This window comes from Triticum urartu, chromosome 3 (assembly GCF_003073215.2).
Source record: "Triticum urartu cultivar G1812 chromosome 3, Tu2.1, whole genome shotgun sequence".
NCBI classification, from domain to species: Eukaryota; Viridiplantae; Streptophyta; class Magnoliopsida; order Poales; family Poaceae; genus Triticum; species Triticum urartu.
In genome coordinates this window covers 234328775-234400863 of record NC_053024.1, presented here as the reverse complement: position 1 = coordinate 234400863, position 72089 = coordinate 234328775, and positions in this window count along the sequence as shown.

Sequence of the window (72089 nt, the reverse complement as noted above, 5' to 3'; positions counted from 1 at the left end):
AAAGCATCTTTGCACTTATTCCAAGAGTCAATACTATTTTTAGGCAAAGACGAAAACCACGCTTTGGCACGATCTCTAAGCGAAAAAGGAAATAGCTTCAATTTAACAATATCATTGTCCACATCTTTCTTCTTTTGCATATCACACAAATCAACGAAGCTATTTAGATGGGTAGCGGCATCTTCACTAGAAAGGCCGAAAAACGGATCTTTCATGACAAGATTCAGCAAGGCAGCATTAATTTCACAAGATTCAGCATCGGTAAGAGGAGCAATCGGAGTGCTAATAAAATCATTGTTGTTGGTATTGGTAAAGTCACACAATTTAGTGTTATCTTGAGCCATCGTGACAAGCAAGCAATCCAGCACTCAAGCAAACGAGGAACGGGCAAAAAGAGGCAAATAGAGAAAGAGAGGGAGGATAGAGAGAGAGGGCGAATAAAACGGCAAGGGTGAAGTGGGAGAGGCAAATGGCAAATAATGTAATGCGGGAGATAAGTGTTTGTGATGGGTACTTGGTATGTTGACTTTTGTGTAGACCTCCCCGGCAACGGTGCCATAAATCCGTCTTGCTACCTCTTGAGCACTTGCGTTGGTTTTCACTTGAAGAGGAAAGGGTGGTGCAACAAAGTAGCGTAAGTATTTCCCTCAGTTTTTGAGAACCAAGGTATCAATCCAGTAGGAGGCTACGCGCGAGTCCCTCGCACCTACATAAAACAAATAAATCCTCGCAACCAACGCGATAAGGGGTTGTCAATCCCTACACGGTCACTTACGAGAGTGAGATCTGATAGATATGATAAGATAATATTTTTGGTATTTTTATGATAAAGATGCAAAGTAAAATAAAAGCAAGTAAAAAGCAAAGGAAATAACTAAGTATTGGAAGATTAATATGATGAAGATAGACCCGGGGGCCATAGGTTTCACTAGTGGCTTCTCTCGAGAGCATAAGTATTTTACCGTGGGTGAACAAATTACTGTTGAGCAACTTACAGAATTGAGCATAGTTATGAGAATATCTAGGTATGATCATGTATATAGGCATCACGTCCGAGACAAGCAGACCGACTCCTGCCTGCATCTACTACTATTACTCCACACATCGACCGCTATCCAGCATGCATCTAGAGTATTAAGTTCACAAGAACATAGTAACGCCTTAAGAAAGATGACATGATGTAGAGGGATAAACTCATGCAATATGATGAACACCCCATCTTGTTATCGTCGATGGCAACAATACAATACGTGCCTTGCTGCCCCTACTATCACTGGAAAAGGTCACCGCAAGATTGAACCAAAAGCTAAGCACTTCTCCCTTTGCAAGAAAGATCAATCTAGTAGGCCAAACCAAACTGATAATTCGAAGAGACTTGCAAAGATAAGCAATCATACATAAAAGAATTCAGAGAAGATTCAAATATTGTTCATAGATAAACTTGATCATAAACCCACAATTCATCAGTCTCAACAAACACACCGCAAAAGAAGATTACATCGAATAGATCTCCACAAGAGAGGGGGGGAACTTTGTATTGAGATCCAAAAAGAGAGAAGAAGCCATCTAGCTAATAACTATGGACCCGAAGGTCTGAGGTAAACTACTCACACTTCATCATAGAGGCTATGGTGTTGATGTAGAAGCCCTCCATGATCAATGCCCGCTCCGGTGGAGCTCCGGAACAGGCCCCAAGATGGGATCTCGTGGATATAGAAAGTTATGGCGGTGGAATTAGGGTTTTGGCTCTGTTTCTGATCGTTTGGGGGAACGTAGGTATATATAGGAGGATGAAGTACGTCGGTGAAGCAATAGGGGGCCCACGAGGGTGGAGGGCGCGCTTGGGGGGTAGGCACACCCCCCTACCTCGTGGCCTCTCTGTTGGTTGCTTGACGTAGGGTCCAAGTCTCCTCGATCTTGTTCGTTCCAAAAATCACGTTCCCGAAGGTTTCATTCCATTTGGACTCTGTTTGATATTCCTTTTCTTTGAAACCCTAAAATAGGCAAAAAAAAACAACAATTCTGGGCTGGGCCTCCGGTTAATAGGTTAGTCCCAAAAATAATATAAAAGTGGATAATAAAGCCCAATAATGTCCAAAACAGAAGATAATATAGCATGGAGCAATCAAAAATTATAGATACATTGAAGACGTATCAAGATCCCTCCAGGACATCCGCAAAATATCGCTCGGGTGTGCGGTGCTCCATGCCCTCCGGCGGCCCCCTGGCCACCTCGACGGCATCCATCTTCGCCCACCACATCTTGCAACGAGTGAAGGCCATGCGGGCAGCCTCGATGCAAACGGATCGCTTGACAATGTCTAACCGCGGACAAGCCTCCACCACCCATTCACAAGGCCGAAATAACTACTAGGTATAGCTTGGGCCGGCCATAATCGGATTATGAAATCCTTCATGGCCAGTTCGACCACCCTATGCAGCTCGACCAACTGCTTCAGTTGATCGGAAAAGGCCACCGGATGTTCTGGCACAGCATACTACGACCAGAACAACTTCTCCGAAGAATCCCCTTCCCTGGCTCGGAAGAACTTCGCAGCATCGGATACACTGCGCGGCAGATCCACAACATCCCCTGGGTAACTCCGAATCCGGGTTAGTAAAAGGTACTTCCTCTCCACACACTTGCTTTGCATGTTAAATGCCTTACCCGTTGCGATCTTCTTCGCCTCCTGGATCTCCTGGAGAGTGTCCTGGGCCTCATTCCGTGCGGCCTCTGAGCTCTGACGATCCTTGATAAGTTCGGCCTCTCGGGCCGACGCCTCATGCTCCAAAGCTTCACACTTCTTCACCACGTCTTGGAGCTCCTGCTAGACCTCCTCGACCCGAGCCTTGAGCTTCTTACGGGCGGCTTGCTGTTGGACAGCCTTCCCCTCGGCTTCGGCCAGGGCGTTTCTCAGGGCCTCGACCTCAGCCGTCGCTTCTATACAAATCATGGCATTTTGGTCATCGCATAAAATTTTCTTATTTTTGAATATATATAACAGGTTATTGCTTACCTTGTTTCTCCTGGACCTTCCTCTTCGCTTGGCCTAGCTCCTCCTCGGCCTCCGCCAGTTTCTGCTTCAGTCCAGAAACTTCGGCAGTATGCGAGGCCGCGGCTAGCAACGACGTCTGCATTTTAGAAAAATTAAGTTAGTTTCCTGTTAAAACGAGATTGATCCTCTGTCTGGCTTTTTCTTTCCGAACACCGGATAGTGTCTCAGGGGCTACTGGTCTACACTGGGATTTTCTCCTTGTTCAGCGTCTCTTACCTCAAAACCTGTCAGCAAGCTGCTGCAGGCTTCGGTTAATCCGCTTTTGGCTGACTGAACCTTTTCAATCACCATGACCATAAGGGCACGGTGCTCATCCATAATGGAAGCGCCTCGTAGCGCCTCCAGCAAGTTATCCGGTGCCCCTGGTTGGACAGGGGCCACCGGTGCAACAGGCATCCCCATTCTTTTGAAGGAGGGTGTGTGCTAATTTCTGGAGCCGCCTTGGTCTCCGAAATTGAGTCCGGTTGAAGGCCGAACTGTGTATGGCCCTCCCCGCCAGTCTCATTGGGGATTGAGTCCCCTTGGTGTCCGGCGACGAAGGTTTCGCCTTCGGGCGCCTCCTGAGCCTCTCCCTCGCTGGAGACAGTCCTTTGGGACAGCACCTCTGCATCCTCCTTGGTCTTGGGGGAGTGTGCGTCTGGCAGGGAGTCGCTGGCCATCGCCTTGGAATCCAGTGAACATCCTGACGAAGATCGCTGGGAGCTGTTGTGGGCCCGACTACAATAACATTTGCCAATCATTTCCATACAATGAGGAGGAGAAACTTTATGGGCGGATAAGGTATTAGTACTTATGATGCAGCCCGAGGCTTAGCGTGGGGGCGTCTCTCTAGACTGTCATCAACGTTCCATGCGGAGTTACCCGCTAGGGAACACTTCCCCTTTTTGGGCACCTCCACCTCTAGAGTTGTGGAGGCCGCCCTCTTCTTCCTCCCCCCGTCGGGGGGAGAGTCGCTCTCCTCCTCCTCCTCCTCATCTGCGTTATCTTCGGCGGCGAGGGAATGGGCCTTGTCTTCGGACGCCACATCCGAAGTGCCCTTGTGGCGGGGGCCACTCCGGACCCCCTTGGCCTTTCCTATGGCCTTCTTCTCTGGTGCCTTCTAAGGCGCCGGCTCCAGCATCTTCCCTAAATGCGGAGTGACTGGCTCCTCGGGCAGGGGAGCCGAACACCGAATCTTCTTTGCCTGCTTCAACCAGTACTGAAAAAGCAATGGTAATGAAAGCATTAGATATCGCCCTTGAAACAAGCAAGTAAGGGATGTGTTAAAATGATATACCTCGTTGGGGAGGTTATTTATGTTGTGGCCACAATTCGAATCGGTGGCCGGCAGTATCTCGTTGCCCTTGAAAAGCAACTTCCAGGCATCTTCATGAGTCGTTCCGAAGAGCCTCACCAAGGTATGGTGTTTCTTCGGGTTGACGTCCCATAGAGGACGGCTTCGGCTCTGGCAGGGGAGGATCCGGCGCACCAGCATCACTTGGAATATGTCGACGAGCTTGATATCCCTATCTATCATGCTTTGGATGCGTGTTTGTAGCGCAATCAGCTCGTCCGACGAACACCAGTTTGGGCCCTTCTCGACCCAAGAGGTGAGCCGCACGGGAGCGCCGGAGTTGAATTCGGCAGCTGCGGCCCAGGTGGCGTCACAGGGTTCGGTGATGTAGAACCATAGCTTCTGCCATTCCTTGACAGATTCCATGAATGTGCCTTTTGGCCAAGAAACATTGGTGAGCTTGCTCACCATTGCGCCCCCGCACTCTGCGTGCTATCCGTCCACCACCTTGGGCTTCACGTTGAAGGTTTTGAGCCATAACCCGAAGTGGGGGTGGATGCGGAGGAAATCCTCACACATGACGATGAATGCCGAGATATTGAAGGAGTTCAAGGATAGATCGTGGAAATCTACCCTGTAGTAGAACATAATCCCGCGGACGAAGGGGTGGAGTGGAAACCCTAGCCCGCGAAGGAAGTGAGGCATGAACACTACCCTCTCGTTGGGCTTCGGTGTGGGGATGATCTGTCCCCGGGCTGGAAGACGGTGGGCGATTTCCTTCGCTAGGTACCCGGCCACCCGTAGCTCGGCGACGTTCTCCTCCTTAACGGAGGAGGCCATCCACTTGCCTTGACCTCCAGATCCGGACATGGTTGAGTACTTTCTCGAGACTAGGGGAATGAGAACCTGGGTGTTGGAGCTCAAGGACGGAGGTGCAGGAGGAAAGCGTGGGGGAATAAGGAGGAATCTTATCTCCTTATAAGGGCGGTGAATATCGAACGCCCCCCCGCCCATTCGCCTTACAATTCGCCTGCTCCCAAGGCTGTGTAAACAGCACGGTTGGGTTACCCATGCTCGTATTGATGAGAATCCCGTGATAAGGGGACACGATCTCTACTTTGACAAGATGTGCCAATGACAACCGTGTCTCGAAACGTGGGGCAAAAAACGGTTCGAAATTATGACCGTACAGGCGTGACGTCACATTACTAAAGTTGCCAGCAGATGAGACTCGTGTGTTATTATATTCTCTCTGCGGTTGTGTGCGGTAAGTTTTACAGGTCCGAACACGTTTGTTTCATCCGAAGACTATTTTTTCGAGTTCGGAAGGAGGAACCTGCCTTGCAATGCCGAAGACAGCACTACGCGCCGGATACCTTGTCATTGAAGCCAGGTTCAGGGGCTGCTGAGGGAGTCCTGGACTAAGGGCTCCTCGGGCGTCCGGCCTGTTATCTATGGGCCGGACTGATGGGCTGTCAAGATATGAAGACCGAAGACTGTACCCATGTCCGGATGGGACTCTCCTTGGCGTGGAAGGCAAGCTTGGCGAACAACTATGAAGATTCCATATTATGTAACCGACTCTATGTAACCCTTGATCCCCCCCTGGTGTCTATATAAACCGGAGGACTTAGTACGGATAGGGGATATTCAGCCATTACGATCTCGTGATAGATCAACTCTTGTAATACTCATACCCATCAATATCAATCAAGCAGGACGTAGGGTGTTACCTCCATCAAGAGGGCCCGAACCTGGGTAAAACTCCGTGTCCCCTGTCTCGTGTTACCATCAAACTTAGACGCATAGTTCGGGACCCCCTACCCGAGATCCGCCGGTTTTGACACCAACAACGGCTCTTACCCACTGTCAACGCGTCCTGGTCAGCGTGCCTTGCCGTTCTCTCCCAAGCATCGCTGGCGAGGGAGGGCCTCCCACACCTTCTTCCTCGCTGCCGTAGTGTGGGTAGATCCGGCCTCCCGCCGCCCACCTAGCGACATCCCGGCGACCCTCATGTATAACTTCCTTCAAAAATGGCCTTGCTCTACTTCCCGAGCTCCTGACATCGCTGCATTTGTATCTTTTACTATTTCTCAGGCCCCCTCGTGTAGATAGGATCGATCGGCTATTCGTAAACCACCAAGTTTTTTACTGTTAAGAGGTAAAACTAGTTCATGCACTCGAATCTAGTAGTACTTGGTTCAAACAAGGAAGAAAGGGGGTGGGGTGGGGGAAGATTTGTTACCTAAATCTAGGACTTGGTCGAAAGAGGAAATAATGGGGGCGAAAAGTAGCAGAGACTGGCTATACAACTGGTCTCTAGGTCTAATAGGGAAATAAAGGGAACGTAGTACAAACTCAATATAAACCCGATCTATTGGTTGAAAAAGGAAAGAAAGTGGGGACTGGGGGACAAGTCAACAAAGTAAGTCCAGCACTATATTTGCTAGCCTCGCACAGTATAAGGTGGCCAACCCAGATATCCTCTTCTGATGTTTGTTGCCCCGTACCGCTCTTATGTAATGCCACTAGTAAAATGTAGCAGTCGCACTGTTAAAAGTAAGGACACGTTAAACCAATGTTGTTTTCAATGTAATGCCTCCAGTAATATGAATCAATGGTACTTTTTTTCATGTCCTGCTAAATTTCCCATTAAGATAAGTTGCTTCTTTTCGTTAGAGATGCAACTGTCCTGGTCTGCCTACTCTCCAGGAGCTTCACGACCAACCTTGATGTTGCTCAATTTTATTGCAACTAATGAAGAAGAAGCTCTGTGGGTTTCATTTTCTGATGGAAATGGAACCAGGGCTGGATCCCTTTTCTTAAAAAAAGAAGAAGAAGAAGAAGAAGAAGCTAGCTCATGGGACATTGCTTCATTTTAGGTGAACTGCACCAAAAGGTCCCATGAATTGAACCATCCATTTTGGTGACTGGTGTCATCCCTTCTACGATGGCGTTGACTGCAGATATGGTTCCCATCACAAGGTATGTTCCTTTTTGGTCTGACCGTTTGCCAAAGATCCTGCATGTTGATCCTGCTCTTGTGCTACTTTTTTGGCACTGCCATGATAAAGCAGTAATGTCATTATTTTGCACCTTAATCTAGTAGCACTATTAATTTGAGGAAATGTTTTGGCACCGCTAGTGCCACTGTTTTTTTAATATATCAAAATAGGGGGTTCCCTCCGATTTCATTAAAGAAACCCAACCATAGAGAACCATTATCTAACAACATCTCAGTGTAAACGGGCAGTTATGCAACTACTACTAGAACGGACTAAGTACTAGCAGGAGACAATTCGCCACATAAGCTAGGCATGTAGGGGGACGCAACACCAGCTCGACCAAGTTTGGATTACAACCCAAATGCTACCACAGAAACATCAGGGGGAAGATAGGGACTGAAAGAGCCAGCTTCAGCATCCCAGTCTAAGCACCCCCGGCCTTCATCCTTGCGACGCACGGTACACCTCATTTGCCACCTGCTCGACCCTAGTGTCACTGATAAAATGAATTAATAATACAGTTAAAATAGAGCGAGTGTCCTCTCTATCATTTCATTTCCAATGTAGATAAAGAAAGTGCTTCTCTTTGTTAATGTATGTTTCATCAACTAGTCCTATTATTAATGTTTAAGCGTTTCTGCAAATTGGGGTGCTTAATTTTAGTTGATCTGCACAAAAATAGAGATTTAAATGTCTCAAGGCCCCTCCTTGTACTACCGTTGTACAGTGATGTTCATCACTGGCAGAAAGTGTATTGGGGAGACTTGGGTCGATTTCCAGTATGATGTAATATTTTCTTCTGTTTATTAGTGTATGTTTCATCAACTAGTGCCACTATAATCTAATCACGCCTTTTCATTATCTGTGCAAACAGGGTTATTCACCTGCATTTTGGTGGAACTGCACAAATGTACGGATGGAACCGGCATATATGAAGAGTGCGAGGTGCCAAGTAAAAATTACCAACACCAACCCTGCTCCATCTAAGCATGGCATCCACCACCATCAGTGGGATGTGTGGCGCTCACTATGGACGGATCTTTCTCGGCAGCAAATCCTCTAACCAAATACTAGTAGCTTAGACTTAAAAAAATACTAATAGCTTATATTGGCAGTTTTCTAGGGGTGTACTCTTTTCTGAAAGAAGCGCCAATCTATTTTTCTTTATTTGTACACAGTGTCACAACTTTGACCCAAAGGTCCAGAGCTATTTTAGGGTGATTGGCATAGTACTCGGAGACTGATTGTAAGCATGATTTTTATTAGTTGTCACACTGATTGTAAGCATGAGCAGATGGAAGATTAGGCTAGTGTGAAGCTTACCTTAAACCCTACCGACGCCGTCGAAATGAGGAGAGCATCGAGGGAAACGTGGAGAGCGGCAGGGAAGCGATGCCGCTCCATCTGGCCTCCTCTTGCGGTGGGAGAACGAATACTCCCGTGGCTCCGGCTGGCTCTGCACCCTCACGAACGGCACACCATACTCGATCGATTCGTTATCCTCTGGGTGCTCGACCCTCAACATGTACGCCCACCACCTCCTCCTAACTTTCGCCTTTGGTGAATCTGTCTACTCCATCGCCCAGAGGAAATACTTGATGAACTCAAAGGACTGCGGCGTGACTACCGCCGAGGAGTACATCGCCTCCCTCATCGTCGTCATCTCTCTCTTTCACATACATTGCCACATGGCCCTCACCATCCTCTAAATCTCCCACTCATTGTCAAACCAAGTAAGGATCTCCTTCAACCTTTCTAACTTTGCCTGGTCGCCGCCGGTGATCTGCCTGATTTGCTGCTGCATCCCCTCCATAGATCCTCGTCCGAGGAGAGAGGAGGTGGTTGTGCAATGAAGAAGAGGGAGAGGCGAGATGGTGGTTTTGGAATGGAGATGATGGAGAGGAGAGGGGGTGGTTTTGCAATGGAGAAGAGGGAGAGGAGTGTGCGGCAGCAATTTAGGATTGGACAAGAGGGCCGGCGCCCTGTGACTGGATCAAAATCAAAATCAATTTACCCTTCAATTAAGAAAGTGACCCCACATTAACTGGTCTCCCTTTTATTCTGGGTCATAATTGACCATGATTTTCGCAAATAAAATATATGTTATACATTGCAAAAATAATATAATTTGGAAGTACATTCAGATACGAACCAAACGATACAATTTTTGGTGACATGCATTCACATTTCGCTTGTCAAATACAGTAAGTGGTCAAACTTTGGCCCAAAATATGCAAAACAAAAAATACTTCCAAGACCAGCGCCACTCTTCTGCTCTTCTCCTCTTAAACCACCGCCGCTCCTCTCCTGTTCCAATCTAAATCCAGTGCCGCTCCTCTCCTCTTCCATTTCAAAACCACCGCCCATCTTCTCCTCTTCCAATCCAAAACTAGTGTCGCTCCTCTCCCGTTCTAAACCAAAACCAGCGCTGCTCCTCTCCTCTTCCATTCAAAAACCACCGCCGGCGAGTGAAGGTGTTGTGGAAGAGTAGATCGATGGAGGAGTACAACCGATACGTGAGGATCGCAGACGGTGACCCTGTGAAGCTAGCTAGGATGTTGGAGATACAGTCTTGGTTTGACAACAAGGACCAACTAGCGGTGACGGTGACATCCATGGCCCAATATCTGCAATAGAGCGAAAAGGTGGCGATACTCCCGAAGGGAGTCGCACGGGAGTACATAGAGCTGCTCCTCTAGGCCATGGAGCAAACATATTCACCGAATCCGATCGTGAGGGAGCGGTGGTGGGAGTATCGATCCTAGATGGAGCATCCACCAGAGATTGAAGGATCGAGCATCTACAGGGTGCCGTTTGTGAGGGTGTCGTGCCAAAGCGAGCCGGTGGATTCTTCGTCAACTGAACCCAACTACAAGAGGAGAAAAACAGTTGGCCCGATGATGCTTCCCCGCCATCCTCTCCCTCGCCGTTCACATCGTCTCACGGGGCGGTTGTCTGCCGCCAGGGAATAGGAGGGATTGCCCCCCCCCCCAGACCAATAGTCGGGCAGGTTGTGAATTGTCAAGAGGAGCTTAGGGTTGTTAGTATTTGCAGGTTGTGAATTGTGTTTTGTCTTGTGTATTTTGAGAGTACTTTTAGATATGAATGTCTTTTGAATTTCAGATTTGTAGTATTGAGCATATGAAGTATTTTATGAATTCTAGAGATCTATTTTTAGCACTTAGAAAATGTAGTTTCATAGGAGTATAAAAGTGCAGACAATGTGATTCGCAGAGAAGAAACTGCAAGTTTCAGTTTCAGGTTTCAGTTTCAGATAAGAAAGTCCAATTTCAGGATAAGAAACTGCAACTTTTAGAGGCAGGGCATTTATATTAACACGGCATTTTCAAACAGTGTTAACATCATGCTGGAAGTTTTATTCATGGTCGAAACTGGAACTACCAGCCAGTTAACATCATGCTGATCAACATTCATGCATAGCACATCTTCATATGATGCACAGTCAAAAAGATATGATATTTTCAAAATGCCCACACAATGTCGAGTGTGCGAAAAATAGAGAAAACGAGGGACGAAGTTTTGGAAAGTGTAGGACGTGGTGTGCGTAGATGACAGTTGGGACCCACATGTCAATAAAGGCAGAGGCAAAAAATTTGGAGATATTTTCTCTACACAGGTGGACTCGAACCCGGGCGGAACAGCTGTCGGGTAGTGTCTCTCGGCCACTGGTTTAGTTCAGTTGTTTCGTTACTAATAAGCCACTTCCTTAGGTGGTCGGATCTCCTCCTCCGCCTTTCTGTGCACGCCGCGACACCATTGTCCGCCGTTGTGAACATGCTGAACAAACGAGAGGAATCTGGAGAGGACTGTACGTGGAGAGGCGGACAATCGGGACCCACCAGGTCTATGGCCGTACGTAAGCAAGTGCCTCATTGAAAAAATACTTCCTCCTAATGCTATACTGACGTTAGGGCCAACGGGTTTGTCAACATAGTTACATTTTTTAGGTGCTTCAACGTAGTTACTGTCGGATCACGGGTTTCGGCAAACCCTTGAGGTTCGAACACTGGGGTGCGCACGAAGATTTTCTCCCTATCGATCAACGCCCTAGCTCTCTAAGATCTTGCGGACAAACTCTACGAACTCGCAACACAAAAATACACAAGATTTATACTGGTCCGGGCCACCGTTGTGGTATAATACCCTACTCCAGTGTGGTGGTGGTGGATTGCCTCTTGGGCTGATGATGAAGAGTACAAGGGGAAGAACAGTCTCCTAAGGTTGAGGTGTTCTTGTGCTTGGTGAACTTGTGTGGGTGAGATGATCTTGGATCAGCTCTCGACTTGTGATAAGGTCGATCCTCTCTCTCTCGTCTACTGTGGTGGCTAGTTCTACTTATATAGGCCCTAGTACTCTCCCCAAATATTGAGTGGGAAGGGAGCCAACAATGGCCAATTCGAAAGGGGACAACTAGTACAAGTTATCCTGACAAAAGGTGGTCCTCGTCTGCCAAAGGTTCTGGTGATGACGCTGTCTTGGGCTCCATGGTGACCTCCGTCCTGTCGTCCTTCTAGTCATGGTCTCGTTGCACCAATATGGAAACCTTTGCTTGATGCCTCGGTACTCCACGCCTGCGCTCCCCCCTTGGCACCAAAGGGGAAACAAGGACACCGCGCGCAATGGCGCCCGCCTGGCGCCCGCCTAGTCTCGATCGTTGTCGGTATCAAAACTGGTGGATCTTGGATAGGGGGTCCCGAACTGTGCGTCTAAGGCGGATGGTAACAGGAGGCAGGGAACACGATGTTTTACCCAGGTTCGGGCCCTCTTGATGGAGGTAAAACCCTACGTCCTGCTTGATTAATATTGATGATATGGGTAGTACAAGAGTAGATCTACCACGAGATCAAAGAGGCTAAACCCTAGAAGCTAGCCTATGGTATGATTGTATGTTGTCCTATGGACTAAAACCCTCCGGTTTATATAGACACCGGAGAGGGCTGGGGTTACACAAGGTCGGTTACAAAGGAGGAGATATACATATCCGTATTGCCTAGCTTGCCTTCTACGCCAAGTACAGTCCCATCCGGACACGAGACGAAGTCTTAAATCTTGTATCTTCATAGTCCAACAGTCCGGCCAAAGGATATAGTCCGGCTGTCCGGAGACCCCCTAATCCAGGACTCCCTCAGTAGCCCCCGAACCAGGCTTCAATGACGATGAGTCCGGCGCGCAGTGTTGTCTTCGGCATTGCAGGGCGGGTTCTTCTCCAACTTTCAAGTGTTCGTAAGCAGTGTTCGGCTCCATAAATGTTGAACCTCTTGGCTTCTGTGCCCAATAAGGGCTATCTCCCACACGTCGAATGAATACGAGGCGCCAGGGCGTTTTTTACATTCGCCCCCCCAGCCAGATAAATGAATTGTCTATTAAAGGGATGGGGATTCTTAGATCCAACCCATATCATCCTCCCCCAGCGAGAATTCATCAGAGCGTACTTCGGAAAGATCCATTCCGGCATGGCGACCTCCGCAGCTCCTCCTCCCGCCCCCGTAGCCCTAAGCCCGGTGATTGGGAGAGGTGTTCAGTCCCGCACAGTCGATTAGTCAAGCTGCAGACTAAGGGATTTCTCCCTCCGGAGTACATGGTGCCCGTTCGAGCCAGGCTCGCCACCTACAATGGCGGGGAGCAAGCGGAGAACTTTCCCTGTCCCTCCATGGGGGAACGGGTTTGCCTTGTTCCTTACTTACTAAGGGGACTCGGCTTTCCAATCCATCCGTTCCTCCGCGGGCTCCTGGAGTTCTACGGCCTCCAACTACACAATCTCACCCCTGCCTCCATCCTACACATCGTCGGCTATGTTGCTCTCTACGAGTTGTTCCTGGGCTGCGAGGCTCACTTCGAGCTGTGGAAAAGGCTATTCTGCCTTGTCCCTCGCACACAGAGGGAATCACTTTATCAAGTGGGCGGAGCCGAAATATGGTGCATCACCGATACCGGATACCTGTCCGGTACCCCGAAGAAGCCGTCCGAAGACTGGCCTTCGGAATGGTTTTATATGGAGGACGTCCCTCTTCCGGACCCTGTTCGAAGGGGTCTACCCAAGCTCAACAATGCTCCTCTAAAGAAGCGCCGAAGTTGGCGCCCACGGAGCCCCCAGGCGGAAGACAACGGAGAAGTCCTCTATCTGATGAACCGGATCAAAGCACTAGCTCGATCTGGATTGACAATAATCGAAGTTATGTCGATTTGCATAATGCGGGGAGTGCAGCCACTCCAATATCGTGGGCACCCCTTGTGGTGTTATAACGGGGCGGATGACGACCCGCTGCGGGCGTAAGGGTCCAGACAATGCTGCCGCTCTAGCGAAGATTCTGTCCGAACTGTTCAAGGGCGAGGAAGAGGAGTTCACCCGCATCAAGCCACGGGATGGATTCTCTATGTACAATCCTCCAAGCTGGGTAAGTTATATTTCCCTGCTCCCATTTTTCCTGCATTCTTAGTCGTAAGTATTCACCTTGCCACCTTGCGGCAGGAACTGCGAAAATCCATAAAGGAGGTCAGCAGCCCTTCTCCACAACCAGAGGACCCTGACCGGGCCATCGACTCTGGACTCGAAGAAGACCCGGTTATCTCCATGGAACTGATAGACCGGCAGTTCTATCAGTTAAGCTGCGATGATGCCCCGGTGGCCATTATGACCGACTATCCCGGACTGCTCCCTGCATCGTAGGTAAGAAAAATCAAAACGTCCCAACTCCAAAACTAGGATCCCCTTTTAGGTTCTTCACCCACCATATATACATGGCATCTTTTACAGGGAAGGCATTCGGGACGCCCTGCCGAACCCGTGGCAACTCGTCAACAAGAGGTGCCGAGGCCGGGTAGGCCAAAAAGGAAGGCGGTCAGGACGGAGACGCCGGCGCAAAGGTATAGGAAAGACCCTGCTTCGTGGTTGTCGTCTTTCTCAAAATTTAATGACGCCCGCATTTCTTTAACAGAAAGAACGCTCGCCGGCATATGTCCGGCGATGCTGCCAATCAAGCTTCCACCAGTCGGGTGCCAGGACCGAACGTAGAGGCGGAAGGCGATATGGGGCAGGCGCCGGATAATCCCCCGACAGAGGATGCGGATAGATTGTCCGCCACAAACTCAGAAGTGGAAAGCACCATGAATCATAGGCGCCGCCGGGCCATACTCCGTGACGCTTGTTTCTCACCAGAGGCGTTCGACACCTTCAATTCTGGAGAGGCGTACCTTCGTGCTGCTCAAGATGGTCTAGCCAGAGCCACGGATCAGTATGTAAAGGATGTACGGGTGAGTAAATCTGACGATTTATATGTATCAGTAGCCCCTGAGACTTGAAACAGTTAGCAGAACTGATTTAAGGATCATCTACAATGTGCAGGTTCTTACAGAGAAGAATACTAGTCTGTCCCAGGAGCTGGAGGAATGCAAGACCCAACTGGGGGCCGCTCTTGCCACATTGCAGGAACAGAAAAAGGCTCATGCTGGTAACATTTAATTTAAAGAATGGTGGTTACCATATAGTGTGCGGCGTGTCTGCAGATCTAACAATTGATTTTGCAGATGAGTCCGGAGAAAGTCTGGGGGGCCAGCATGTTATGCGACAGCTAGAGGCTGGCAAACGTGTGCTGAGTAAGGTTGTGCTGGAGAAAAACAGTCTCCAAGATTCCAATGTTAAGCTGAACATTGAACTAAAAGACGTTCGGCGCCAGCTTGCGGACTCCAAGAAGGAGAATAAGCGGCTTTAGCGCGGCATTTTTAGTAAGTGCTTGAACGAATCCTACTAAAGGAGTTCGGCGAAGAAGTCAACTAACAGCGTTATGTCTGTAGGTATGCGGACAGGTCGTCCCGCAGAGGAAATGCCCGGGTCTGTGGGTGATCTTTTGTCTGAGTTGTCACATCTGCACGAACAAGTTCGGCAGGTGATGCAAGGTGTTGCCCAGGCTTTGTGGCCATCTGTCTCCTTGCCAGAGGGCGTTGCAGATCTTACAGAGAAGCTCAAGGGAGCATGGTGGCACCTCCGATTATGGAAGATATCGGCCTGCCGACAGGGTGCCAGAGAGGCCTGGGCCATGGTGAAGACTCGGTCTACCAAGGCAGACCCAAATCACATGGCCGAGGTCAGACCTGTGGGGCCCGACGGAAAAGAGATCCCCGTTAGCTTAGTTTATGGGCAAGTAGAATTAGCCGCAAAGTATTCCCAGCAGGATTGTAAGCTAGACCGCCTGTTGGATGGTATAGAAGAGGAGTTTAGTCAGTCTGCATGACTATGTAATTAAAGTGACATGTATAATGCCTTCTAGCCGGATTGTAGATCATTTGTCGTTGCGGACCTTTTCGCTTCAACCTCCGGGCCCGATAGTCCGGAGTGAATCCGAATACCCGCTCAGTTATATAAGAACCGGGGTATGCGTGGAGACTAGGCGTAGGGGTCATTAGTGCTTTATCAGACAAGTGCCCAACTAGTTATGTTATATTACATGGGTAGTAAGAAACATCTTCTAGGGAGAATAGTTCCGTTAAGGGTTCCATTCCCTGGGTAAGCATGCCCTAAAGTGCATGTCCGGACTGCGGTAAGAAACGTAGAAAAAGCATCTGGGGGCAGATATGGATAATAAATAAAAGTCATCTTTTGTTCACCGACCGAATATTCCCTTAAGAACGCTAGCTTTCGGCTTCACCCAGTCTGAGGTACACATCCGGCTGACCCGGCAGTAACAATCGCAGAGGTGCTCCCCTTATGCCCTAGCCGAATTAACGGGAACGTAGGGCATAAATACAAGAGCCAGGCAACCCAGCTTGGCCAAAACTTAAGTCATATTGGTGCATATAATGGTGAAAAAAGGTACATGCGGAAGTATAACACATGTGTTGGGCGTGAGGCCCAGGTAAATAATTTAAGCTTCTGTGAAAGAAGCCCCCAGGTATGGAGAGTGCGGCTAGCGCATTTGTAATGTACAAGTGAGGCACAAGGTGACCCTTGGAGGCCTAGAGAAATAATAAGAAAAAGAAAGAAAGGGAAACAAGACAGATGATGCATATGCAGAAAATGGACAAAAGGGGGGGGACTAACATAGAGTCCGGTGCTAGGCATAGAATCTTCGGAGCCTAGCTGCGTTCCATGGGTTCGGCTCGAGTCGACTAGTCGATGCATCCCGCAGTCGGTACGCTCCACCGGTCAGAACTTGGTCGATAATGAAGGGACCTTCCCATTTGGGCTCGAGCTTGTTATTTTTCTTATCCGGCAGGCGTAGAACTAGTTCGCCAACGTTATAAGTTTTGGCACGTACTTCTCTGCTTTGGTATCTGTGAGCCTGTTGCTGGTAAAATGCGGAACCGGCTTTGGCTACGTCGCGCTCTTCCTCCAAGGTGTCCAGACTGTCCTGCCGATCGAGATCAGCTTCTCTTTCTTCGTACATGCGCACTCGAGGTGAGTCATGAATTATGTCACAGGGCAAGACTGCCTCTGCGCCGTACACCATAAAAAATGGTGTATATCCGGTACTACGATTCGGCATGGTCCGCATCCCCTAGAGTACGGAGTCGAGCTCCTCTACCCAGTGCGTGTCAGACTCCGTTAAGGAATGCACTAATCTGGGTTTAGTGCCGCTCATTATAAGACCGTTTGCTCGTTCGACTTGACCGTTGGTTTGTGGGTGATAGACTGAAGCATAATTGAGCGGTCATGAAGTTCGTGCCGTTATCAGTGATGATGCTATGGGGGACATCGTAACGGTGTACAACCCCGGATATGAAATCTATCACCGGTCCGGATTCGGCTGTTTTAACCGGTTTAGTCTCTATCCATTTGGTGAATTTATCCACCATGACCAATAAGTATTTTTTCTTGTGGGTTCCCCCTTTAAGAGGTCCAACCATGTCAAGCCCCCAGACCGCAAAGGGCCATGTAATGGGGATTGTTTGGAGGGCGGTGGGTGGCATGTGGCTTTGATTTGCAAAGAGCTGGCAACCGGCGCAACGTTGGACCAAGTCCTGTGCATCTGCCCGGGCCGTTGGCCAATAGAATCCTGTACAGAAGGCCTTGCTTATAAGAGCCCGGGCTGCAGCGTGATGACCGCCGAGTCCGGCGTGAATTTCTGCCAAAAGATTCCGCCCTTCCTCTTCGGAGATGCACCTTTGAAGGACTCCGGTAGTGCTTTTCTTGTACAATTCTCCCTCATGGACCCTGTAGGCCTTGGATCGCCGCACTATGCAGCGTGCCTCATTTTGGTCCTCCAGAAGTTCCTATCTAGTTAGGTAGGCCAGGAATGGTTCTGTCCACAGGGCAATAATGGCCATTATTTCATGGGCTGAAGGTGTTATTTTGGTGGCGGAGCCTCCGATTGTGTCAGAGAATTCGGTATCGGGTATTTTGGTCAGGTCCGGACTATTGTTACCGGTGTCCCCTTCCCATGCTACGGATGGCTTGAAGAGTCTTTCCAGAAATATGTTGGGAGGGACCACGTCGCGTTTTGCGCTGATGCAGGCGAGGATATCCGCCGCCTGATTGTTTTCCGGAGCCACATGGTGAAATTCGAGTCCCTCGAACCGAGCTGACATTTTTAGGACGGCATTTCGATAGGCCTCCATTTTCGGATCCTTGGCGTCAAAATCTCCGTTTATTTGGGATATTGCGAGGTTTGAATCCCCATGCACCTCCAGGCGTTGAATGCCCATGGAGACTGCCATCCGAAGACCATGCAACAGAGCTTCGTATTCGGCTGCATTGTTGGAATCTGTATACAATATTTGCAGTATGTACCGAACGGTATCTCCAATTGGGGACGTCAGGACGATGCCAGCCCCTAGACCAGCCAGCATTTTAGAACCGTCGAAGTGCATGATCCAATTGGAGTATGCGCCGTACTCTTTAGGGAGTTCGGCCTCCGTCCATTCGGCGACGAAGTCGGCCAGTACTTGCGATTTAATGGCTCGGCGAGGTTTGTATGTTATGTCGAATGGGAGGAGCTCAATGGCCCATTTGGCAATCCGGCACGTAGCATTGCGGTTGTTGATAATATCATTAAGTGGCACTTCCGAGGCTACTGTAATCAAACACTCTTGAAAGTAGTGTCACAGTTTCCGTGATGCCATGAATACTGCATATGCTATTTTTTGGTAATGCGGGTACCGTGATTTGCATGGAGTGAGGACAGTGGATACATAGTATACCGGCTTGTGAAGATGGAATTTGTGTCCGCCCGCTTCCTGTTCGACAACGAGCACCACGCTTACAACTTGATGAGTTGCCGCAATATACAACATCATTGGTTCGCCGATGTTTGGTGCGGCCAGGATCGGTTTGGTTGATAGAATGGCCTTTATTTCTTCCAATCCGGCTGTGACCACGTCCGTCCACTCGAAGTGTTCGGTGCGCCGAAGGAGGCGATAAAGGGGTAAAGCCTTTTCTCCCAAGCGGGAGATAAAGTGGCTTAGAGCCGCCACGCATCCAGTTAGCTTCTGGATTTGTTTGAGGTCTGTTGGGGTAGCCAACTGTGAGAACGCTCGGATTTTGGCCGGATTAGCTTCAATACCTCTACTGGAGACAATGAATCCCAGGAGCTTTCCAGCTGATATGCCAAAAACGCATTTTTCCGGATTGAGCTTGATGTCATATGTTCGGAGGTTGTCGAATGTGAGCCTCAAGTCGTCTATCAAAGAGTCGACGTGTTTGGTTTTGATGACCACATCGTCTACGTATGCCTCTACTGTTTTGCCGATTTGTTTCTCCAAACATGTCTGAATCATGCGCTGATATGTTGCGCCGGCGTTTTTGAGCCCAAAAGGCATTGTGTTAAAACCGAAGGGACCGTATGGCGTGATGAATGTCGTTGCGGCTTGGTCGGACTCCGCCATCTTGATTTGGTGGTAACCGGAGTATGCGTCGAGGAAACACAATGACTCGTGTCCTGCGGTAGCATCAATGATTTGATCAATGCATGGAGGGGGAAGGGATCCTTTGGGCAAGCTTTATTGAGGTCTTTGAAGTCGACACAAAGGCGCTAGGATTTGTCCTTCTTTGGTACCATCACCAGGTTTGCTAGCCAGTCCGGGTGTTTTATTTCTTTGATGAATCCAGCCTCCAATAACTTGGCTAGTTCCTCTCCCATGGCATGTCTCTTAGGTTCAGAGAAACACCGAAGAGCTTGCTTGACCGGCTTGAATCCCTTTAGGATATTGAGGCTATGCTCGGCCAGCCTGCGTGGGATTCCTGGCATGTCTGAGGGATGCCAGGCGAATATGTCCCAGTTCTCGCGCAGGAACTCCCGTAGTGCGGTGTCCACAGCGGGGCATAGCTGTGCCCCGATGGAGGCTGTTTTTGTAGGGTCCGTTGGGTGAACTTGGAATTTGACTATTTCATCCGCTAGTTTAAAAGAGGTGGACTTGGATCTCTTGTCGAGTATCACGTCGTCCCTGTCCACTGTGGAGTGTAGCGTAGTTAATTCCTCGGCCGAGAGGGCTTCGGATAATGCCTCGAGGGCCAATGCGATTGTTTTGTTTTCCGCGCGGAGTGCTGTGTCCGGATCACTGGTGAGAGTGATGATTCCGTTGGGCCCGGGCATTTTGAGCTTCATGTACCCGTAATGTGGTATGGCTTGGAAGATTGTGAATGCCTCCCGTCCTAAAAGAGTGTGATAACCACTGCCTAACAGGGCCACATGGAATGTAATTTATTCGGACCTGTAATTATCCGGCGTGCCGAATACCACATCTAGTGTGATTTTCCCAGCACAGCGTGCTTCCCGACTGGGGATGAATCCTTTAAAGGTTGTGCTACTTTGCTCAATGCGGCTCCAGTCTATTTGCATCTTTTGAAGAGTTTCCTCATAGATGAGGTTTAATCCACTGCCGCCATCCATGAGTACCTTGGTGAGTCGAAAGCCGTCCATGATTGGACTGAGGACCAATGCGGCTGGTGCTCGGGCTGTTCGGAATTTAGGTTCATCACTGGCATTGAAGGTAATAGCCGTGTCACTCCGAGGAGTTATTGCTGCTACGTGGCAGATTTCGGCCATGCTGCGGAGTGTTCGCTTGCGTCTATTATTTGACGCGAAGGTCTCAAAGACCGTTAACGCCGTATTGTTGTCCATGGGATGGTGCTCTGGTATTTGGGAGGAGTAGATCCTCACCACTTTTGGCCACCTACCGGAGTATCCAACATGCTCTAAGGCTGTGCGTTGGTATTGCATCCGCTGTACTATGAATTTTGCAGTGTCCGTTGAGCCATCCCTCTAGTACGGTTCCTTGCCCCATAGAGGGCTTTTGCTTTTTGGTAGTTAACCCGGGTGTATTGTGATAATGCACCCTTTTATTTCGGACTGGGTTTGTGTTCAGGGCCGGATTATCCCAAAAGTTTGTTTCGGTTTTCCAGGCACTTTCCATTGCACAGTACTTTCGTACTATGGACGCCAAGTCAGCGAAGCGTGTTATCTCACGGAGATTTATGGCGTTAAGGATTCCCTTGTCCGTGCAATTATTGCGGAAAAATAAGATTGTGTCTTCCTCGCGATAGTCCTTAACCTTGTTCATCGCAAGGAGGAATCTAGCCCAGTAGTGATGTACTGTTTCCTGGGGCTCTTGCCTAATGTGGGAAAGACCGCTTATGTTTGGGTGGGTGGGTGGAATTAAATCTGAACCCTCACCTAATCTGGGATCCAGGGGCCGAGGAATTTCCAATTTTGAAAGTTCCGGTTCCGAGGTGTGACCCGATAACCCTGGCCCACTGCCTGACTCTAAGTTCAGGGATTGGGTGTTGTCCTCCCGCGAACGGGCGTCTGGCTCAGAGAGCTTGGGAATCCGGACATAGTTGGTCCTCAAGATGGAGGAAAGGTCGCCGCATTGTTCCTCCACCACTGCAATATGATGGGTGACCGGCGGAGAGTTAATCTCCCTTTGATCAGGTTTAAGCCCAATCCGATCGTAGTCCGTAGCGACTCCCAGGGCGGCGATGCGATCTAAGAGCTCATTTAAGGAGGCGAGATCTATTGGATCCATCTGTTCGGCGAGTGTCGATTTGACGTGGAGGCTGTTTTCGATGACCCGAGAAGTCATCATCGGCGCGGCGGCCGAACAGGCGGTCATGATGAAGCCGCCTAGCCGGAGAGTTTGGCCGACAGCCAAAGCTCCCTCGACAGTAGTACCGTCTTTAAAGACGAGATGAGACATCCTTCCTTCTGGCGACGGCAACTCTCAATGAAAGCACCAATGTCGGTGTCAAAACCGGCGGATCTCGGGTAGGGGGTCCCGAACTATGCGTCTAAGGCGGATGGTAACAGGAGGCGGGGAACACGATGTTTTACCCAGGTTCGGGCCCTCTTGATGGAGGTAAAACCCTACGTCCTGCTTGATTAATATTGATGATATGGGCAGTACAAGAGTAGATCTACCACGAGATCAGAGAGGCTAAACCCTAGAAGCTAGCCTATGGTATGATTGTATGTTGTCCTACGGACTAAAACCCTCTGGTTTATATAGACACCGAAGAGGGCTAGGGTTACACAAGGTCGGTTACAAAGGAGGAGATATACATATCCGTATTGCCTAGCTTGCCTTCTACGCCAAGTAGAGTCCCATCCGGACATGAGATGAAGTCTTCAATCTTGTATCTTCATAGTCCAACAGTCCGGCCAAAGGATATAGTCCGGCTGTCCGGAGACCCCCTAATCCAGGACTCCCTCAATCGTCATGGCTCACGTCATGAGGACCTCGTGAGGTTTGCCCTGTCTTGATCTCTCCGCCCCTCGTGAGCCTGCCTAGCGAGGCCACTCCTGAGGAGGTCTTGCGTCGTCCGCCTCGCGAGGCTTGGCCCCTAGCGAGGGTCCTGAATGCCTTGTCGATGAAGGTGGGCCATACAGACCTGCCAGCCCAGCCACACCGTGGGCCGCATGCAGGCAAGTCTGGGGCCCCCCGTTCCTAGAATGCCGAAAGTATCCCCCGGCCCCAAGGCGCGCTCAGGCTTGGCTTCGAGGCGAAGCCAAAGGATCAAGCGCGGAGTGCTGTGGGCCCCAAAATCTTGCGGCCTTAGTTGACGCGTGGCGGTTGATTGGACGTGGGCGTCTCCGCTTCCCCACGCTGCCTTTGAATCCGCCTGGCTATGCGGCCCTCGCAACCTACACAGTTATTCTCCCATTGCCCACGCCTTGCTTCCACAGTCCTTCTGCTTCCTCGAGACTCTGCCCCTCCTCTCCAATCTTACCTGCACTCCGCCTACTTCATCGCCATGGTGTCGAAACAAGCTGACAAGGGGAAGAAGCCGCTGTCTCTGCCAAGTGCGCCTCCAGCCGCCGAGCCTACAGTCGGCCGATCCTTGGTGCTCAACGACGAGGCCATGGACAAGTTGTGTCCCATGCTCGCCACTAGTTTCAACGAGTGGGGGGAGACGGTGGCTTGGCCTGCATCTCGCGCTCGCATCGCTCGGACGGTCACCGAGGTCCCAATCTTCATCGATGCCCTTTGGGCGGGCCTGATTCCTCCTTTCTCTGCCTTCTTCAATGCAGTGCTTGAACACTACCAGATCCGTATGTTGCATCTCGACCCCCAATCCGTGACTCTCCTCGCTGTCTTCGCCTTTGTGTGCGAGGCCATGGTGGGCATCGCTCCTTTTGTGGCCCTTCTCCGCCATTTATTCTCATTGCATCTGACCGATCCCCGGCAAAGCTCGGGGTGCGTGAGCTTCCAGGCTGTGGCCGCGACGGCGGGCACGGGGATCGACTTCGAGCTTCCTCCATCTACAAGCGAGTTTCGGACACAGTGGGTATTTGTCGACGCTGGTGTGCTCAGCCCTCTGCTCCACGCCCCGTTAGCGCCTGCCGTTCCCCACTCTGCCTGGGGCCATGAGAGGCTCGCGAGCCCCCGTCTTGCCCCTGTCTGGTTCCGTCTAATGATGTTGAAGGACTGCGGCGTGACCGCATCGATGGTGGTGAGGGAGTTTATCAAGCGTCGGGTTGCTCCGCTTCAACTCCATTCTCGCCCGATGTGGACCTTGCTCAGCAGTCAGGACCACATGAGGTTTCAGGAGTCCGGGCTCCCCCTTGGGGCATGGCAAATAGTGCTCAAGGTCCTGACAGGTGTCCCTTCATCGGACGACTTGCCTGGGAAGAATTTCCTACTGTACCACTGCGGGAACAAGGCTAAATTCACGGGGAGCATGCCTTCCTTTGACGAGTGGGGGATGCGCCCTGACGGCCTGGTGGGGTCCCGCGAGAACCCTGCCAGCGTGGTTCCCCTCTTCGTGGCTAGAGCCGAGCTCGCCCCGAATGTGGGTGCAGGGGGACGAGCACTGTCGAAGGCTGGCGGCACGAGCGCTGATGTGCGGACGCCGCCTGGGGCTCCTGAGGCATCATCCTCAGGATCCCACGATTCTGGGACGCCAGTCGCTGAGGCGATGCAGGACGCGGCTCCTGAGGCCAAAACTCCGGAGGCCTCGAGCGGTTGCGGTGAGACGGCGCCCGACCGTTCTCCGTAGCCATGCACCCCTGAAGCCGTTCTCCCGAGCACTTCACCGGCTACACCCCATACCGGCCGCCACGTTCAGCGCTTTGGTCCGCTTTGTGTGGACTTCGAGGAGCTCCGTAAGAGGAAAGGATCTCCGAGCGGCAGCGGTATCTTCGGGCCGTTGAAGCGACGAAAGTACATCGCCGTCGTTGAGTAAGTACCTTATCTTGGTGATCCTCTATGTGCCTCCTTCCTTTCCTGGCGACTATCCCCTCAGGACCCCTTCTGCCAAGGCCGTGAAATCTCCTGAGAAGCAGCTCCCTCTCGTCCCATCGCACCCGCCAAGCCCCGGCGCTACAGGTTTGGGTGCTGCCCACGGCGTGGGGTCAGCCGAGGGGGTTGGTCCGTCATCAAGGCGCCCCGAGCTTGCGCCTTCGTCGTCCTTCCTTCGCGGCCTCGCTTGGAACGTAGCAGGCGTGCCAAGGGATCCTCCCTTGGTCACGGTCGGCAGCTGGCTGGCCTCGACCCTGGGGTCTTCTTCAAGCAGCGGGCCTTGGTTGGTTCGGGCCCCTCGTGAGGGCCGACTAGCGCCTGGGGCCACGCCAGCCCCCAGCCCCCTGCTGAGAGGGGGTGCGCCGTGCCGGGCGTCGCCCATAGCCCCGTGGCAGAAGGCGAGATGGGCCATGTGCTCGAGTTCGAGCGGGCAGAGCATCGTTCGTCATGAGCTCTTCGAGGAGGCGACGGGTGCGATGAACCGACTCGGAGAAGAACTTGAGGGTGTTGATGCGTGCCTTGAGGCCGAGGGTCTTCGGTTGGCAGAGGAGTGGCGCAGGCTGAAAGTGGCCATCAACCTCGGGCACCACCAGCTCGAGCTAGAAAACATGAAGGCTGAGGCCTCCCTCACGGCCTCCCATGAGGCCTGCTCCCGAGCTCTGGAGAAGGCTCGTGAAGCTGACCGCCGTCGCGAGGCTGCGGAGAAGCGCGCGTGGGAGCTCCACGCCTGGAGTGCGTCCCTCAAGCAGTAAGTGGAGGCGTGCAAAGCCGCCCTCGCGGCACTAAGGGGGACGCCTGCTGAGGAAGATGAGGTCCGAAAGCGCGAGGAGACGTTGGCTCTGGAAGCTGTGGAGCGCAGCCTCGAGCTTGAGCAACTGGAGACAAGGGAGCGTCAAGTTGCCCAAGAGGAGGATGCCGTCAGGGCTCGCGAGGCCAAGGTCCAGGAGGAAGTCGACCGCCGGGTAGCCGAGATTCACGCGGATCGTGAAGGTTGGTACAACCTGAAGATGAAGCTTGCGGACACCGAGGCAGCGGGCAGGACCGCCGCTCTCAGGCCCAGGCTAGATGAGGTGGAGAGGCGTGAGGAGGCCATGGCTGCCGCCCTGGTTACGCCACAGGCGGACTTGGCCTCCGCCCACGCCGAGCTGCTTTCTCTTCGAAAACGGGTTGATGACGCCGAGGCCGTCGCGCAGCAGAACAGGGAGGAAGTGCTCCAACGGCGGACGCTGGAGCGTGAGCACGCCCCCATGCTTCATGGCCTCCGGAACAGGGCTAATACCGCCCTGGGCTTCATCTGCGATGAGAATGCACCCCCCCCCATTCGAATGACTACGCCAGTCACCTGACCTTCTTTACCAACGTGGTGACGCGCCTGGAAGCCCGATCTAGTAGGGCTTGCCAGCTCGTGGAAGAGAGAAGGCACAGTCTGCTTGGGCGCGCGTTCTCCCGCGTCTTCAGCCACCTCCGGAACATTGATCTCAACTTTGATTTTGATGCCACTATTGCTCCCATGCCAGAAGCCATCCGGGGCGACTTGGCGCGATGGGTTGAAGACCACGTGGACGCGCTGGTCAGGGCCTTCGCTTCTGTCGATGACGGGGTTGTGGTTGCGGCGGACGGAGGCGACGTGGTTGATGACGGCGAAGTCGACACCGGCGAAGGTGGAGGCAATGCCAACGACGGTGACAGCGACGCCAGCGGCGCGTCTGAAGATGACTTGGGGGACGCGGCGAGCGACGTATCCGGCTGATTCCTTGTTTCCCTGTTATTTACCCTGTAAAAACTTGGGCGTGGCCCTGAAAGACTGTAAGAGCATTTTGAGAGGGGGAGCCCCTCATGTAAACAATCGCAGCTTTTATCCCTCCGTACTAAATTGAGTACGCGTCTTTACGAGCTTACGCATGTCGGGGCAAGGTCGTTGCTACGGCCTACCTTAGTTGGATGAGCCCAGAACTAGCCCGAGAGATTGCGGGTTTTGAGGAGCCCCTGATGAGTTCTTCGACACGCCCGAGGGGGGCGCGTGATAAGCAAGCGCCAGCCATGACTTGGTGAGTGCGTGGCTCGAGTGCTTCATGCCCAGCTCGGCTCGCGAGGGGAGAGCTCCTAGCACGAACTCCGAAATAAAGCAAGAACGAGACTGCGAGAAATAACTCGAACAAGAAAAGGCATCCTCCCGCGCGCATCAAATGAAAATTCAACTTCAACTTAAATCCAAATCCAGAAGGCAAGGTTACAGAAAAGAGATCCAAAGCAAAGGGCCACGTCCGGCGCCTAGTCTAGTCTTTGACGTCTTCTCACCAGCGCGGAGCTAAGTGCTACCACTAGGCGTCGGAGGGAGCCTCCGAGGCCCGAGGGCGGCTCTCCGGAGACTCCGGGGCATGTACAGCCCCACTCATTATTACGTGAGAGTGTCACGGGCGGCGATCGTCACAGGCACTGGGCCTTGCTTCACAGGTACCGGCCTTGCTTCATATCGCCAGGCGAGGACCCTGCCTTGCGCCACCCACTACCACCACTGGGACGACCGAAAACCAGGACGGACCAACAACAGCAGAGGGGACGCCAGCGGCGCCCTCGGTGACCACGGGTCCTCTGCCGGGGGAAAGGTCGCGGTCGCCACCCCGGCAGAGGGCCTACCTCCAGGCGTTACCTTGCTCCGCGCGACACGGGAAGGGGCCTTACTCCTGGCCCCTTCCGTGCAGCCCCCAGCAGGTCTCTCCTGTCGGGGTGGGCATCGCCGTGCCGGAGCCACCGTTCGGCGCCGTGGCCTGGTTCATCTGTGACTCATGGTTAGCGTAAGCTTGCTCCTGAGGGATTAGTGGTACCATGTATCTGTTGTCGATGGCGCGGTTGGCGGGGATCCCCGGCGGTTCTTGGAAGGCTTCAGCTCCTAATGCCTCCTCCTCCCACCCTGGGCCGAGAAATGAGACAGGGTCGTCCTCCGGCGTGTACTCCTGGTCCATCATGTGGGGCACATAGGCTTCAGGGGCTATCACCCCAAACACCTTGCCCTAGTGCCCCACACTCCACGTCGCCCGACCGAGCACGGCGTCCTGAGGATGATAGCGTGACGCCTCGCTGGGGCCATGGGGGGCAACGCTCGTGCCCATGCTCATCAGAGGTGGCGCGGGGGCAACGGGGCCCCTGGCGCCGCCGGCCGTTCTGGTGTCGGTGAAGCCCCCGGGCACACCCGAGGGTGTGCGGTTGCGGCGTGGCCCGTTGTGAGGTCCAGCAGTGGCTCGAGAAGGAACCAGATAGCAGAAAGGCGGCACTCCTGACGCCGCCGCATCCAGCAGCTCAGCAACGCGTTCCAGCAGTGCGTCGCGTCCGCTCTCCATCAGCCGGCACCGCAGCAACTCCCGTGCCACCATGAGCGCAGCCCGCATGTTCGCCTGCTCCCACCGGGTGTGTGGCGTCATTGCTGCGGCATGGCTTGCGGCCCCTGCAGCGGCTCGCGTTTGTCGTAGGGTGGGGGTGGATGATGCCTGGTCGCGGCCCCCGCACCACGCAGCATTAGGCGGCGCTCGCGCCGCCTGGAGCGCGGGGTTGAGGTCTTCATGGGCAGGTGGCGCCGCCCGAGCTGGCCAGGCTGCCCATCGGTCGGAGTCGGCCCTTGGGTCGCCAGACATCGGGGCCACGGAGCATCGGCGGGTCGATTGGCGGGGGAGAGACTCCAGCGCACCCCTACCTGGTGCGCCAATTGTCAGATCACGGTGAAAGTGCGTTATATCGACTAGAGGGGGTGAATAGGCGATTTTTATGAAATTCTTCACTGAGGAATTTGCCGGTGAGGAAATTCCTTAGCGAAGAACTACTAGCAGCGGAATAAGTACTCAAAAGTAAACATAACAGAATACAAGCATAGTCATCATGATGAAATGAAGACAGGCACAGAGTACAGGAAGCGTAAGCACAGGATAACACAGGATGAAGACAAATAGACTGAAGAAATTGAACTGGGGAAATTGATAAAGTCTTCAATCAAAGTCTTCAAACACAGATATGAACAAGTACACAACTCAATTATGAGGAAATGAAAGAGTTGAGGAAATGGAACCAGTAAGCTTGGTGAAGACAATGATTTGGTAGACCGGTTCCAACTGCTGTCTCAGTTGTACGTCTGGTTGGAGTGGCTGAGTATTTAAACTCGAGGACACACAGTCCCGGACACCCAGTCCTGAACACGCAGCTCAGGACACCCAGTCCTCACCATATTCTCCTTGAACTAAGGTCACACAGACCTCATCCAATCACTCGTGGTAAGTCTTCAGGTGACTTCCAAACCTTCACAAACTTGGTCACTCGGCGATCCACAATTCCTCTTGGATGCTCTAGACCATGACATCTAACCGTCTGGAAGAAGCACAGTCTTCAAAGGTAACAAGCGTCGGATCCACGCAGGATCAATATCTTCAGTGATGTTCAATCACTTGGGGTTTGTAGGTGTTTGGGTTTTGGGTTTTTCCTCACTTGATGATTTTCGCTCAAAGTCCTCAGAGGATGGGTTGCTCTCAAATGACAAGTGTCAGTTTCTCTCGGAGTAGCCAACCAACTAGTGGTTGTAGGGGGCGGCTATTTATAGCCTAGGGAGTAGCCCGACATGATAAGACATAAATGCCCTTCAATGATATGACCGTTAGGTGGATAGATATTTTGGGACAGCTGGCGCATAGCACAGCAACGGTCAGAATTTTGAGTAGCAAAACCCTCAGGGCTATCATGTTCCTCACTGTGTAGGAAATCCGCACTGGCGAATTCCTAACTCCTCAGTCAGAACAAATTCCTCAGAGACTAGAAGAACTTCGTCTCTGTCACTGAAGAAATTAACTGAACTGTATGAAATTTCCAATGGCTTCACTCGAAGGGATTGGTAGGTGTAGGATTTTGAGTTGAGCATCACATGGAAATTTTTTCCTTAGTATTTCCTCGACCCCCTTTAACAGTACGGTGTTTCCTATGACTCAAGAAAGAGAAAATGAAACTACGAAAACAAAAGTCTTCACGCTTCATGTTCCTCGAATGAATACCAAGTCTTCACGGTCACACCAATTTCTTCACTTTCAAAGTCTTCAGAAAGTCTTCAGAGATCCAAAGTCTTCAGTCAAAGAACTTCATTTTTAGGGGTCGACTTTCTCTGTAAATATCAAACTACTCATAGACTTATAGATCTGTGTACACTCACAAACGCATTAGTCCTTTAACCTATAAGTCTTCAATACACCAAAATCACTAAGGGGCACTAGATGCACTTACAATCTCCCCCTTTTTGGTGATTGATGACAATATAGGTTAAGTTTTCAACGGGGATAAACATATGAAGTGTAAATACTGATATTGAGGAATTTGATTGCAAGATATAGAAGAACTCCCCCTGAAGATGTGCATAGTGAGGAATTTTCTTTTGAAGCAATGCACACTTGAAGAGTTGAATCATGGAGATCTCCCCCTATATCTTGTAATTCATACACGCATTTGACATATAACAGTGAAGAATTTGAAATGCATGATGAAATATGGTGACTGATGTAATTCAGCATGCGTGCAATAATATTAACAAGGAATAAGCATGCAGAAAAACATATCAAGAGTATCAGAGCACCATCGGGTTTAAGTTTACAACTCGATCCAATAAAGTCTCAGAACGAGAGTTGTAAATTAACAAAAAAATGCCCATATAGAAAGACCCGCTTGAAAACTAACTCAAAATTCTCCCCCTTTGTCATCAAATGACCAAAAGGATCGAATATGAGGACTAACGCCCCTGAAGAAATTCAAGTTGATGAAGGAGCGCCAGCATTGTTGGGGTCGTTTGTTGTAGTAGGGCCTGCCGCAGTGTCGTCCAAGTCTTCATTTTCATCAGTGTCGCGCGATGAAGAATATGAGCTGGCCACCAGAGAAGGAACCTTGACCTTCTTGAATTTCTTCGGTGGAGGTGCAGACCAATCAAAATCTTCATTGAGACCCATTTTCTTCAGATCGTCTTCACCATACAGATGTGATAGGATTGCCCAGGTGCGACCGAAGACTTGATGGAGGTAGCAATGGTTTTTCCACTGCATTGTGTGTGGCAGTCATGTTGTGAAAAAGTGAACCAAACTGACGCTTAACCCATTTGTGATTTTGATCCACCTTCTAGTGAAGACTTAGCAGAAGTTCACGGTCAGTCATCACGCGCGGAGCAGTGGCTTGAGGAGTGGACTTGGGTGCATTGGCAGAGTCATGTGTGGCAGAGTCATCATTGGTGGAATAAGATGTAGCTTTGCGAAACTGACCATCCAATGGACGAATGCCTTCATCTATTATAGCTGGTGCCTTGCCCTTTCCATCAACTGAGGAACATGTCTGCTTGAGGACTTCAATTGGGGGCAAGTAGCTGAGGTGATTCTGGAAATCAGCTTTGTAGTTGAGTGAAGACCTTGTCCTAAGGAATCTCATAATCCAAGGTGCATAAGGCTTCAGCTCAAACGGAGACAGTGCAACATTTGCCATAGTCCTCATGAAGAAATCGTGATAATTGACAGGAATGTCATGAACGATGTTGAATACCAGATTCTTCATGATGCCAACAATTTCCTCATTAGATGAGTTGTGGCCTTTGATAGGACTGATTGTCCTCGTAAGAATACAATAGACAGTTCTGGGCACGTACAGCAATTCCTTCACGAGGAATTTGGTTCTTGGTGCTTGACCTGGCTTCAAAGGTTTCATCAGCACCTGCATGTAATGATGTGTGAGCTCAGGTTCACTGTAGATGCAGCGAGCTTCTTCAAGGGGAGGACTGAGTGGTAGAGCACGAAGCAATTCAGAGGCTGGTGCAGTGTAGTGAGTGTTTTCAGACATCCAGTCCAGCACCCATGAATTCACATCTTCAGCATCTCCGGTGATGTGCATCGTTGCGTAGAATTGAAGAATCAGTTCTTCATTCCAATCGCAGATGTCAGAGCAAAAGTTTAGCAGTCCAGCGTCATGAAGAACACTGAGGACTGGTGCGAAGCACGGCAGAGATTCCATATCCATCTGAGGAATATGCTCATGGTAGAAGATTTTCTCCTTGTTGAACAGCACTGAGGAATAGAAATTGGCTTGACTAGCAGTCCAGAAATGCCTCTTCCTAAGGCGAGCAGAGTTATATGGGTTGTAATCTTTGAAGAATATGTGCTCGCCGAAGAAATCATCAGCCTTGAACTTTTGCTTGCGTGAGAATGGATCCTTTGGCTTCGGCAGAGGAGTGTCAGTGAGTTGCATCATGACGCAGGAATCTCAATCGCAGATTCTTCAGGCTGAGGAATTTCTGGTTCCTCCTCAGTGGCAGTCTATGTCGTTGGTTGTTCAGCGGCAGCAGTTTCTTCAGCGCTAGTGGCTGGAATTTCCTCATGGACAGATGCAGTGGGATGAGTTTCTTCAGAGCCCATTTGAATAGTTGGTGCACGAGACTGAGGTATTTGCTGCGGCGGTGTGAACATTGGAGAGTATGGATGTTGACTGTCCCAGAATTCATCACTGATTACGGGTGTGGAGCAGCCAACGTCCACATCTTCATCTTCCATTTCTTCAATGCCAGCCTCTTCAGCTGTGAACTGAGGCATGGGTGAGGAGATGACAGGTGTTGAAGGGATCGCATCCACTTCAATTTCTTCATCAATCTGCTCTGACGAAGCAGCAGAAGGAGTTTCTTCATCTGATCCACTGGGGATCACATATTCTTCATCAAAAGGAACAAGGTCCTTTGATGGCCTGGTTGAGATGGGAACAGCATCAATGGGATTTGCAAATGAACTTGTCATAGGCTTCATTTTCTTCGGAGCTGAAGAATCTGAAGCAGCTGATGCTTTCCTTTTCTTCATTGCAGCATGCTCTGCAGCCTTGGTCTTCTTCACATCTGATGCAGATGGAAGGATTGGAGTTGAAGTTGGTGCAGGAGCAGCTGAGGAATCTGGTTGGTTTTCTTCAGACACAACTGATGCAGTTGCCCTGAGTTCTTCATTTTCTTCAGGCGCACCACTAGTGGGTGCCCTGGCAATTTCTTCAGTGGCTGGAATGCAGTCATCAACCCTGGAACTCACATTTTCTTCAGCAGCCTGATTGTCATCAGCGGTGCTGGCATTTTCTTCAGCAGGCTGAGCAGATGCTTCAGCCTGAGGAATTTCCTGTTGCGTTGGGGCTGCAACATTGGAAGTGAAGTTATCCGCAAGTTTCACAAAACGAACCTTGGCTCCAAGCCAATCAGCGCGATATGCGTCAAAGTCATCACTGAGTTTCTTGATCTTAGTCTGAATAGTAACAATTTCTTCAGTTGTCATAGAGACAACGTTTTTCTTCAGATAGCGCTCTTTCTTGTATTGCGCTTTCTTGATCTTCCTGGCCTTCTCAAATTTCCACTTTTCTTCTTGAATGAAGTGGGTCAGCATGTGAATTTGGCCAGGAGTCAGCTTGAAGTTAGGCATGGGAGTGTTGGGGTCCTTGTGCCAAACATCAATGTAGTCGAGGATCAACTTGGGATCCAAAAGCAGTGGCACATTTGTTCCCTTGACTCTAGCGGCCCTGACTTGCCTATCTCTGATGATTTCTGCAAGTTCATCATCATCAGCTTCGTCTTCTTCAGACGGCACTTGGAAAGCGACTTGTTTCTTCTGAGGACTTGGGCGAGGACCTCGTCCAGCAGTGGCCTTTGTCTTCAGCAGTGAGGCACCAGCTGAGGAACTTGGTGCAGCTGAGGAACTAGCTGAGACACCTGAGGCAATGGAGATGCCTGCAGTCCTTTGGCATGAGGCGAGATGCACAGGTGCTGAGGATTTAGTCGGAACAGCTGAGGGCTTTGGCGGAGGAGCTGAGGAATTTGGAGGAACAGGAGCAGCATGAGGAATTGGCCGTGAGGGCTTTGAGGATTCTGGCCGTGAGGGCATTGCTGAGGAACTTGGCCTTGAGGGCATTGTTGGTGAAGCACTTGGCTTGCGCGCAGGCTTCTTTGACATAGCCTTCTTTGGCTTGACAACAAAGGCCTCAGCAGAGGCAGCAGCAGCAGCAGAGTCTTCATTGAATTTCCTCACTGCTTCTTTGGCTTGTTTAGCCAACTTGGCTTGGCCCTTGGCCCATTCATCAGGATAGTCCTCACCACGCTTGAGGCTGGTGGGATCAGCGATTTGGCCAGGTGCCAATGGAGCTCTTGGGCATGGAGGATTGAGTGCGAATTTCTTCATGTACTTTGGAGTTACATACTTGTACTCCCTCCACTCTCTTGCCTATCTCCTTTCTATTTTATGAATGCGCACCTTGCGCTCATTCTTCGTTTCCTCAGTAGGTGTGCAGTACCCAGCATATATTTCATCAGGGATCTCAAACGCTGTATTGACCTCAGGCCTCTTTCCTCCCTTCTGTGGCTTCTTACCGTCAGCCATTTTCTTCAGTTGAGGAATTTGGACAATTGAATTCTCTGAAGAAGTATGCAACTTTTCTTCGAGGAACACTGCAAATGAGTTAAGTTGATGAGAACCTAGTGATTCAGCAGCTGACATGTGTACCTATGAACAGAGTATAGTTGCGAGGAATTTGGAGAGGTCATATGCGTTCTCAGAGGGTTTTTCAAAAATAAAAAAGTTTGGGGAATTTAACCAGATGAGTCTTGAAGAATTTCACTAGGCGTTCTTTGTCTTAGGTTCCAGAGTTGTATAGATCGAAGATCCACACAATTGAGGAATCTTGAAGAAAAATGATGCTTAGAGAAACGAATCAAGAACAGATGACTTGTGAGGTGTTTAGTGTGTGAAGCTATGAAGAAAAACACCTTTGAAGATTTTGAAGATAATCATTCAAATCAACAAGGGCAATAAAAGTAACTTTTGATTACCCTGGACGAAGAACACGACGAACAGTGAGGTGTAGAGATGAAGTTCCTCTATGTAGATCTTTCACGCCCTAACTCGACGGAGAAAGACGGCTACGGCGGCGGCGGAGTGAAGATTTCTGCAGTCGGCGCAAGTACATCGGTGATGAGGTCGAGGCAGTGAAGCTCTTCCTCACCGGCGGCGATGAAGTACCGGCGGCGCTAGGGTTTGAGAAGCTCGAGCTGGAGAGAGAGGTCGAGCGGAGTAAAAGAAGTGAGGAAGGGAAGGAGGGGTATTTATAGCCACGGTGAAAAACTGCTCGCCCGAAGAAATTGGACGAACGTGCCCCTGACCCTTCTCATTCGCATGACATGTGTCACCCACGTACTAAGAGGTGGAGATCGTGTGTGATCGTGGGTGAATGGATAAGTGTATCGTGGGATGCGGAACGGTTTGAGCGGCAAAGCCGAAAATTTAGATAGGATAGGTTTTAAAGTTTCGTTCGCAATTTCTTCAGCTGACAAGGACATAGTGAAGATTTTGAACAAGTTTCAAATAGAACGCACATGAAGAATTTGTGAACAGATTGGGTTGAGTATAGCATAAAGGGGAAGGGTCCGATCACATTCACTTAGCAGAAAAACCAACTTGAAGAATTAGCAATAAGTGAATGCTATAGAGGACATAAACTCATATATATATATATCTAATGAAGAAAAATGACGAAACCAGTGAAGACAATGCAAAGTTGAAGAATATGATCAATTGAGGAATTTCAACTTTTGGTGGTGGCGTGACCCACCGTATAAGAATGATGATTTCAGACACCGCGTACAATTATCGTAGGGTTCTGAGAATCAAATTCTTTGTTAATTTCTTCACACTAAGAGTGTTTTCTTCATTGAATTGAAGAAAAACGTTTCTTCATGTGTTGCACATCTAAGTCATCAATTTTGCATAAGTGTTAGGATGAGTGTCCTTTTCAAAGAACATTCGAAGATTCTAGGATATTTAGCTCACACCGCAACTTGGTAAATCTCTTCTCATCCAAGGGCTTTGTGAAGATATCGGCTAGCTGTTCTTCAGTCTTCACATGCTCAATAGAAATTTCGCCCTTCAACACATGATCATGAAGAAAATGATGATGAATCTGAATGTGCTTTGTCTTCGAGTGCTGAACTGGGTTGTGAGAAATCTTGATGGCACTCTCATTGTCACAGTAGAGAGGCACATTCTTCATGTTGACACCGTAGTCCTTGAGAGTTTGCTTCATCCATAGCAATTGGGCACAGCAAGAACCAGCGGCAATATACTCAGCTTCAGCAGTAGATAGTGATACACAGTTCTGTTTCTTCGAGGACCAACAGACCAAAGATCGTCCGAGGAAATGACATGTACCAGATGTTGACTTGCGGTCCGCACGATCACCAGCATAGTCAGAGTCAGAATATCCAATGAGATCAAAAGCCGAGCCCTTGGGGTACCATAATCCAAGTGTTGGTGTGTGAGCTAGATATCGAAGAATATGCTTCACAGCCTTATGGTGTGATTCCTTCGGTGTAGCTTGAAATCGGGCACACATGCAAACACTAAGCATTATATCTGGCCTAGATGCACATAAGTACAATAAAGAGCCAATCATGGAGCGGTATACCTTATGATCGAAGTTAATACCATTTTCATCAGTGCACAGATGGCCATTTGTGGGCATAGGAATTTTGACGCCTTTGCAATCTTGCATGCCGAATTTCCTCAGTACATCCTTGAGGTATTTCTCCTGAGATATGAATATGCCATTGCGTTGTTGACGAATTTGAAGTCCTAAGAAGAATTTCAGCTCTCCCATCATAGACATTTGATATTCTTCACTCATCATATAGGCAAATTCATCACACGCCCATGGGGCCTGCTTGAGGCCATAGAGGGCCTTGTTGAGTCTGAAGACTTTGTCAGGATTCTTTGGATCTTCAAAACCTGGGGGTTGAGCAACATATACTTCTTCCTCAAGCTTACCATTGAGGAATGCACTTTTCACACCCATTTGATATAAAGTGATATCATGATGGTTAGCATAAGCAAGTAATATGCAAATAGCCTCAAGTCTAGCAACAGGTGCAAAAGTTTCATCGAAATCAATTTCTTCAACCTGTGTGTAGCCTTGAGCTACAAGTCGTGCCTTATTCCTCACCACAAGGCCATTTTCATCTTGCTTGTTGCGGTAGATCCACTTTGTGCCGATGATATTGTGCTTGCGAGGATCTGGACATTTGACCAGTTCCCAGACATTGTTGAGCTCGAACTGATGTAATTCTTCTTGCATGGCCTGAATCCACTCAGGCTCCAAAAATGCTTCATCTACCTTAGTGGGCTCTGCAATAGAGACAAAAGCATAGTGCCCACAAAAGTTAGATAAATGTGAAGCTTTTGAGCATGTGAGAGGACCTGGCGCTTTGATGTCATTGATGATCTTTTCAACTTGCACTTCTTTTGCAATACGAGGATGAGTTGGTTGCCGTTGAAGAATTTGATCAGTGTTTTCTTCAGCACCATTTTCTTTAGTATTTTCTTTAGGTGCATTAGCTCAACATTCTTCATGTTCTGGAATGAATTCTTCAGCAGATTCTTCAGTAGGAATGACATCCTCAGTAGCCTTGAATTTGATAGTTTCCTCAGGCGTTGGTTCATCTATCACAGTAGGTAGGTGCTCTCTTTGCGAGACATTAGTTTCATCGAACCGCACATCTACAGTTTCAAAAACCTTGTGAAGAACGTTGTTGAAGACTATGTAGGTGTGCGAGTCCTTTCCGTAACCAAGCATAAAACCTTCATGTGCTTTCGGTGCAAATTTTGAGTTGTGATGAGGATCTCTAATCCAACATTTAGCACTAAAGACTTTGAAATAGCTTACATTTGGTTTCTTGTCCGTGAGGAGTTCATATGAGGTATTTCTGAAGAATTTGTGAAGATATACTCTGTTGATGATGTGGCACGCAGTGTCAATTGCCTCAATCCAGAATTGACGAGGCGTTTTGTATTCATCAAGCATAGTGCGAGCCATCTCAGCAAGAGTCCAGTTCTTGCGCTCCACGACGCCGTTCTGCTGAGGAGTGTAAGGAGCAGATAACTCATGAGTAATACCAAGTTCATCAAGATAGTCATCGAGACCAGAATTCTTGAACTCAGTGCCATTGTCACTTCTAATGTGCTTGATCTTCACTCCAAAGTTGGTTGAAGCCCTTGAGGAAAAACGATTGAAGATTTCCTGCACTTCAGTTTGTAAGTAACAATGTGTACCCATGTGTATCGAGAATAATCATCAACAATAACAAATCCATATTGAGATGCTTCATTTGAAACAGCAGAATAATGATTAGGACCGAAGAGATCCATGTGAAGAAATTCAAATGGGCGAGTAGTGGTCATGATAGTCTTCGCTGGATGCTTGGCCTTCGTCATCTTCCCAGCTTCACAGGCTCCGCATAGGTGATCCTTGAGGAATTTGACATTCTCGATGCCAATGGCATGCTTCTTCTTCGCAAGCGTGTGAAAATTCCTCATGCCTGCATGACCAAGTCGTCGATGCCAGAGCCAGCCTTCTGAAGCTTTTGCAAGTAAGCACACAGCTGGTTGTGATCATCTAGAGAAATCAACAATATACAGGTCTCCTCTCCTAAATCCTTCGAAAACTTCGGAATTGTCAGCTTCCATAACCACAACACAACGGTACTTGCCAAAGACAACAACCATATCAAGATCATAAAGCATTGAGACAGACATAAGTGAAAGTGCGTTATATCGACTAGAGGGGGGTGAATAGGCGATTTTTATGAAAGTCTACAAAACGTGGAAGTTATGAAGACAAACGATAGAAATAAACCTATTACCATGCAGTGGAAGGTAGACTACACTAGACAAGCCATAGTCAAGTATTCAATGAAGTGAAAGCACAATGACTTAATAGCAGCAATGTAGTAAGGATCAGGTAGGAAGATATTATGAAGTCATACAGAACATGCAGTCACTCAGTGAAGACAAAAGATAGTGCAAACATACAATGACTTCACAAGGAGCAACAGTAAGTAAAGGGAAGGGAAGATGAAACCAGTGACTCATTGAAGACAATGATTTGTTGGACCAGTTCCAGTTGCTATGACAACTGTACGTCTGGTTGGGGCGGCTAGGTATTCAAACCTTAGGACACACAGTCCCGGACACCCAGTCCTGAACACGCACCTCAGGATACCCAGTCCTCACCGTATTCCCCTTGAGCTAAGGTCACACAGACCTCGCCCAATCACTCTGGCAAGTCTTCAAGGTAGACTCCCAAACCTTCACAGACTTCGTTCACCGGCAATCCACAATTTCTCTTGGATGCTCAGAACACGACGCCTAACCGGCTGGAGGATGCACAGTCCTCAAGTGTAATAAGTCTTCAGATCACACAGACAAGAAGACTTAAGTGATGCCCAATTCTCTCTAGCTCTGGGTGGTTAGAGCTTTATCCTCGCAAGGAATTCTCTCTCAAAGGCTTCGAGGTGGGTTGCTCTCAAACGACAAAAGCCGTATTCTCAATCTGAGCAGCCAACCGTTTATGGTTGTGGGGGGTGGGCTATTTATAGCCACTTGGCAACCCGACCTGATTTGTCCGAAATGACCCTGGGTCACTAAGGAACTGACACATGTTCCAACGGTCAGATTTCAAACTCACACGGCAACTTTACTTGGGCTACAAGCAAAGCTGACTTGTCCGACTCTGGACAAGATTCGCTCTCACAGTCTCCACTCGAAGACATAGGTTTTTTTGGTTAGGCATCACTTCAGTCATTCTGACTGGTTCTCTTGGACCCCACTTAACAGTACGGTGGTTCCTATGACTCAACACAAAAGAAAAAGAACTACGAAAGATCTAAGTCTTCGAGCTCCATAGGCTTCATGTGGTGTCTTCTCTTGTCATAGTCTTCAATGTGAATATCTTCATATACCACCTTTGATTTCAATGTCTTCATACATTTTTAGGGGTCATCTCTGGTAGGAAAACCGAATCAATGAGGGACTTCTACCTGTGTTATCCTGCAATTCTCACAAACACATTAGTCCCTCAACTAGGTTTGTCGTCAATACTCCAAAACCAACTAGGGGTGGCACTAGATGCACTTACAATCTCCCCCTTTTTGGTGATTGATGACAAACTAGTTGAAGTTTTCAACGGGGAATATAATCTGTGAAATTGTAAAGGATAAGGAATTGTCTTCATAAGTTGCAAGGGCTCCCCCTGAAGATGTGCATATAGGTAATTTGCTTTTGGAATGCAAATGCACATGGCAGGTTGTACTTGTGGAGATCCACTTCAACTTATGATGACAATCCACTATGCATGTGAAAGTATATGAAGATAATGACATGCATAATGGAAAATGGACATCTGCGGAATGATCTGAGTGCGGAATTTATCGTCGCACATGCGGAATTTATCATCGCAAAACAAATTGGCAGATAAGTAGCAGACGACCATCGAGTTTAAGTGTTACAACTCAAAGAACCAAATGTAGCAAAACGAGAGTTGTAAGCACGAAGCAAAATATAAAGCACCCGCCCATATGGACCCGCTTGAAGACTATCAACCTCATATGCTTCTCCCCCTTTTGTCAGTAAGGACCAAAAAGGTTTGAAGACATAGAGCATCTACTCGTTCCCATGCGGAGTAGGTGAAGTAGCAGGGTCGTTGGTGGTGTTTGGCGGTGCTGGAGAGCTTGGAGCAGAGTTGACGCATGCTGAAGGAGGTGGTGGTGAAGTAGCATCATCTTCATCCTCGATAACTCTGGCAGTCACTGTTGCAGCAGATGAAGAGAACTCAGAGTCTTCAAGGGGTGGAGTTCCTAGTAGCATAGCTCTTCGCGGAGGTGTGGAGTCAAACTTGAATCGCTCAGTGAAGCCATCCTCTTGGAGATCATCTTCAGAACACATCATCGTTAGCCCTTTCCATGTACGGCGACAGGTTTCATGGGCAACGAAAGCATTCTTGGTGGCAAGATTGCGAATGCGATTAACTTCCACCAAGAGGCTTTTCATCTGACGCTTCAGCCAGTCATGATGCCTATCCTGTTTCTAATGAAGAGCCACAAGAAGCTCTCGGTCGTTGAGAACACGAGTGCGCTTCTTGGGTCTTGGAGCAGTTGTACTATCAGTGGCTTCAGTAGATGCAGGGTGTGGTGCACGTGTAGTGCCAGCCAAAGGATACACCCGAGTGACTGCTTCAACTCCTTCAATGTTCTGTGAGAAACTCTGATGCTTTGTATTCTGAAGACTTAGAGGTTCCTTTGCAGGCTCAGGATAGATGGCTTCAGTAGAGATATCCACATCAGGCAGAAAAATCCTATGATTGCGAGCAGATGGCTGATATGAGATATCGGAGTGAAGTTTAATTAGCCGCATTACCCATGGGGCATAGAACTTCAAGCCAAACAGATCAGAGCCCGATGCAGCAAGTTGGCGGATGAATAAGTCATGTGCATTGAAGCATTTTCCATGAAAAATATAGAAGACCAAAGTCTTCATTGCACCCTCAAGCTTGGCATTTGGAGAGTGCCCTTTGATGGGCCAGAGAGTTCGCCTGATGATGTGATAGATGGTTCGTGGCAGATACTCAAGGTCTTCAATGAAGAACTCTGTTGGATAAGCAGCATCTTGGGGCGATGGCTTCATCATGCTGAGCATCTGACTCATATCAGGTTCCGGCCTCTTAAAGATGCTCTCAATAGCTTCACTATGCAGCTGACAGCCATGCTCGTAGAGATCGCCAGGAGTGGGCAAACCAGTGAGCTCAATGATGTCAAATGCATTGGCTTCATGATGAACATTTCCGGTCATCCACTCCAGGACCCAAGTCTTCGGATCTCTGCTGTACCCGCGGATGTGAAGTGTGGCATAGAATTGGAGCAGCAGCTCTTCATTCCAATGCTCTTGGTCAGTAACGAACGGCAGCAGTCCAACTTCCTTGAAGCAATCCAAAGCTTCTTCCAGACAAGGCAGACCAGCTATGGCTTCAATGTCAAGGCGCTTGTGTGGGAAGATGCGACCTTGGTTGTAAAGAATGCATGAGTAATAGCTTCGCTGAGGATAGCTCCAGAACTGATCAGATGATATCCTTTCCCTTGAGTAGGGGTTCCTGGAGCTATCGAAGAATGTGTTGTCTGCCCTGAAGCCATTGATATTGAAGGAGCCAGGTGCTGATGCAGGACCTGGGAACCTTGGCAATCTTGGGATTGGCTTCTGTACCTGAGGCCTGTGCTCAACATGATAGTCGAACTGTGGACCGGCAGCAGACTCAGGAACAGAAGTGACGGGATTAGTGGCTTCGCTGTCTTCTTTTTCCATTGGGGAGGGCTCCACATTAGCTTCATTGGTGGTTGTGGCAGCCTCAAGATTTTCAAGCACGTTCTCCTTGAGAACTGCTTCTTGGTGGGACAGTGGAGTGGCAACTTGTGGGACTTCATCTTCCGCGGCTGATGCAGCCGGATTGTCTTCAGCAGAGACTTGAGGCCTTGGACCTTTGCGAAGCCTGCGCAACGCGGGCGACGCCTGTGGAGTTGGAGTGGGTTGGGCCTCATAGTCTTCTTCCTCTTGTGGGCGATCTGCCCATGAAGCATCCTGTGCAATTGGCGTCAGTGGACGACCAATGCTGATGAGTTCGCTGTTCTGAGGAAGGACTGCACCATCTTCTACATTGTCATGTTGACCAATGTCTTCAGCAGCGATGGGATTAGCTGCTGGAAAGTCTTCAGCTTCATGAGCCTCTGTGGAAGTAGGCTCATGGATAGTCAGTTGGCGTTCATGGCGTTCAGCTTCAGGATAGACCATAGAAATGGGTTCAACTATCAAGGGCTCTGTGGGAGCTGCCCGATCTTTCTTGGTCTTCCTCTTCTTCTTGGAGGGGGCATTTGGAGAGGCTTCAGAATGTTTCCTCTTCCTAGCTTCAGCCTTAGTAGTCCTTGTCTTCTTGAGCTCTGAAGCTGTTGACCGGCCTTTTGGCTTCGAGCCAGTCATTTTAGTTGGGAAGACAATAGGAACTGCTTCCTGCCTTGGTGCGTCAGGTTCAGCCGTAGCAGGCTTCTTCTTCTTCTTTGCGGCCATCCTGGGGTCGATGCCAGGACGCCCAAGGGCCTTGCGCTTCTCAGCCTCATTGTAGGCTTGCACACATCTGTCAGCCAGAGTCTTCATGCGCTCACGCAAACCCTGAGCTTCTGCACGTTTCTTTACAAAGGCTTCCTTGAGCTCGTGCATCATACTCTTGAAGTTCTTCACTTCCTGCACGCTGAGCTTGGCCATATGCTTCTTGAACTGAGCCTTTTCATAGTCAATCTTTTGTTTCAGTTCAACAATGCGCTGGGCAATAGCGAGTTCTGAAGCAATGGCGCCTTGGAAGGCGACACTGAGGCCAATTGGTAGCTGCAGATCTTCAAAGCTGATGTTTGGCGTGTCAAACCACTCGTCAATGAAGTTGTGGATGATGGTCACATCAAAGAGAGGCAGATCATTGAAGATTTCTGCTTCTTCTTTGCTCTTGATGAGTTGCTCAAGAGCGTCATCTGCTAGATCTTCATCACTTGACAGATCAATGTCGTCATTGCGCAGAATGGCAGCAGCAGTTAGCTCTTGTCCGGTGTGAGGCAGAGGCATCTTGACTTTCTGGGGCTTGGAGACGCGAGATAAGTCTTCGTACTACACACTGTCTTCAGGAGGTGCAGTTGCCAGTGGCTTCGCCCTTGATATTTTTGGTGAGGGGGCAGGCTTTGAAGCTTTAGGCTTCTTCATCTTCTTTGTCTTCGGCGCTGCAGGAGTTTCTTCTGATTTAGCGTCAGCTGCAGGCTCATTCACTGCAGTCCCTTGAACTAAGATGCGGGTGATGAGGCCTTCAAGGTTGGAGAAAGGACCGATGACATTGGGTTCTGCATCTCGTGTGCCATCTGCCCTTGGTGCTGAGGGACCAGGGTTGAAGTCTTGCCCCAAAGTCTTCTTGTTCTGCTTCGCTGAGTTCTGGACAAACTGGAAGTTGCGCTTGAACAGATTGTCGTCACGACACCATAGTAGTGACGATGGGTGTGCATCAGCTGGCTGTGGCCCACGGACCATGCAGGGATAGAAGCCTTGAGCAATGACTTCATCTCTGGACCTGGGTAGAAGATTCTTGTATTGGATGTCTCCCCACGGTCTCTTGATGGCATTTTTCTTAGCATATTCTTGGGTTACAAATCGGTATTTGAACCATTGTTCTGCCCAATATCTTCGAATCCATTGGATTCGGGTCTTGCGCTGATTGTAATCCTCTTCAGGATCTGTCTTGTACAGTTCTGAGAGTTCATCTGGCAGATCTCTGGATGTTTCTCCACGACGCTTTCTGCCACCCTTCCTTGCTGCTTTCTCTGAAGCCATAAATTTTAACTTGAAAGGCTTCAACACATTCAAAGGCTTTAAAGGTTTTCGCTTGCTGGACCAACAGGAACTGGCTTCGGGAGAATTAATGTGATGCTGTAAGAATTCTGCAAATGAATGCAGACTATGAGAACCAAAGGATTCTCCCACGGACATGTACCTGTGACAGCATTAAGGTGCGAGGGAAGGGGAAGAGGTCATATGCATTCTCAGAAGATTTTGAAGATAAATCAGTTTAGAAGACATTGACCTCATTTTGCGAAGACATTCACTCATAGATAAGGAGTTGGTTCCAGATTTGTACGAATCCACAGATCAGTACAAGTGAGGAATCTAACTACTTTGTGAAGCATAAGTGAATATACTAGGCATGTTATGAGATGCAGTATGAGAGAGATCTAACTTGTGTGAATAGAAACTGCTTGTGGTAGAAAGTGACAAATCCATAGGATCCACGGTGCTGTAAAAAGGAAGTTTTATTTACCACACTAAGAACTGCTAGACGAAGTGGAAGATGAGGCCGAGCAGTTCGATCTTCCGTGCCCTAACTTGGCGACGGAGGACACCTACGGCGACGGCGGAGAGGACGATGTCCGCGGTCGGCGTGAAGACGGCGTCGGAGAGGTTGCGGCAGCGAAGCGCTTCGTCATCGGCGTCGTCGAGGGCTAGCGGTGGCGCTAGGGTTCGTGCGAGAGTGGAAGAAGAGATAATGACCGCTGTGAAGTGTGTATTTATAGGTACATGGGCGGCACTGCGCTATTACACAGGTGCCCCTGGCGATTCGCATCTGAGGAATACATGGCCATTATGCAGAATTTTGGGGTTTGTTCCACGTCCCACGCACGCCTTGATTGTCGGGTGGTCGTTCCTACTTCATGTGGAGGAATGAGCATTGAAAACGGACTTAATGGTTGTCTCTGTATCTTCTGCTGACAAGGACGCAGAGAAGACATTCGACAGTTTCAATAGAATGCATATGATTTGGAGAGATAGAATTTGAGATAGAAAGCATGGAGAGGTTAGGGTCCGATCACATTCACTTAGTTCAAAAGATTCAACAATGAAGACATAGCTATAAGTGAATGATGTAGAGGACAGAACACTAATATACATATATATATCTACATAATCAACATAGTGAAGATAATCATGAAGATATGTTGAGATCGAAGCCAAACCAAATGTGAAGACATTGCAAGGTAACGCCATGAGTGAAACACTTCAAAATAGAACATTTGGTGGTGGCGTTACCCACCGTATAGGAAGTATTAGACCCAGACACGGCGCACAATTATCGTGGCGCTCCGAAGTCAAATTCCACATTAATGTATTCACAATTAGAATGTATGTCTTCATTGATTGAAGATATACTTTACTTCATGTGTTGCACATCTAAGTCATCAATATGCATAAGGGTTAGGATGTGTGCTTGATCACAGGACATTTGAGGATTCCAGGATATTTAGCTCACACTGTAACTTGCAAAATCTCTTCTCATCCAAGGGCTTGGTGAAGATATCTGCCAATTGCTCTTCAGTGTTGATGTGTATGATATCAATATCTTCCTTCACAACATGATCTCTGAGAAAGTGATGACGAATTTCAATGTGCTTTGTCTTCGAGTGCTGAACTGGGTTGTTGGCGATCTTGATGGCGCTTTCGTTGTCGCAGTAAAGTGGCACTTGCTTCAGATGAATGCCATAGTCCTTGAGTGTTTGCTTCATCCACAGAAGCTGAGTGCAGCAAGATCCAGCAGCAATGTATTCAGATTCAGCAGTGGAGAGATGCACAGTTCTGCTTCTTTGAAGACCAACATACAAGTGATCGTCCCAGAAAGTGACATGTGCTTGATGTAGACTTGTGATCAACTTTGTCACCAGCATAATCAGCATCCGAGAATCCAACCAGATCAAACTCTGAGCCCTTTGGATACCATAATCCTAGAGTTGGGGTGTGAGCCAAATATCGAAGAATTCGCTTCACAGCTAAGTGATGCGACTCCTTTGGTGCCGCTTGAAATCGAGCACACATGCAAACACTAAGCATAATATCTGGCCTAGATGCACATAGATAAAGTAAAGAACCAATCATGGAGCGGTATACCTTTTGATCGAACTCTTTACCATTGTCGTCGGGACCCAGATGATGTTTGGCTGGCATTGGTGTTGTGAAGCCTTTGCAGTCTTGCATACCAAACTTCTTCAGGCAATCTTTGAGATACTTCTCTTGAGATATGAAGATGCCGTTGCGTTGTTGTCGTATTTTAAGACCGAGGAAGAACTTCAGCTCTCCCATCATGGACATCTGATATTGCTCTTGCATCATATATCCAAACTCTTCACTGTACTTCTGATTGGTGCAGCCGAAGATAATGCCATCCACATATATTTGGCACACAAATAGTTCACCATCATATGTCTTCGTGAAGAGAGTGGGGTCTAGGGAACCAGGTATGAAGCCTTTGCTCTTCAGGAAGTATTTGAGTGTGTCATACCAGGCCCGAGGGGCTTGTTTGAGGCCATACAGTGCCTTGTTGAGCTTGTATACCATGTCAGGATGTTTTGCATCTTCAAAGCCAGGCGGTTGTGCAACATACACTTCTTCTTCAATCTTGCCATTGAGAAAAGCACTCTTCACATCCATTTGATATAGAAGTATGTTGTGATGATTTGCATAGGCCAGCAGTATGCATATGGCTTCCAGTCTAGCCACAGGAGCAAATGTTTCATCGAAGTCAATGCCTTCCACTTGAGTATATCCTTGAGCAACGAGACGAGCTTTGTTTCTGACAACTTGACCATGCTCATCTTGCTTGTTGCGGTATATCCATTTGGTGCCTATTATATTGTGCTTCCGTGGATCAAGATGCTTAACTAGTTCCCATACCTTATTCAGCTCAAACTGTTGAAGCTCTTCTTGCATAGATTGAATCCATTCAGGTTCCATGAAGGCTTCTTCAACTTTCTTGGGTTCTGTTATTAAGATGAATGTGAAGTGCCCACAGAAATTTTCTAGCTGAGTTGCCCTTGAACGAGTGAGTGGACCGGGTGCATTGATGCTATCAATTATTCTTTCAATCTGCACTTCATTGGCAACGCGAGGATGTACAGGCGAAGACTTTGCTCTTGCTGATCATTGTCGTTGTTAGAAGGAATGTCTTCAGGCTGAGCATTGTCTTCATGTTGATCAGGTGCTGAGATGATAAGTTCTTCTTCAGGATGAGCTTCAGAAGGTATAATTTCTCCAGTTCCCATTAGCTTGATTGATCCACTGGATGGAACTTCATCTAGCACATTTGGGAGTTGCTCTCTTTGTGAACCATTGGTCTCATCAAACCGCACACCCACTATTTCAACCACTTTGTAATGAAAGAGATTGAAGACTCTGTAGGAGTGCAAATCCTTTCCATATCCAAGCATAAAACCCTCATATGCTTTTGGTGCAAACTTTGAGGTGTGATGTGGGTCCTTGATCCAGCACCTTGCGCCAAATACTCTGAAGTAACTGACATTTGGCTTCTTGCCAGTAAGGAGCTCATAAGATGTCTTGTTCAGAAGCTTGTGAAGATAAACACGATTGATTGTATGGCATGCAGTATCAATGGCTTCAGGCCAGAATTTTCTTGGGGTCTTGTATTCATCTAGCATCGTTCTGGCCATCTCAATGAGTGTTCTGTTCTTGCGTTCGACGACTCCATTCTGCTGTGGCGTGTACGGGGCTAAGAATTCATGTGTGATGCCCAAGGTATCAAGATATGTATCAAGGCCAGTGTTCTTGAATTCAGTGCCATTGTCACTTCTGATGTGCTTTATCTTGGCGCCATAATTGTTCATAGCTCGATTGGCGAAGCGTCTGAAGACATCCTGCACTTCAGTCTTGTAAAGGATTATGTGCACCCAAGTGTATCTAGAGTAATCATCAACAATAACGAAGCCATAGAGGCATGCAGTAGTAGTAAGAGTTGAGTAATGAGTGGGACCGAAAAGATCCATGTGAAGCAGTTCGAAGGGTCGAGTAGTGGTCATGATTGTCTTTGAAGGATGTTTGGCCCTTGTCATCTTCCCTGCTTCACAGGCACCGCATAAGTGGTCTTTCTTGAACTTGACGCCCTCGATGCCTATGACATGCTTCTTCTTCGCAAGGGTGTGGAGGTTCCTCATGCCAGCATGCCCAAGCCTCCGATGCCAGAGCCAGCATTCTGAAGCTTTTGCTAGAAGACATACGGCAAGCTATGGTCCTGCTGAGAAATCTACTACGTACAGATCATCTTTTCGATACCCTTCAAACACTAGAGACTTGTCAGATTCCATTAGTACAAGGCAATGATATTTTCCAAATATTACGATCATGTTCAAATCGCAAAGCATTGAGACAGACATTAAGTTGAAGCCAAGGGATTCAACAAGCATGACTTTGTCCATGTGTTGATCCCTTGAGATTGCAACTCTACCTAGACCCAATACCTTACTTTTACCGGTGTCAGAAAATGTGATGTGGCTCTTGTCGGATGGACGTAAGGTTGAGTCCATAAGAAGACTTCTTTTTATAGTCATGTGATTTGTACACCCACTATCAATAATCCATTCTGAAGACGCTGGTGTCATACCCTACAGTGCAGTTAGGGGGATAGGCTTCACCAAGAGCATTGTGAAGCAAAAACATTTGACGAACCAATGGGTTATGAAAGCTTAGATCCAGATTATGACTAATAGGGAGAGTAGAAAGCGATTCAGGAACGAAGTACATAGTAAGACCATTCGGGCATTTGATCTTGCGCCCTATAAGATGTTTAAGGTCCCCAGCAATGGCGTCAAACGATTTTGGTTTTCTGCTGGAGACCTTTCCCTGCAAAAGAGAGATAAGCTTTCTTAGCCACCCACATCTTCAAGGGTGGCTGAGAAGCAATAAGTCTAAGTGCAGCATCTGAGAATTTTGGCTTTGGAGCCCTAGCAAACAGTCTTGCAGGCAGACAATAGTACTCATAAGAATAAGCAGAATAGTTCTTGGTCTTATGAACATGGCGGTTTGATGAACCGCTCTCATATTCATATGCCTGAGTATGGTTTCCCTGCAAAAGATTTGCGTTAGTGCGACTCAAGTGAGTCCTCTGTCTATATGAAGCCTTTGGACCGTATGAAGCCTTTGGTCTGAGGTTTGTCTTCTTCACGTGAGGTGTCATGATGACATTCACAGGAAGATTCTCCAGACACCTTTTCGGAACCCAGATCTTCTTCATAGGTGGTCCATTCCTGCAGTTAGTACCAATGTACCTGGCAAACACTTCACCATTCTGATTCTTAAACAGTATATAGTTTGCATCAAAGGATTCATCAATGATAATGGGGTTAGCACAAGTGAAGCCAGATAGATTGGATGGGTCTGCTGAAGGTTCCTTTGCAGCAACCCACATGGTTTTGGGGTACTGCTCAGGTTTCCAGTAAGAGCCATCAGCATTCATTTTCCTTACGAACCCAACACCCTCTTTCCTCGGGTTTCGGTTCAGTATCTGCTTTTTGAGGACATCACATAGTGTCTGATGCCCTTTAAGACTTTTGTGCATCCCTGTTTCAAGCAATGTCTTCAACCTAGCATTCTCATCAGCAATAGCAGTGGTATCCTCAGCAGAGGGGTTAGTTACCACATCAACAGTTGAAGATATTGCAACAGTAGTAGCAGTAGAACATTCAGCAACAGAAGTAGCATTATCACGCTCAATACATTTAAGACATGGTGGTTCAAATCCTTCCTGAGCGGGACTGATCTATTTGGAGTGAAGTGACTCGTTTTCCTTTTGAAGATCTTCATGAACCACTCTCAATTTCTCAAGATCTTGCTTCCTTTGAAGATAATCATAGGAAAGCTTTTCATGAGTTGTTGAGAGAGTTTCATGACGACTTTCAAGTTCCTGATACTTAACGTGAAGATTTTTTATGTCTTCAATTAAGGATTCAGATCGAGTCATTTCAGCACCTAACAGATCATTGCTTCTGTCTAACAGTTTTTGAATATGTTCCATAGCTTTCTTCTGTTCAGTTGCAATTTTAGCAAGTGTTTTGTAGCTGGGTTTTGAATCACAATCAGAGTCATCGTCACTAGGTGTTTGATAGTGAGTAGTGTGTGTGTTTACCTTGGCACCGCGTGCCATGAAGCAGTAGGTAGAAGCGGAGTAGTCCTTGTCAATTGCATCGGTGTCGGTGACGAGGTCATTGTCTTCAGTATTGAAGATGGACTTGGCAACGCATGCTGTAGCTAGACTTGCGACGCCTGAATCAGACTCCTCCTCAGACTCCACCTCCGCCTCCTCAGAAGCGGACTCCTCCTCTGAGTCCATTTCCTTGCCAACAAACGCACATGCCTTGCCAGATGAGCTCTTCTTGTGTGATGAAGACTTTGAGGAAGACTTGGACGAAGACTTTGAGTATTTATTCTTCTTCTTGTCGTCAGAGTCATATTCCTTGCTCTTCTTCTTCTTTTTGTTCTCATTGTCCCACTGTGGACACTCAGAGATGAAGTGGCCAGGTTTCTTGCACTTGTGACATGTTTTCTTCTTGTAGTTGTGAGCAGAAGCTTCATCATTCCTTGAGCTTGATCGGGAAGACTTTCTGAAGCCTTTCTTCTTGGTGAATTTTTGGAACTTCTTCACAAGCATAGCAAGTTCTCTTCCAATGTCTTCAGGATCATCAGAACTGCTGTCAGATTCTTCTTTAGATGAGGAGACAGCTTTTGCCTTCAAGGCACGAGTTCGCCCATAGTTTGGACCGTAGATATCTCTTTTCTTAGAAAGCTGAAACTCATGTGTGTTGAGCCTCTCAAGTATGTCAGATGGATCGAGTGTCTTGAAATCAGGACGTTCTTGAATCATCGGGGCTAGGATGTCAAACGAACTATCAAGTGATCTCAATAGTTTCTTGACGACTTCATGTTTGGTGATCTCAGTAGCACCGAGGGCTTGAAGCTCATTTGTGATGTCAGTGAGTCGGTCAAAAGTGTGCTGGACATTCTCATTGTCATTTCACTTGAAGCGGTTGAAGAGGTTGCGAAGGACACTGATTCTCTGATCTCTCTGGGTTGAGATGCCTTCATTGACCTTGGAGAGCCAGTCCCAGACCAGCTTAGATGTCTTTAAAGCACTCACACGGCCATACTGTCCTTTGGTCAGGTGACCATAGATGATATTCTTGGCAGTAGAGTCCAGTTGAACAAATTTCTTGACGTCAGCAGCAGTGACACCTTCTCCAGCCTTGGGAACGCCGTTCTCGACGACATACCATAGGTCGACGTCAATGGCTTCAAGATGCATGCGCATCTTATTCTTCCAGTAGGGATATTCAGTTCCATCGAAGACGGGGCACGCAGCGGGGACTTTAATTATCCCTGCAGTCGACATAACTAAAACTCCAGGTGGTTAAACCGAATCACACAGAACAAGGGAGCACCTTGCTCTGATACCAATTGAAAGTGCGTTATATCGACTAGAGGGGGGGTGAATAGGCGATTTTTATGAAAGTCTTCAAAACGTGGAAGTTATGGAGACAAACGATAGAAATAAACCTATTACCATGTAGTGGAAAGTAGACTACACTAGACAAGCCATAGTCAAGTATTCAATGAAGTGAAAGCACAATGACTTAATAGCAGCAATGTAGTAAGGATCCGGTAGGAAGATATTATGAAGCCATACAGAACATGCAGTCACTCAGTGAAGACAAAAGATAGTGCAAACATACAATGACTTCACAAGGAGCAACAGTAAGTAAAGGGAAGGGAAGATGAAACCAGTGACTCGTTGAAGACAATGATTTGTTGGACCAGTTCCAGTTGATGTGACAACTGTACGTCTGGTTGGGGCGGCTAGGTATTCAAACCTTAGGACACACAGTCCCGGACACCCAGTCCTGAACACGCACCTCAGGATACCCAGTCCTCACCGTATTCCCCTTGAGCTAAGGTCACACAGACCTCGCCCAATCACTCTGGCAAGTCTTCAAGGTAGACTCCCAAACCTTCACAGACTTCGTTCACCGGCAATCCACAATTTCTCTTGGATGCTCAGAACACGACGCCTAACCGGCTGGAGGATGCACAGTCCTCAAGTGTAATAAGTCTTCAGATCACACAGACAAGAAGACTTAAGTGATGCCCAATTCTCTCTAGCTCTGGGTGGTTAGAGCTTTATCCTCGCAAGGAATTCTCTCTCAAAGGCTTCGAGGTGGGTTGCTCTCAAACGACAAAAGCCGTATTCTCAATCTGAGCAGCCAACCGTTTATGGTTGTGGGGGGTGGGCTATTTATAGCCACTTGGCAACCCGACCTGATTTGTCCGAAATGACCCTGGGTCACTAAGGAACTGACACATGTTCCAACGGTCAGATTTCAAACTCACACGGCAACTTTACTTGGGCTACAAGCAAAGCTGACTTGTCCGACTCTGGACAAGATTCGCTCTCACAGTCTCCACTCGAAGACATAGGTTTTTTTGGTTAGGCATCACTTCAGTCATTCTGACTGGTTCTCTTGGACCCCACTTAACAGTACGGTGGTTCCTATGACTCAACACAAAAGAAAAAGAACTACAAAAGATCTAAGTCTTCGAGCTCCATAGGCTTCATGTGGTGTCTTCTCTTGTCATAGTCTTCAATGTGAATATCTTCATATACCACCTTTGATTTCAATGTCTTCATACATTTTTAGGGGTCATCTCTGGTAGGAAAACCGAATCAATGAGGGACTTCTACCTGTGTTATCCTGCAATTCTCACAAACACATTAGTCCCTCAACTAGGTTTGTCGTCAATACTCCAAAACCAACTAGGGGTGGCACTAGATGCACTTACAATAAGGTTGTATCCTAAGGACTCAACAAGCATGACTTTTTCCATGTGTCGATCCTTTGTGATCGCAACCTTACCTAGGCCAAATACCTGACTTTTGCCTTTGTCAGCAAAGATGATATGCTTCAGATGCGACAGAGATAATGGAGCATCCATCAATAGATTCTTGTCACCAGTCATGTGATTTGTACATCCACTATTGAGGACCCACTCAGTGGCTTTGGGTTGATCATCCTGCAGATGAATTAGTGCAACTTACAAACTCATATACTTCATCCGTGAAGAATATGACATCAATTCATCAGATCAATTTCATCAAGCAACAGAACAGATAAAGCAGTGTGAGGACGTGAGAAATGAAAGTTCATTTCTTCATGATTAGCATGCGTCCTATCAGGCATACTCAGGTCTTCAGCAAATTCTTCAGACGATTACGTATGTCTGGAGACCTGACCCTGCAGAAGAGATTAGTTCTTTTTCTTCACCACCCACATCTGAAGGGGTGGCAAAGAGTTCATCATTCTGCGAGCTCCATACGAGAAGGATGGCATAGAAGCCAGTCCATTTCGTTTTACATAAGAGGGGTTAAAGTAAGCATAAGAGTAAGCAGAGAAATTCTTCGAGGACTTATGGACATAATAATTTGAAGAATAATGCACATATCCATAATCCTTAGATCTTCTTTGCGAAACAGACGGGTTAGCACGATGATGTTCATATGAGGACTTTGATCCTTTTGAGGAATTTGATCCATGTGAGGAGTTTGGTCCGTATGAGGACTTGGATCCATATGAAGAATTTGATCTGGGGTTCCTAATCTTCACAGGTGGCGTCATGATGACATTCACCTGAAGATTTTCAAGGCATCTTTTGGGAACCCGGATTTTCTTCATAGGGGGGCCGTTCCTGCAGTTAGTGCCAACATATCTAGCAAATACTTCACCATTCTGATTTTTGAACAGTTTATAGTTGGAGTCAAATGACTCATCATCGGAATGAGGAGATTCACATGCATATCCAGATAGGTTAGATGGATCAAGTGGAGGTCCCTTTTCAGCAACCCATGTAGTTTTGGGGTACTGCTCAGGCTTCCAATATGTACCATCAGCATTGAGTTTCCTCTCAGAGGCAATACCCTCTTTCCTAGGGTTCCTGTTGAGGATCTGCTTTTTAAGGACATCACAAAGAACCTGATGCCCTTTGAGGCTTTTGTACATGCCTGTCATGTACAATTCCTTCAGCCCTGCATCGTCAGTGATACTAGCAATGTCCTCAGATGAGGAACTAGTGATAGCAGAGGCATGTGAAGAATTTGAAACATTAGCAGCATTTGAACATTCAGGTGAAGAATTAGCAGTTTCACGTTCAATGCATTTCAAACATGGAGGAACAAATTCTTCCTGAGAAGCGCTGATATGTTGAGCAAGTAATGAATCGCACTCCTTCTAAAGATCTTCATAACTCACTCTTAGCTTTTCAAGATCTTGCTTTCTTTGAAGAAATTCATAAGAAAGCTTCTCATGATCGGATAAGAGAGTGTTATGATGACTTTGCAGATTTTCAAACCTAGTCTGAAATCTCTGAAGGTTTTCAGTCAAGGCTTTAGTGCGATCCATTTCTTCACCCAACATATCATCACTTTTGCCTAGCATGTTTTGAACCTTTTCTAAAGCCCTTTGTTGTTTTACAGCAATCTTAGCAAGTTTAGAATAGCTAGGCTTAAGGTTTTCATCAGATTCATTCTCACTTTATTCAGATGAGGTATATTTGAGTACCTTGGCACCCTTTGCCATGAAGCAATAGGTGGGAGCATAGTCATCATCCCCTTCATCAGCTTTGTTGGTGAGGTCATTTTCTTCAGTGTTGAAGATAGACTTGCTGACGAATGCAGTAGCGAGAGCTAGGCTCGCCACTCCGGATTCGGACTCCTCAGATGAATCCTCTTCCTCATTTTCTTCAGATTCAGCCTCAGATTCCATTTCCTTGCTAATGAATGTCATGGCCTTCTTGGAGCTGCTCTTCTTGTGATATGAAGGCCTTGAGGATTTTGATGATGAGGATTTTGTGGATTTCTTCTTTTTCTTTGCATCATCAGAACTATAGTCCTTGTATTTCTTCTTCTTTCATTCCTTTTCCCATTGAGGACAATCTTGAATGTAATGTCCAGGCTTCTTGCATTTGTGGCAGAGCCTCCTCTTGTAGTCACTGGATGAGGAATCACTGCTCCTTGAGGGTCTTCCAAGGCGACCATGTCTTGAGAACTTTTGGAACTTCTTCACAAGCAGAGCCAGATCATGGCTTAGTTCTTCAGGATCACCAAGGCTGCTACCAGAGTCTTCATCTTCGGACTCAGATACTACCTTGGCCTCCAGTGCACGTGTTCTGCCATAGCTTGAACCATAGAGATCTCTCTTTTCAGCAAGTTGGAACTCATGAGTATTTAGCCTTTCGAGAATACCAGCGGGATCAAGTGACTTGTAATCAGCACGTTCTTGTATCATCAATGCCAGAGTGTCAAATGAGGAATCAAGCGATCTCAGCAATTTCTTCACCACCTCATGGTCGGTGATGTCAGTGGCACCAAGTGCTTGAAGCTCATTTGAGATGTCAGTGAGGCGATCGAAGGTTTTTTGAACATTTTCATTGTCGAGTCTTTTGAAGCGGTTGAAGAGATTGCGAAGAACATCAACTCGAGAGTCACGCTGAGTTGAGACTCCTTCATTCACTTTGGACAACCTGTCCCAGATAAGCTTCGATGTCTCCAAAGCACTCACTCTGCCATACTGTCCTTTGCTCAGATGGCCACATATGATATTCTTCGCTTGAGAGTCGAGTTGCTTGAATCTCTTCACATCAACAGCATTCAGAGAAGGTGTGACTGAGGGAACAGCATTTTCCACAACATACCAGAGATCCTTATCAATTGCTTCAAGATGCATTCGCATCTTATTCTTCCAGTAGGGGTAGTCCATCCCATCGAAGGTAGGACACCCAGCAGAGACCTTGATCATACCTGCGGTCGACATAACTAAAACTTCAGGCGGTTAAACTAAAATCACGCAGAACAAGGGAGTACCTTGCTCTGATACCAATTGAAAGTGCGTTATATCGACTAGAGGCGGGTGAATAGGCGATTTTTATGAAATTCGTCACTAAGGAATTTGCCGGTGAGGAAATTCCTTAGCGAAGAACTACTAGCAGCGGAATAAGTACTCAAAAGTAAACATAACAGAATACAAGCATAGTCATCATGATGAAATGAAGACAGGCACAGAGTACAGGAAGCGTAAGCACAGGATAACACAGGATGAAGACAAATAGACTGAAGAAATTGAACTGGGGAAATTGATAAAGTCTTCAATCAAAGTCTTCAAACACAGATATGAACAAGTACACAACTCAATTATGAGGAAATGAAAGAGTTGAGGAAATGGAACCAGTAAGCTTGGTGAAGACAATGATTTGGTAGACCGGTTCCAACTGCTGTCTCAGTTGTACGTCTGGTTGGAGTGGCTGAGTATTTAAACTCGAGGACACACAGTCCCGGACACCCAGTCCTGAACACGCAGCTCAGGACACCCAGTCCTCACCATATTCTCCTTGAACTAAGGTCACACAGACCTCATCCAATCACTCGTGGTAAGTCTTCAGGTGACTTCCAAACCTTCACAAACTTGGTCACTCGGCGATCCACAATTCCTCTTGGATGCTCTAGACCATGACATCTAACCGTCTGGAAGAAGCACAGTCTTCAAAGGTAACAAGCGTCGGATCCACGCAGGATCAATATCTTCAGTGATGCTCAATCACTTGGGGTTTGTAGGTGTTTGGGTTTTGGGTTTTTCCTCACTTGATGATTTTCGCTCAAAGTCCTCAGAGGATGGGTTGCTCTCAAATGACAAGTGTCAGTTTCTCTCGGAGTAGCCAACCAACTAGTGGTTGTAGGGGGCGGCTATTTATAGCCTAGGGAGCAGCCCGACATGATAAGACATAAATGCCCTTCAATGATATGACCGTTAGGTGGATAGATATTTTGGGACAGCTGGCGCATAGCACAGCAACGGTCAGAATTTTGAGTAGCAAAACCCTCAGGGCTATCATGTTCCTCACTGTGTAGGAAATCCACACTGGAGAATTCCTAACTCCTCAGTCAGAACAAATTCCTCAGAGGCCAGAAGAACTTCATCTCTGTCACTGAAGAAATTGACTGAACTGTATGATATTTCCAATGGCTTCACTCGAAGGGATTGGTAGGTGTAGGATTTTGAGTTGAGCCTCACATGGAAATTTTTCTTTAGTATTTCCTCGACCCCCTTTAATAGTACGGTGTTTCCTATGACTCAAGAAAGAGAAAATGAAACTATGAAAACAAAAGTCTTCACGCTTCATGTTCCTCGAATGAATACCAAGTCTTCATGGTCACACCAATTTCTTCACTTTCAAAGTCTTCAGAAAGTCTTCAGAGATCCAAAGTCTTCAGTCAAAGAACTTCATTTTTAGGAGTCGACTTTCTCTATAAATATCAAACTCCTCATAGACTTATAGACCTGTGTACACTCACAAACGCATTAGTCCTTTAACCTATAAGTCTTCAATACACCAAAATCACTAAGGGGCACTAGATGCACTTACACACGGGTTCCGGCAAACCCTTGAGGTTCGAACACTAGGGTGTGCGCGAAGGTTTTCTCCCTATCAATCAACGCCCTAGCTCTCTAAGATCTTGCGGACGAACTCAATGAACTCACAACACAGAAAGACACAAGATTTATACTGGTTCGGGCCACCGTTGTGGTGTAATACCCTACTCCAGTGTGGTGGTGGTGGATTGCCTTTTGGACTGATGATGAACAGTACAAGGGGAAGAACAGCCTCGTGAGATTGAGGTGTTCTTGTGCTTGGTGAACTTGTGTAGGTGAGATGATCTTGGATCCGCTCTCGACTTGTGATAAGGTCGATCCTCTCTCTCCTCTACTATGGTGGCTAGTTCTACTTATATAGGCCCTGGTCCTCTCTGAAGGAAATATGCCCTAGAGGCAATAATAAAGTTATTATTTATTTCCTTATATCATGATAAAAGTTTATTATTCATGCTAGAATTGTATTAACCGGAAACATAATACATGTGTGAATACATAGACAAACAGAGTGTCACTAGTATGCCTCTACTTGACTAGCTCGTTAATCAAAGATGGTTATGTTTCCTAACCATGAACAAAGAGTTGTTATTTGATTAACGAGATCACATCATTAGTTGAATGATCTGATTGACATGACCCATTCCATTAGCTTAGCACCCGATCGTTTAGTATGTTGCTATTGCTTTCTTCATGACTTATACATGTTCCTATGACTATGAGATTATGCAACTCCCGTTTGCCAGAGGAACACTTTGTGTGCTACCAAACGTCACAATGTAACTGGGTGATTATAAAGGAGCTCTATAGGTGTCTCCAAAGGTACATGTTGGGTTGGCATATTTCGAGATTAGGATTTGTCACTCCGATTGTCCGAGAGGTATCTCTGGGCCCTCTCGGTAATGCACATCACTTAAAGCCTTGCAAGCATTGCAACTAATGAGTTAGTTGCAGGATGATGCATTACAGAACGAGTAAAGAGACTTGCCGGTAACGAGATTGAAGTAGGTATGGGATACCGACGATCGAACCTCGGGCAAGTAACATACCGATGACAAAGGGAACAACGCATGTTGTTATGCGGTCTGACCGATAAAGATCTTCGTAGAATGTGTAGGAGCCAATATGGGCATCCAGGTCCCGCTATTGGTTATTGACCGGAGACGTATCTCGGTCATGTCTACATTGTTCTCGAACCCGTAGGGTCCGCACGCTTAAGGTTACGATGACAGTTATATTATGAGTTTATGCATTTTGATGTACCGAAGGTTGTTCGGAGTCCCTGATGTGATCACGGACATGACGAGGAGTCTCGAAATGATCGAGACATAAAGATTGATATATTGGAAGCCTATGTTTGGATATCGGAAGTGTTCCGGGTGAAATCGGGATTTTATCGGAGTATCGGGAGGTTACCGGAACCCCCTGGGAGCTATATGGGCCATAATGGGCCTTAGTGGAAAAGAGAAGGGGCAGCCCAACATGGGCCGCGCGCCCCTCCCCTCCCTTGGTCCGAATAGGACAAGGAGAGGGGGTCGGCCTCCCTCTCTCTCTTCCCCCCTCCGCGAATCCTATTCCAACTAGGATTGGGGGGGGGGGGAATCCTACTCCCAGAGGGAGTAGGACTCCTCCTGGCGCGCCTCTCCTAGGCCGGCCGCACCCCCCCCCCCTTGGGCCTTTATATACGGAGGCAGGGACACCCCAGAGAGACAAGTTGATCCACGTGATCATATTCTTAGCCGTGTGCGGTGCCCCCTTCCACCATAGTCCTCGATAATATTGTAGCGGTGCTTAGGCGAAGCCCTGCTGCAGCAGTACATCAAGATCGTCACCACGCCGTCGTGCTGACGGAACTCTTCCCCGACACTTTGCTGGATCAGAGTCCGGGGATCGTCATCGAGCTGAACGTGTGCTAGAACTCAGAGGTGCCGTAGTTTCGGTGCTTGATCGGTCGGGCCGTGGAGACATACGACTACATCAACCAAACGCTTCCATTGTCGATGTACAAGGTATGTAGATCACACTCTCCCCTCGTTGCTATGCATCACCATGATCTTGCATGAGCGTAGGAAATTTTTGAAATTACTACGAAACCCAACAGTGGCATCAGAGCCTAGGTTTTATATGTTGATGTCATATGCACGAGTAGAACACAAGTGAGTTTTGGGCGATATAAGTCATACTGCTTACCAGCATGTCATACTTTGGTTCGGCAGTATTGTTGGATGAAGCGGCCCGGACCGACATTACGCGTACGCTTACGCGAGACCGGTTCTCCCGACGTGCTTTGCACATAGGTGGCTTGCGGGTGACAGTTTCTCCAACTTTAGTTGAACTGAGTGTGGCTACGCCCGGTCCTTGCGAAGGTTAAAACAGCATCAACTTGACAAACTATCGTTGTGGTTTTGATGCGTAGGTAAGATTGGTTCTTGCTTAAGCCCGTAGCAGCCACGTAAAACTTGCAACAACAAAGTAGAGGACGTCTAACTTGTTTTTGCAGGGCATGTTGTGATGTGATATGGTCATAACGTGATGAGATACAAGTTGTTGTATAAGATGATCATGTTTTGTTGAAGTTATCGGCAACTGGCAAAAGCCTTATGGTTGTCCCTTTATTGCATAAAGATGCAAGCGCCAAATAATTGCTTTACTTTATCGCTATACGATAGCAATAGTTGCAAGAGCAATAGTTGGCGAGACGACCATGTGACGACACATTGATATAGATCAAGATGATTGAGATCATGGTGTCATGCCGGTGACGATAGAGATCATGACAGTACTTTGGAGATGGAGATCAAAAGCGCAAGATGATGTTGGCCATATCATGTCACATATTTTGATTGCATGTGATGTTTATCTTTTATGCATCTTATCTTGCTTTGATTGACGGTAGCATTTTAAGATGATCTCTCACTAAATTATCAAGAAGTGTTCTCCCTGAGTATGCACCGTTGCGAAAGTTCTTCGTGCTGAGACACCACATGATGATCGGGTGTGATAGGCTCTACGTTCAAATACAACGGGTGCAAAACAGTTGCACACGCAGAATACTCAAGTTATACTTGACGAGCCAAGCATATACAGATATGGCCTCGGAACACGAAGACCGAAAGGTCGAGCGTGAATCATATAGTAGATATGATCAACATAGTGATGTTCACCAATGAAACTACTCCATCTCACGTGATGATCGGACATGGTTTAGTTGATTTGGATCACGTAATCACTTAGAGGATTAGAGGGATATCTATCTAAGTGGGAGTTCTTTAAGTAATATGATTAATTGAACCTAAAATTATCATGAACTTAGTACCTGATAGTATCTTGCTTGTCTATGTATGATTGTAGATAAATGGCCCGTGTTGTTGTTCCGTTGAATTTTAATGCGTTCCTTGAGAAAGCAAAGTTGAAAGATGATGGTAGCAATTACACGGACTGGGTCCATAACTTGAGGATTATCCTCATTGCTGCACAGAAGAATTACGTCCTGGAAGCACCGCTCGGTGCCAGGCCTGCTGCTGGAGCAACACCAGATGTTGTGAACATCTGGCAGAGCAAAGCTGATGACTACTCGATAGTTCAGTGTGCCATGCTTTACGACTTAGAACCAGGACTTCAACGACGTTTTGAACGTCATGGAGCATATGAGATGTTCCAGGAGTTGAAGTTAATATTTCAAGCAAATGCCCGGATTGAGAGATATGAAGTCTCCAATAAGTTCTATAGCTGCAAGATGGAGGAGAACAGTTCTGTCAGTGAGCATATACTCAAAATGTCTGGGTATAATAATCACTTGATTCAAATGGGAGTTAATCTTCCAGATGATTGCGTCATTGACAGAATTCTCCAATCACTGCCACCAAGCTACAAGAGCTTCGTGATGAACTATAATATGCAAGGGATAAATAAGACTATTCCCGAGCTCTTCGCAATGCTGAAAGCTGCGGAGGTAGAAATCAAAAAGGAGCATCAAGTGTTGATGGTCAAAAAGACCACTAGTTTCAAGAAAAAGGGCAAAGGGAAGAAGAAGGGGAACTTCAAGAAAAACAGCAAGCAAGTTGTTGCTCAAGAGAAGAAACCCAAGTCTGGACATAAGCCTGAAATTGAGTGCTTCTACTGCAAGCAGACTCGTCACTGGAAGCGGAACTTCCCCAAGTATTTGGCGGATAAGAAGGATGGCAAGGTGAACAAAGGTATATGTGATACACATGTTATTGATGTGTACCTTACTAACGCTCGCAGTAGCACCTGGGTATTTGATACCGGTTCTGTTGCTAATATTTGCAACTCGAAATAGGGACTACGGATTAAGCGAAGATTGGCTAAGGACGAGGTGACGATGCGCGTGGGAAACGGTTCCAAAGTCGATGTGATCGCGGTCGGCACGCTACCTCTACATCTACCTTCGGGATTAATATTAGACCTAAATAATTGTTATTTGGTGCCAGCGTTAAGCATGAACATTATATCTGGATCTTGTTTGATGCGAGACGGTTATTCATTTAAATCAGAGAATAATGGTTGTTCTATTTATATGAGTAATATCTTTTATGGTCATGCACCCTTGAAGAGTGGTCTATTCTTATTAAATCTCGATAGTAGTAACACACATATCCATAATGTTGAAACCAAAAGATGCAAAGTTGATAATGATAGTGCAACTTATTTGTGGCACTGCCGTTTAGGTCATATCGGTGTAAAGCGCATGAAGAAACTCCATACTGATGGACTTTTGGAACCACTTGATTATGAATCACTTGGTACTTGCGAACCGTGCCTCATGGGCAAGATGACTAAAACACCGTTCTCCGGTACTATGGAGAGAGTAACAGATTTGTTGGAAATCATACATACAGATGTATGTGGTCCGATGATTATTGAGGCTCGTGGCGGATATCGTTATTTTCTCACCTTCACAGATGACTTAAGCAGATATGGGTATATCTACTTAATGAAACATAAGTCTGAAACATTTGAAAAGTTCAAAGAATTTCAGAGTGAAGTTGAAAATCATCGTAACAAGAAAATAAAGTTTCTACGATCTGATCGTGGAGGAGAATATTTGAGTTACGAGTTTGGTGTACATTTGAAACAATGCGGAATAGTTTCGCAACTCACGCCACCCGGAACACCACAGCGTAATGGTGTGTCCGAACGTCGTAATCGTACTTTACTAGATATGGTGCGATCTATGATGTCTCTTACTGATTTACCGCTATCGTTTTGGGGTTATGCTTTGGAGACGGCCGCATTCACGTTAAATAGGGCACCATCAAAATCCGTTGAGACGACGCCTTATGAACTGTGGTTTGGAAAGAAACCAAAGTTGTCGTTTCTGAAAGTTTGGGGCTGCGATGCTTATGTGAAAAAGCTTCAACCTGATAAGCTCGAACCCAAATCGGAGAAATGTGTCTTCGTAGGATATCCAAAGGAGACTATTGGATATACCTTCTATCACAGATCCGAAGGCAAGACTTTTGTTGCTAAGTTCGGAAACTTTCTAGAGAAGGAGTTTCTCTCGAAAGAAGTGAGTGGGAGGAAAGTAGAACTTGACGAGGTAACTGTACCTGCTCCCTTATTGGAAAGTAGTGCATCACAGAAAACTGTTTCTGTGACACCTACACCAATTAGTGAGGAAGCTAATGATAATGATCATGAAACTTCAGAACAAGATACTACTGAACCTCGTAGATCAACCAGAGTAAGATCCGCACCAGAGTGGTACGGTAATCCTGTTCTGGAAGTCATGCTACTAGATCATGATGAACCTACGAACTATGAAGAAGCGATGGTGAGCCCAGATTCCGCAAAATGGCTTGAAGCCATGAGATCTGAGATGGGATCCATGTATGAGAACAAAGTGTGTACTTTGGTTAACTTGCCCAATGATCGGCAAGCAATTGAGAATAAATGGATCTTCAAGAAGAAGACTGACGCCGACGGTAATATTACTATCTACAAAGCTCGACTTGTCGCAAAAGGGTTTCGGCAAGTTCAAGGGATTGACTACGATGAGACCTTCTCACCCGTAGCGATGCTTAAGTCTGTCCGAATCATGTTAGCAGTTGCCGCATTTTATAATTATGAAATTTGGCAGATGGATGTCAAAACTGCATTCCTGAATGGATTTCTGGAAGAAGAGTTGTATATGATGCAACCGGAAGGTTTTGTCGATCCAAAGGGAGCTAACAAAGTGTGCAAGCTCCAACGATCCATTTATGGACTGGTGCAAGCCTCTCGGAGTTGGAATAAACGCTTTGATAGTGTGATCAAAGCATTTGGTTTTATACAGACTTTTGGAGAAGCCTGTATTTACAAGAAAGTGAGTGGGAGCTCTGTAGCATTTCTGATATTATATGTGGTTGACATATTACTGATCGGAAATGATATAGAATTTCTGGATAGCATAAAGGGATACTTGAATAAAAGTTTTTCAATGAAAGACCTCGGTGAAGCTACTTACATATTAGGCATAAAGATCTATAGAGATAGATCGAGACGTCTAATTGGACTTTCACAAAGCACATACCTTGACAAGATTTTGAAGAAGTTCAAAATGGATCAAGCAAAGAAAGGGTTCTTGCCTGTGTTACAAGGTGTGAAGTTGAGTAAGACTCAATGCCCGACCACTGCAGAAGATAGAGAGAAGATGAAAGATGTTCCCTATGCTTCAGCCATAGGCTCTATCATGTATGCAATGCTGTGTACCAGACCTGATGTGTGCCTTGCTATAAGTCTAGCAGGGAGGTACCAAAGTAATCCAGGAGTGGATCACTGGACAGCGGTCAAGAACATCCTGAAGTACCTGAAAAGGACTAAGGATATGTTTCTCGTATATGGAGGTGACAAAGAGCTCATCGTAAACGGTTACGTTGATGCAAGCTTTGACACTGATCCGGACGATTCTAAATCGCAAACCGGATACGTGTTTACATTAAACGGTGGAGCTGTCAGTTGGTGCAGTTCTAAACAAAGTGTCATGGCGGGATCTACGTGTGAAGCGGAATACATAGCTGCTTCGGAAGCAGCAAATGAAGGAGTCTGGATGAAGGAGTTCATATCCGATCTAGGTATCGTACCTAGTGCATCGGGTCCAATGAAAATCTTTTGTGACAATACTGGTGCTATTGCCTTGGTGAAGGAATCCAGATTTCACAAGAGAACCAAGCACATCAAGAGACGCTTCAATTCCATCCGGGATTTAGTCCAGGTGGGAGACATAGAGATTTGCAACATACATACGGATCTAAATGTTGCAGACCCGTTGACTAAACCTCTTCCACGAGCAAAACATGATCAGCACCAAGGCTCCATGGGTGTTAGAATCATTACTGTGTAATCTAGATTATTGACTCTAGTGCAAGTGGGAGACTGAAGGAAATATGCCCTAGAGGCAATAATAAAGTTATTATTTATTTCCTTATATCATGATAAAAGTTTATTATTCATGCTAGAATTGTATTAACCGGAAACATAATACATGTGTGAATACATAGACAAACAGAGTGTCACTAGTATGCCTCTACTTGACTAGCTCGTTAACCAAAGATGGTTATGTTTCCTAACCATGAACAAAGAGTTGTTATTTGATTAACGAGATCACATCATTAGTTGAATGATCTGATTGACATGACCCATTCCATTAGCTTAGCACCCGATCGTTTAGTATGTTGCTATTGCTTTCTTCATGACTTATACATGTTCCTATGACTATGAGATTATGCAACTCCCGTTTGCCAGAGGAACACTTTGTGTGCTACCAAACGTCACAACGTAACTGGGTGATTATAAAGGAGCTCTACAGGTGTCTCCAAAGGTACATGTTGGGTTGGCGTATTTCGAGATTAGGATTTGTCACTCCGATTGTCGGAGAGGTATCTCTGGGCCCTCTCGGTAATGCACATCACTTAAAGCCTTGCAAGCATTGCAACTAATGAGTTAGTTGCAGGATGATGCATTACAGAACGAGTAAAGATACTTGCCGGTAACGATATTGAACTAGGTATGGGATACCGACGATCGAATCTCGGGCAAGTAACATACCGATGACAAAGGGAACAACGCATGTTGTTATGCGGTCTGGCCGATAAATATCTTCGTAGAATGTGTAGGAGCCAATATGGGCATCCAGGTCCCGCTATTGGTTATTGACCGGAGACGTATCTCGGTCATGTCTACATTGTTCTCGAACCCATAGGGTCCGCACGCTTAAGGTTACGATGACAGTTATATTATGAGTTTATGCATTTTGATCTACCGAAGGTTGTTTGGAGTCCCGGATGTGATCACGGACATGACGAGGAGTCTTGAAATGATCTAGACATAAAGATTGATATATTGGAAGCCTATGTTTGGATATCGGAAGTGTTCCGGGTGAAATCGGGATTTTACCGGAGTACCGGGAGGTTACCGGAACCCCCCGGGAGCTATATGGGCCATAATGGGCCTTAGTGGAAAAGAGAAGGGGCAGACCAACATGGGCCGCGCGCCCCTCCCCTCCCTTGGTCCGAATAGTACAAGGAGAGGGGGCCGGCCTCCCTCTCTCTCTTTCCCCCTCCGCGAATCCTATTCCAACTAGGATTGGGGGGGAATCCTACTCCCAGAGGGAGTAGGACTCCTCCTGGCGCGCCTCTCCTAGGCCGGCCGCACCCCCCCCTTGGGCCTTTATATACGGAGGCAGGGACACCCCAGAGAGACAAGTTGATCCACGTGATCATATTCTTAGCCGTGTGCGGTGCCCCCTTCCACCATAGTCCTCGATAATATTGTAGCGGTGCTTAGGCGAAGCCCTGCTGCAGTAGTACATCAAGATCGTCACCACGCCGTCGTGCTGACAGAACTCTTCCCCGACACTTTGCTGGATCGGAGTCCGGGAATCGTCATCGAGCTGAACGTGTGCTAGAACTCGGAGGTGCCGTAGTTTCGGTGCTTGATCGGTCGGGCCGTGGAGGCGTACGACTACATCAACCAAACGCTTCCGTTGTCGATCTACAAGGTATGTAGATCACACTCTCCCCTCGTTGCTATGCATCACCATGATCTTGCGTGAGCGTAGGAAATTTTTGAAATTACTACAAAACCCAACACTCTCCTCAAATATTGAGCGGGAAGGGAGCCAACAACGGCCAATTCGAAAGGGGACAGCTAGTACAAGTTATCCTAACAAAAGGTGGTCCTCGCCTGCCAAAGGTTCTGGTGATGACGCCGTCTTGGGCTCCATGGTGACCTCCGTCCTACCGTCCCTCTAGTCTTGGTCTCGTTGCACCAATATGGAAACCTTTGCTTGATGCCTCGGTACTCCGCGCTTGTGCTTCCCCCCTTGGCACCAAAGGGGAAACAAGGACACTGCGCGCGTTGGCGCCCGCCTAGTCTCGATCGTTATGGCTCACATCACGAGGACCTCGCGAGGTTTGCCCTGCCTTGATCTCTCCGCCCCTCGTGAGCCTGCCTGGCGAGGCCGCTCCTGAGGAGGTCTTGCGTTGTCCGCCTCACGAGGCTTGGCTCCTCGCGAGGGTCTTGAATGCCTTGTCGATGAAGGTGGGTCGTACAGACATGCCAGCCCAGCCACGCCGTGGGCCGCAGGCAGGCAAGTCTGGGACCCCCGTTCCCAGAACGCCGACAGTTACTATAGGAGGTAAATTCACAACGAAGCCGGGGAGCTGGCAGGTATCATTTATTATCACTGGGGCAGCAAGTATCAGCTAACTTTTGGGCTGCCCCGTCTAGGCTTTCTTTTTTAACATGCGCAGCCCACAACCTCGGATGGGAGGTCCATAGGCATGTTTGTATTTTCTTGAGGGTCGTCATGTATCGACCAGCCTATGGACCTCCCATCCGAGGTTTTATTTTTCCTGAAACATCGGCGGCCCAATTTATGTATTTTTTTGAAGAAAACGCAGAGGTCTGTTCTATTTTTTTATATAAGAATAGCAACGCCTGGTCCAACTTATGTTTCCCTTCTAACTATATTATATATATTTAAATTATTTTATATGTTATTATATATTATTGTTATTGTCATCATATATTTAACAGATACTTACATATGTAAGAAAACAATACCCCACATCTTGTTAACTTATAAAAATAATTTCTTGACAATAAAATCCTGGATTTTTTTTGCAACGAAAATCTTGGTGATTGTGTACAAAAGTTTGGTAAAATTTAAGGACCAATGTAATAATAAATCACTTATTATTTAAATATATATATAACAAAATGCGCAGCCCCTTTTTATTTTTTGATAACATTGCTGCGCCCACCCCAACATTATAATTAGAATCAGCCCAGCAAAATCGTGTATTTCGAGAAAGTGCAAATGGCCTGTAATTTTTTAGGAAAAACATAAATGGGCCGCATGGACGCTACGTTATTTGTTCACCGAGCCCAGCTAATGGACTGTAATTCAAAAAAAAGATCAAATGGACTGTAAATTCTACCCCGCAAAAAAAACTATAAATTCTGAAAAAATGGGTTGAATACGTGCCATGTTTTTGGAGGCTGAAATATGGGCCAATAGGCCGAAGCCAATGCAAGTCGTTGTCAACTTAGTCAACAAATGATTCTGACATCGTTAGCCGTTGGATTTACATCCAATGACTGGCATCCATCTTCAATCTCTCGTCTTCTTCCTCCAGCGCCGCCGGGACCACCTGCTCCTACCTCCTGCTGCTAGCAGCTCTGCTTAGCACGCTTCGCTGTGAAGCGCTACTCCACCGTTGGCCAGGCCATCCCTCCACACCTCCCATTCTTCTCCACCGACTGCCGAGCCACACCGCACCAGAACCAGTTAACCCTTGCACACCTCTCCGTTTGCAACTCTACTCCTGCATCTTCCCATCTCTGGCTCGTTGATGTCCAGGGCCTTGCCGTTGTCCACCACCTTGGATGCGCTCGGTGCGGAGTGGTCAACGTGGTCAAAGAACGACACCATCGGAAGTAGACTGTGCGTGGAGAGGCTGACAGCTGGGTCCACGGCCGCACGCAAGGAAATGCCTCCTTATTACGTGCAAAATAATGATTCCTCCACCTGACAGCTGGGACCCACCGGAAGGGCCTCTGTATTTCGCAAAAAAAAAACATTCCCACCGCTAACAGGTCGGACCGACCAGCTATATCTTCGCATGCAAGGAAGTGCCTCCTTATTACGCACAAAAAAATGAATACTTCCCCTGCTAGTTGGGACCCACCTTGGTGGGAGGCTGACTTGTGGGCCTACTAAGTTGACGGGGACGGAGTGCTTTGTCAACTTAGTCAATATGAACGATTCTAGCTCCAGTGACCGTATGATGTCCATCTAACGGCCGTAGTGCTTCTTCAACCTCTGGTCTTCTTGCTTCAGCCGCCCAAAGCAGCGCCGGTCGTGCCGCATGCTCCTGCCTCCTGTGGTCAGCTGTGCTGCCGCGAAGGCCTCACCGCCCCCTACTATTCCCACGGCTGGCCAGGCCCTGCGGCGACGGCAGCCTCACACCGTAGCCGAACCAGCGAACCCTCGTACTCCTCTCCGTGCGGGCTTCCACTGTCGCGTCTTCCCCGGCTCGCCGTCGTCCCCTTCCTAGGCCTCGCCGTCGTCCACCGCCCCGGTGCTCTCGGCGCGGCATGGTCAACGTGGTCAAGGAACGGCTTCCATCGGACGTGGACTATACGTGGAGAGGCTGACATCTGGGTCCATGGCCGCAGCAAGGAAGTGCCTCCTTATTACGCGCAAAATAATTATTCCTCCACCTGACAGCGGGGACCCACCGGACGGGCCATCGTATTTTGTGAAAAAAATGTTTCCCCCTGACTGCTAGGACCCACCAGCTACATCTTCGCACGCAGGGAAGTGCGCCTGGGCAAAAAAACGATTCGCCCCCCTGACTGCTGGGACCCACCAGCTACATCTTCGCATGCAATGAAGTGCCTAACAGTTGGGACCCACCTGATCAAAGTGCACGTAGCGTTGTCATTCTGGTCGCGAACGTGTACGTACATACTGGTCGATGTAGAGGCGCGCATGTGTCGTAGTAGAGGCGCAGACGTAGCATGTACACGTACGTACAGCGGCCAGTGTGCAAGAAAGAAAATACGGCCATGTACATACATACGGGTAGGGTCTCGAACGCCTACTCGCGCATACGTACGGCCAGGGCTCGTGTACATGGCTGGGTCGGAACATAGAAACTGCGTCGTCGTCATGTTCATGGGGAGCCAACAGGCTGGGTCAGAACAGAATGTGTCGTCGTGTTCATCGGGAGGGTTTGGATGGAACAGCCAATGGAAACGAGGCATGGCGTACCGCAGAACGAAGGAAACGGCCTTGTGTTCGACCAGCCACGGTCGAAACGGGATCCTGTTCATCGGGAGGGGCCTGGTGTACCGCAAAACGGAGGAAACGGACCTCCTACGGTCGAAACGGGAGTCCTGTTGATCGGGAGGGGTGTGGCATACCGCAAAACGGAGGAAACGGACTTGTGTTGGAGCGCTACGGTCGAAACGGGGGTCTTGTTCATCGGGAGGGGTGTGGCGTACCGCAAAACGGGACTCCATGGGATACTGTTCATCTCCACCGTCGACCCCCTCCAGCCTCCACGGGCTACTATTCATCCACCGTCGACCTCCTCCAGCCTCCACCTGCGACTGTTCATCCACGGGCTCCTGTTCATTCAGCCTCCACCGCGCGCTACTCCACCGGTTACTGTTCAACCAGCCCTCTCCACGGGCTCCTGTTCAACCACCCCTCCGCGGGCTACTGTACATCTAGCCCTCCACCATCTATTGTTCATCCTGCCCTCCACGGGGTGGTCCTGTTCATCCAGCCCTCCACGGGGTCCTGTTCATCCAGCCCCAACTGGCTCGATCGATCGGGGTCCTGTTCATCCAGACGAAACACCATGGGGTCCTGTTCATCCACCCCCATCGGGAACTGTTCATCCAAACCCCCCAGCAACGCTTACTGTTCATCCAGAGGCAACACCATGGGGTTCTGTTCATCCACCCCCACCGAAAACTGTTCATCCAACCCCCCCCCCCAGCAACGCTCACTGTTCAACTAGAGGCAGCATCGATCGACATCAGTTAGCAGCAGTAGCCATCGATCGATCGATCAGGTTCAGCTAACAGCCATCAATCAATCGCTCGGGTTCAGTAACGCGTAGCCTGCAGTGCAATCGCTCGGGTTCAGTTAGAGCCCAATGCCTCGCTCGGGTTCAGTTAGAGCCCAACGCCTCACACCCACGCGCATGCGTGTACGAGAGAAACGCGCATCGCTCGGCCCCGACCACCCACCGTAACCGGGAACACCCTGATATTTTCCTCGCCCTCGCTTCTACCATGGTTTTTTCCGTCATGGACGGCCCAAAGAATGTCATGCAGCTGCGTCTCCGGCCCGCCCAGGACGAAAAGCCCATTTTCTGTCATGACTTTTTGTCATAGAAGTAGGACCCCACCACATCTATGATGATACCGGGTTTTGTCACAATTATCGTCATAGAAGTGTCATAAGTATGACAAGAAAATTCATTCGGCCCAAAATGTCACGGATGTGTCTTTTTTTTGTAGTGAGGGTCCGCACGCTTAACGTTCGATGACGATTTAGTATTATATGTGTTTTGTGATTTGGTGACCAGATGTTGTTCAGAGTCCCGGATGAGATCATGTACATGACGAGGAGTCTCGAAATGGTCGAGAGGTAAATATTGATATATAGGATGATGGTATTCGGACACCGGAAGTGTTCCGGAGAGTACCGGGTACTTATCGGGTCACCGGAAAGGAATTTCAGGCAACACCGGCAAAGATATGGGCCTTATGGGCCAAGTGAGGGAACACACCAGCCCTGGTGCGCCCCTATAGAGGCCAGCCCTATGAGGAGGAGAAGGAAAGAGGGGAGGGAAAGGAAAGTGTGGATTAGCTACTTCCTTCCCTCCCCCCCCTCTTTCCTTCCCCCCTTGGTTATATATGGCAGGGGGCGCGCGCGGCTTGGGAGGGACTTCAAGTAGGATTCCTCCTACTTGGGTGCCCCATGGCTGCTCCCCTCCCCCTCCCACCTATATATACGTGGGGAGGGGGCGCCTAGAACACACACCAACAATTGTTAGCCGTGTGTGGCGCCCCCTCCACAGTTTACGCCTCCGGTCATATCTTCGTAGTGCTTAGGCAAAGCCCTGCGCGGATCACTTCACCATCACCGTCACCATGCCGTCATGCTGACAGAACTCATATTCTTCATCGACACCTTTGCTGGATCAAGAGGACGAATGATGTCATCGAGCTGAACGTGTGTAGAACTCGGAGGTGTCGTACGTTCGGTGCTTGATCGGTCGGATCTAGAAGACGTTCGACTACATCAACCGCATTGTCAAATGCTTCCGCTTTCGGTCTCTGGGGGTACTTGGACACACTCTCCCCCTCTCGTTGCTATGAATCTCCTAGATAGATCTTGCGCGAGCGTAGGAAATTTTTTGAAATTGCATGCTATGTTTCCCAACACGAGGGATGCCATCGAGCTGAACGTGTGCAGAACTCGGAGGTATCGTACGTTCGGTGCTTGATCAATCAGAACGAGAAGAAGTTCGACTACATCAACCGTGTTGTCAAATGCTTCTGCTTTCATTCTATGAGGGTACGTAGACACACTCTCCCCCTCTCGTTGATATGCATCTCCTAGATAGATCTTGCGTGAGCGTAGGAAATTTTTTGAAATTGCATGATATGTTCCCCAACAATGTGTGCGTCTTACTGTACTCTGTTCATGTAGAACAAGTATTTAAACCTGAAGAACAATTGTTCTCATTTAAGATTCCATTGCTATCGTGCATGCTGCTTTGCTCTTGTATCACTTTATTTACTCATACAAACTTACTTTTAAATTAAAGAATCCAATCGAAACTCCAATGGCACAACAGGTATGTTTACGCATGTTTCTTTAACAGGTTTGCTCTTATAAATAACTCTGTTGATTTCAATTTCAATTGTGTATATAATTGGCTTCTCATATCATGCACATTACTAGCAGCACAATAGAGCCACTAGTGTTGTTGTACATGTAGACCTGTGGTACCCATCTGAAATCTTGTTGTGCCATGTAGTTTCCCATGCTTTGTATTCTTTCAGTGATGCTTTGTCTTGAACTGATATGATTTGAACCGTGTCTCTATTTTGATTTGGCAAGACAATGCAGTGACCACAGGACATAGGTATATGTTTGTTTGATGCTTTTATTATGTACTACTTGGCAATAGAAGACTTGATAGTTTAATCCTGTCCACCTTACTAATGAACTGGTTCACCGAAATGAGTTTCATATACTAGTACATGCTAAACATGTTATGTGTCTGCTTGGTTCTTCTTTTAGAATGCTGACGGAA